General features: G+C 33.6%; 6 protein-coding genes and 2 long non-coding RNA genes across 9 annotated transcripts in view; 3 read left to right on the forward strand and 5 right to left on the reverse strand.

Annotated features, from left to right (window-relative positions):
- Positions 1–4,566: 4,566 nt before the first annotated feature.
- LOC122599803 (protein HAIKU1-like) lies at positions 4,567–6,364 on the reverse strand. The gene has a single exon (XM_043772389.1). It carries the CDS (start codon positions 6,050–6,052, stop codon positions 4,931–4,933), a length of 1,122 nt encoding a protein of 373 aa, XP_043628324.1. The 5' UTR covers positions 6,053–6,364; the 3' UTR covers positions 4,567–4,930.
- Positions 6,365–8,657: 2,293 nt separating this feature from the next.
- On the reverse strand, positions 8,658–20,659 carry LOC122600427 (kinesin-like protein KIN-7O). 2 transcript variants are annotated; one of them, XM_043773138.1, is made up of 31 exons: positions 20,438–20,659; positions 19,584–19,673; positions 18,340–18,458; positions 18,153–18,266; positions 16,720–16,801; positions 16,372–16,439; positions 16,221–16,295; positions 15,974–16,119; positions 15,794–15,896; positions 15,506–15,586; positions 15,350–15,418; positions 15,197–15,256; positions 14,958–15,119; positions 14,468–14,524; positions 14,128–14,358; positions 13,982–14,047; positions 13,741–13,896; positions 13,552–13,647; positions 13,313–13,378; positions 12,930–13,070; positions 12,728–12,841; positions 12,203–12,289; positions 11,923–12,126; positions 11,665–11,844; positions 11,364–11,570; positions 11,168–11,257; positions 10,930–11,070; positions 10,630–10,806; positions 9,923–10,003; positions 9,732–9,803; positions 8,658–9,023 (listed from the first exon to the last, which is right to left on the reverse strand). In XM_043773138.1, the coding sequence occupies exons 1-31, from the start codon at positions 20,559–20,561 to the stop codon at positions 8,799–8,801; spliced, it is 3,684 nt and encodes a 1,227-aa protein (XP_043629073.1). In that variant the 5' UTR covers positions 20,562–20,659; the 3' UTR covers positions 8,658–8,798. The 2 variants fall into 2 exon arrangements, with proteins under 2 accessions (XP_043629073.1, XP_043629072.1); XM_043773137.1 differs by having other exon boundaries at positions 14,468–14,527.
- On the forward strand, positions 9,023–12,987 carry LOC122600428. The gene is made up of 3 exons (XR_006324048.1): positions 9,023–9,039; positions 10,369–10,518; positions 12,953–12,987. It is a non-coding gene; the product is annotated as an uncharacterized LOC122600428 (long non-coding RNA).
- Positions 20,660–24,827: 4,168 nt separating the features above from the next.
- LOC122599256 (probable ADP-ribosylation factor GTPase-activating protein AGD8) lies at positions 24,828–29,295 on the forward strand. Its single transcript, XM_043771736.1, has 7 exons — positions 24,828–25,037; positions 25,137–25,255; positions 26,487–26,907; positions 27,002–27,259; positions 27,985–28,107; positions 28,448–28,546; positions 28,892–29,295. Exons 1-7 carry the CDS (start codon positions 24,969–24,971, stop codon positions 28,997–28,999), a joined length of 1,197 nt encoding a protein of 398 aa, XP_043627671.1. The 5' UTR covers positions 24,828–24,968; the 3' UTR covers positions 29,000–29,295.
- Positions 29,296–32,486: 3,191 nt separating this feature from the next.
- Positions 32,487–33,653, reverse strand: LOC122601742 (glycine-rich cell wall structural protein 1.8-like). The gene is made up of 2 exons (XM_043774482.1): positions 33,032–33,653; positions 32,487–32,494 (listed from the first exon to the last, which is right to left on the reverse strand). The coding sequence occupies exons 1-2, from the start codon at positions 33,651–33,653 to the stop codon at positions 32,487–32,489; spliced, it is 630 nt and encodes a 209-aa protein (XP_043630417.1).
- A 1,802-nt stretch (positions 33,654–35,455) lies between these two features.
- On the reverse strand, positions 35,456–37,911 carry LOC122599749 (putative gamma-glutamylcyclotransferase At3g02910). The gene is made up of 2 exons (XM_043772310.1): positions 37,247–37,911; positions 35,456–36,763 (listed from the first exon to the last, which is right to left on the reverse strand). The coding sequence occupies exon 1, from the start codon at positions 37,838–37,840 to the stop codon at positions 37,265–37,267; it is 576 nt and encodes a 191-aa protein (XP_043628245.1). The 5' UTR covers positions 37,841–37,911; the 3' UTR covers positions 35,456–36,763; positions 37,247–37,264.
- On the forward strand, positions 35,519–36,323 carry LOC122599751. The gene is made up of 3 exons (XM_043772311.1): positions 35,519–35,611; positions 35,878–36,000; positions 36,067–36,323. Exons 1-3 carry the CDS (start codon positions 35,577–35,579, stop codon positions 36,254–36,256), a joined length of 348 nt encoding a protein of 115 aa, XP_043628246.1. The 5' UTR covers positions 35,519–35,576; the 3' UTR covers positions 36,257–36,323.
- A 33,583-nt stretch (positions 37,912–71,494) lies between the features above and the next one.
- LOC122599063 overlaps positions 71,495–72,089 on the reverse strand; it is a 3,618-nt gene continuing 3,023 nt past the window's right edge. Inside the window, exons 2-3 of the long non-coding RNA XR_006323856.1 lie at positions 71,702–71,800; positions 71,495–71,524 (exon numbers count right to left, since the gene is read on the reverse strand). This is a non-coding gene — a long non-coding RNA (uncharacterized LOC122599063). The remainder of the gene's footprint in view (positions 71,525–71,701; positions 71,801–72,089) is intronic.

Below are 72,089 nucleotides of genomic sequence, written 5' to 3' on the forward strand. Positions count from 1 at the left end.
ATCATGCCCGCCAGCCCCTTATATATAGACATCGAATGCCAAACAACGAAATTAATTGTTTTACCATTCAAAAATCGCTCATCAAATTTAAACCCCAATTAATTAATACGTACGTAAGTTCCATCGATCAAGTCCCCTCTGGCTTGGGTTTTTGTTTCTCTATCGAAAATCAAGATTTTCGTTTTGTTTTTTGTGATCATGGATGATGATACAGTTGTGTTGATACCCCCATCTGCTGATAAAGCAGCACCTGCAGCAGCATTAATCAAAGAGAGGGAGGAAGAATCTGGATCCACGCGAATAGAAAGATTTGGCAAATATATATCGGATAATGAAGACCTTGTATTTGGCCTGCTTCTAATTATCCCGCTTACTCTCATCATGTTCATGTGCTATTATGTTACGACATGTGATGACGGTGCACAACAGCCTTATTCCTTAGAAAAATCCAATCATTATCAATGTACCTTGATGACCAAGGAATATGGAATCGAGTTCTATGTGAATTCATCAGACAAGTTTAACCACAAGTATCCTCCAGGGACTCTTGCAAGGGATGCCATTGAGAATACCATCATAACGGATTACGTGGAAATCATCCAAGCGTATTGTAAGGATGAGCTCTCCAAGGTCATACGGCGCCCTGATTTCCCGACTCCTTTCTGTAGCAAGCTTGAAAGCCTCGGAAGGAAGACATAATGATCAGAAGAATTGATGAAGCTAGTGCCCGTTTAATTAATTGGAAATCTTTTGATCCAAGTTTTTTTTAACTCCTTTGATGTTTGATTAATTTTACTTCCTTCGTTTATTGGTAGTTTTACTACTTTCGTTTAGAAACCAATTATACGTTGTAATTGGACAGATTGTTCTTATAATTGGTTAATTTATTATGTGTTAGATTTTTATGATTGTTTCCAAGCATAATTTTCTTGATGAATTTTGATCTGTCTCGTGTGATTTTGAGATCTTTTTGGTCGATCGCATGTCATATTCTCTGGTGCATGTCATAAATTTTTATGATTGTTTACAAACAAAGTTTATATTTCTTATAATAATTAATGAATTGGCCGGGTATTATAAGTTTGGTTTACTTATTATGGAATGTATATTATCGTAGATGATATATACAGCCTTTGATATGAGAGAGAAATAAAGGACTACATTGTGAAAAATTTGTTATTAATTGTGATATTCTTGAATGAATACAATTGATCCTTATTTATACTATAATTCTATGTTATATATATAATTGCTGAAATTTTTGAATGAATTGTTCTCCAAGTTGAAATCTCTTACCTTTGAAAGTAATGAAGATTTATTTTGATCCAAAATCTTTTTTCTTTCCTTCTAACAATGTTTAGCTTTTAATTCTCTTTGTAAGCTTATAATAGTGAAATTGTAACAAGTGCTAATTTACTTTTTCTGCTTTACAATATTATGGGTTATCAATATCAATAACAAAGTTATTCATAACTGTTTGCTGCTTGCGTTTTTTATTAATACTAAACTATGACATTATTGCAAAAAAAAAAAGTATTTTTTTTATTAATTATGTACAAGTGTTTCCCTGAACTTCAACTATATCTGAATAAATTATATTTGGTCGATTTTCGACCCAACAATTAACTATTATTAAAAAAAAAAAAAATACAAACAACTTCCTAATACGATATTTCATATTCCATAGGAGGTTGCTACTTCTAAGCATGGAATGTATACATATTCTTTTGGTATAAATGGTATTGTTATATACACCAAATCTATTAGTATAGTCGCACGAACATGACTATTTACAATCAATTTTTAAGTAACAATACTTTTTTTATTTAATTTATATCAGAAGTAAAAAATATGTCATGTGAATTATATAATATATTTATTAAGTATAACCCACGAGTATTGTTCTAGTTGTATAAATTGATGAACTGTGACTTGCTTGGAGAAACTGGTTAAGTAAATCCTGGAATGTAGTTAGCTGGAAGCACGGAAACAATAGTGCAATCCCATGTTTTGAACTAGAGTTCTGTCATAGGATTGTAGAAAAATTTGTATGAATGGGTATTATTTTGAGGCTTGTGGTGTTTTTAGTGTTTCTGACAAGAAATTTGTAAAAGTAGGAAGTCCGGCTTTTCAAACGCCGGACTTGCATATTTACTAGAAAAAGAGGCGTTTCAAACGCCGGACTTGTGTATTTGTAGGAAAGGGAGGCATTCTAAACGCCGGACTTGCATATTAAAGTAAAACAACAATAGTCCCCGTCTAAAGACTATATATACAAATATACAAGCCCGGCGTTTAGAATGTCTCCCTTTCCTAAAAATACACAAGTCTGACGTCTGAAACGCCTCTCTTTCCAATAAATATGCAAGTCCGGCGTTTGAAACACCGGGCTTTCTACTTTTACAAATTTTCTTTGACAAAAACACTAAAAACACCACAAGCATCAAAATAATACCCATTTGTACAAATTTTTCTAGGATTGTAAGACCAGTTGGAAATTGAACTGTTGACCTGGACAAAACCTGTTCTAATCAAGATTTTGATTTCGTTTTTCAAATGTTCCACAGCCAAGGAAGCATTTGTTTTTAATCTCGTTATGACTTGGTCATTCGGTGTTCACCAAAAATTAAAGTGTCATTTTGCTATTCTCCAAAATGGTTGTAAACTTACCTAGTGTGAACATTTTAAATTCAAATTTGTGCAACAAACTCAAAGACCAGGTCAAATAAAGACGGTCAAATAAACACTGACCATGTTCATGCCATTATAAGATCACTCTTTATGTTGTATCTTGGTGGATAGTTACGATTATTGTTATGCACTTTGAGAACAGAGAATACGGTAAATTTCTTGTTTGCAGTGCATGAACAACTACAATACAACCAACAGCAAATAAAGTAATACTCATATAATGCATATATAAATATAGTCCAGCCAACGTGATGTATCATGAGCAATTGAGCATGAGACATTTACCCGTGGAAGCAGATATAGCAATTCATGCTCTATAAGTTTAGTCACTTTTCACCGGTCATCATATAAATGTCATATACTAAATACTATTCATTAGATAGATACTAGACCATAGAATTCACTAAACCTGCTATGCAAAGCCCCGAGGAAGTTTGCTCCAAGGTCTCGAGTTCAAGCCTTGATAGGTTCTCCTCGACGGTATTTTTCAATTAAGGAGGTGGTATGGCGAGAAAGGCTATTTAAAATCCGCTTAGTGCGGGACCCTTTCGTTGTGCAATTAGCACACATCATACGCGTCTGAGGTAAAATTCACTTGTCAAAAAAAATGGATATTGGACCATAGAATTAACATATAACAGGAAAACATACATCTTAGTAGGTACCAGAATATGACATGCGACCAAAAAAATATCAATATCTCGAGACAGATCAATTCAACAACATTAGATGGGACTTGGGGGCACAATAAAGATTCAAAATATTTGATACATCCCTGCATGTCTCAACAGCAGATACAATAGCCAAAAGAATGCCATGGATTCAGGATCTGGTAGAAATAGGATATGTACAGTTAAAATGTACATGATGTAAAAATAGAACTCTTTTGAAATGATTATCCCCCTCAAACACTCAAACCAACAAAGAGAAGCAAACACTCAAACCAACAAAGAGAAGCGCATAAATGATTATATAATGTACTCGATCTCAAATGCATGCACATTTCATCAAGGAACCAATTTTTATCGTATGAAACCCCAACAAAGAAACCATGAAATACTAAGTTTTGGCGGACAATGCAATATATAGAGATGCCAATTTCAACCCATTAAAGGCATCAGGTTGATTCTGGTTACATTCTGTAAATATCTGGTAATACAGAAGGGAACGGACTACTTGCAAAAGAAATGGGAAAATTGGGTACAGGTCTAGGTTCAAAAACTGACAAAAGTGTCTTCAATTGTTTTCAGCCTCCGAATTTGTTTAATTAAAAAATTAATGTTTATCTTGATAATCTAGTTTTTATAATGAACAAGAAGGTGTTGACAGGTCAACCCCATCGATTTGATTTGCACTTAAAAGTGACTTGTTGCTCAACCCGTCCATTTTGTCACCTCAATAATGTTAGGTCCGTTAAACTATGAAATTTAACTAGACATGAGCTGGAAGCTTGGGGCTCTTAAGCACAATATACAAACTAGCAACCCTTAATCATATTACGGCCCCATGAAGGCTTAAAAACAGAAACCAACACACAAAAATTTTAGATAAAAAAGTGAACAAAGCATAAAATCCAATTTCTGAGAGCTGAGGCACATCGTGAAGCAACTTATCCCATGTAAGCAGAACAGTTTCTACACAACAAATGAAACTATTCCACATAACTGATAACCCCTAAGTTTAAGGGCTCTTCAATATCTTACTAAAACACAAAATCCAAGATCAACTAGTAAAGGACTAAAAACAATTCAATTATTATATATCAAAATCAAATATTAAGTAAATCTGGCCAGAGTATCCTTTACCCAAAGAACAAATATTATCACGTTAAGCAAACACATCTGATAACCATAAATATATCTTGCAATAAGTCTGTAGCCTGAAAAGATAGTCTATGAGCTAAAATTTGAATACATGTGATGCTTTTAAAAGCAAAGATGAATCTTTAAGAATACAACCTACATTACCGAACTAAAGGTTGATGACTTAAAACCACATTTCCTGGTCAAGCATCTACATATATTCTAAACACCTAACGTAATACATGTTCAAGAAATAAACAGATGATCACTATTAGCAACTATATATTCTAAACAAGCATTTGAAGTCTATAAACAGAAATGAAAAACAGTAAAACATCAAAAGATTCCAAGAGACTATTTTACAACCAATGTAACTTACGTTAAGGTGCTGCAACAATGAATTCAAACAAAGTTAGCATCCTGCTGCTGTAATCCATCTATTCCCTCCATCTTGGACTTAACATAGAGAAAAAACTTGGAGATGGAAAGCCCATTCCAGGAGAAGGTGGAGGTTGAGGTCCTGGACCAAAGGCTCCAGATTGAGTCATCGGTGAAAATGAAAAATTGGGCGTTAATGGTGGGGGATGCTGAAATCCTGGGGAAAGTAACGGGTATGGTGATCGAGGAGATGACAAATTTAAGTAACCAGATGGCGATGGCAGAAGATATTGAGACGTTGGTGATGGTAAAGGTGGTGGTGGGCCGTTCGTTCTTGGTGACGGAAGAGGTGGAAGAGGCGGGCCACCATTCATCCGAGGTGACGGAAGAGGCGGGGGCCCATTCATCCGAGGTGACGGAAGAGGAGGGGCTCCATTCATCCGAGGTGACGGAAGTGGGTAAGGCATCAATCCAGATGACTGCTGTTGCTGCTGACCTTGCATTTGACCTTGCGGGTTTTGCTGGTACTGAGGATGAGCTTGGGGACGGAATTGCGGATGACCTTGCGGACGAGCTTGGGGATGACCTTGTTGATGACCTTGTGGATGTCCTTGTGCTGAATCAATGATCGAGTGCTGAAGGTATCTCATATATTGAGAAATAGGAGACTCGGCAGTATTCGACCACCCTGCATGATCACCAGCATTCATGGGTGGTGGTGCCATAGGCGGTGGTGGCCGTTGCTGCCCATGATGCGGAGGCCTACCAAGATTACTACCATTGTACGGAACCCCACCAGGGGCTGTACCATTGGGCGGACGATGAGGCAGCATTTGTTCCTGCGCCGGTAGATGATGCATAGGCATTCGGGGTCTGCCCACATTCAACGGTGTCAATGGTGAAGGCCTAATTCGTTGCAACCGCATATTTGCTTGTTTAGGCGAATTCAAAGGAGGTCTAGGAAGTGGCTCTTGTGATTGGCGCGAAGGCGACCCCGTAAGTTGTTGAACAATACTTTGAAAATCATTCTTATTAATATTATACACCTGTGGTTGAGGTTGTTGCCTAGCAGGATTTGCGAAACTCGGTTGATGTAAAGGACTTTTCCTAATATTTTTCCCAATCTTGTTCACACCCAGATACTCATTTCCCCTGTTTCTCGAATAATCAGAATTATCCATCTTTACGCCAAAAGCTCCAAACTTTTTCACAAATTATCAACGCCAAAACCCTAAAATCCTCAATTCATCACACCCCACAAATATAACCCCAAATTTTTTAAGAAAATTGATTTCAACTAACAAAAAAAGCCCAAAGTTCTGAACTTTTTGACAAATTATCACACCCAAAATCCTAAAGATTAAAATTCATCAACACCCACATACAACCCCCAAATTTTTTCACCAAAAGTAAACCCAATTACTATAAAAAAGCATATATCAAAGCCTAGAAAATTAATCGACAAATTAAACTAAAATCAATAAATTAAAGTAATTAACACACCTGTGGATCAAAATCGACGATCCAATTGCTGATTAAGAACAAAAAACCCTAAAAATTCAATTAATTAGTTTAGGGTTTCTACAAGCAATTTCACTCTAGTTGCTTTAAAGTGAAAGGAATTTAAGATGATGACAGTACACAGACTTGACTTACTAAAAATAAAATAGTAATTGTGTAAGGTTTGAATGTTTCTTTGGTCTGAAAACAATGATTTCAGGTTGAAATTTTGAAATTAAAATAAAAAAAGAAAGATTTTTTCTTGAGAGAGAAAATGAAGCCCTAGAAATTTTGAGAGCGTATGATTTGGGATTTTATTTGGGTCAATGGATTGTTAGTTGATAAGAATAGAATTGTAATTAAAGAATTTAAAAATATTTAATAAAATAATTAATTATCATAAAAGTAACCATGGAATATGAAAAAGGTTGGATTGGGTTAAGGGAGTGATGTCTATTGGCCAAGTTGTTGAGTTGTGACACTTTTGTTTTTTTGTTTTGTAAATCTTTATCTGTGTGACACCGTATTTGGTAAATAGTGTGTAATGAGTTGTAAGAATGAGACAAAAAATAGGAACAAGTGTGGAGTCGGTTCGATTGTAGATGGTTATGTAAAGGAAATTGGTGTTTTGTTTGACTAATATTGTCACAAAACATGACTATGTTGACATATGAAAAATGAAAATAACTTAGTTTGATTTATGAGAACATGATATAACTTTTATATTGAAGAATGATATAATCTACAACGATATGATATAAAACTTTTTTTTGCAAACATCAACAACTATGATATTTTAAACCCACTTGCGTAAGGAGTTACTATTTATCAATTTCACATCTTGTACATCCCGTTTGATTTTTCTACTACGGGTTAGTTCTTAATTTCTTGTATATTTTTTTCCTTCTGTATTTTCATATAATTATATTGAAAACTTTTATTTTTTTTTTATACCACTATTCGGATTTAACCACATCATATCCCGTTCGGGTATAAAACTACAGGCTACTTTTTGGTTTCTCACATTTAAACAAACTTATCCATGATAAAATGATTGTTAATTAGGCGATTGGAAGTTCAACGCAATACATTATAATAACATAATCGTTTCCTGTTAAAAAAAAATAACACAATCGTTTCAACACGATAGTAAGACTAGTAGCGCAGGGCCCAAAACTTACTAGTTCATAATTATATCTCTATGCGAGGTTAAATTGATTGTAAGAAAATTTTTGATAGAAGTGTAATCATGATATCTATTAAATTATGCAAGAGTTACATCAACACTTCACTATATATATATATATAATGTTTTTTTTAATGATGTGTTATCTTACTTAGCTAATAATTTATTAGCTAACACTTGCTCTTTTAAACGTGTTGTGCCCCCAGGTCCAACATTAGTGAGCAAGTAAATGTGAGAAGATGTGAGGCATGGGTAGATGATCTTGAAGTTGGCTGTAGTTTACCCATAGAGGTTGTTCGCATTAGTCAATTGCTTTATGGTTCGACATTTATGATTTGCATTTGCTATGTTGTCGGTTGTTTAATGTGGGGCAACCAATGAGTTTCCATTTGAACTTGTTTTGATGATATAGCTAGTAACACCAATTAATAAATGAACCAAACAAATTTTGTTGGTTTGGTCTTTTAAAGTATACTTCCACTTTCTGTAACGCCGTTAGACGAAATTTTTTAGAAATTCATATTTTTAAACGACGGGTGTTACAAGTTCGCCGTAACGATTACCATAACAATAAAACCTTACATAATGCACCTTTAAAAAATTATCTTTCATACACACCACATCAAACCTAGCAACCCTCCACCACGTTAATGACATAAATAGACCATAGCGAATTTCCTAATATGGTTGATGGATCATAGAGGCAGCCTTAACATGAAACTCCATCTTATGAGTTATGACTAACAAATCGAAAACGATTTTATAGATGATCTAATATCAAGTAACTCCATCTTATATGTATAAGAGAAAATTACATTTTTTGGTCCATCAAATTTTATATCAAGTAATCACATCATGATTTTACTATCCTATACTTGGTGAGGAAAAAAAGCTATATAAAATTCACTGTAATGCAAAAAGTTCTGCATATCCTTTCAGAACCATTTCCTCACATTTCATGACTTGCATTATCCAAAATCAACCTAACTGAATATCATCCCTATGTTATTTAATAAATATATATATTAGATCAACCTAATCTTATATAGTGGTTTACAAGACATAAAGCTCTACATTCAAAGCACTGTTTGCACCGAATGTTGAAAAGCAATGATTTTGGATCATTATCTTGCAAACTTCTACCTCCAAATATGATCAAATAAACACCAAAATAATAACAATAGCAATTTACAAAAAAATATGTACATGTATATAAAGAAACAAGTCGTCCTAATGAATGATCATCCCTTTAGGAGAGCAACTTCCTTCTTGAGGTTCAAGTTTTCATGTCCAAGGGAGACAAGTTGATTCTTCAACTTCTTTGTAGCATCTTCAAATTGCTTATGCATGTAATCTTTCACCTGCATTTCTTCTTGGTATCTCAGTCGAATGCTATCCAACTTTGTTTGCACTCCATCAAACCGCATCCTCAATTTGGTTGTCTCTATGTTGTTCCTTGCGCCATCCTGTTTGGAGAAAAAGGTCACAAATCATTTATTGACATATCATATATGATTAAGGAATCCAAGTTTCTTGAGCAAAAACTGACAAAGACTAGACATTTAGAATGATGTTTGGAAAATATAGACTGGTATCATATTCATTTCCTGGTTAGCAAGATTTTAAGATATTTGCTAGACTGGGCAATTTTAACTCGTTTACTTATACACGAGTCAATCTGGAATTGTGGATTAAACTTATGATGGGTCAAGGGGGCCTTTGTAATGGTATACCCATCCAAGACATGGAAGAGCCAACATTTTAGGACATTATCAGGATTTTAAATCAGTGTGGGAACACCAATTTCAAGGGGTGTTGCCAGTTCTTCTGCCTTTCAAAAAAAAAGTGGATAAAGTGAACAAAATTAATTAGATTGTCAAATGGGCTGAAAGTCTCCAAACACGTAATTTTAATGCTTAAAATATCCTAAATCATCATAATAAAAAACATTATATGTATAATATAACTGTGGTCGATGGTCATAATAGACACACTAATTGTTATAGTAATAATGAAACTAGTTTATTAGAAAAATTTGTTTCAAGTCAGCCTAAATTGACCTTACCAGTACAAAGGAATTACCTGTTTTGACATGTTACATAACCCGTCACAGTCAGACCATTTAGGTACTTCTGATACTTGCACTCTCAGATTTGGGGGGAAAAGGAACTTACCTTGTGCCTCATGACTTCTAGACTAGATAGCTTCGATGTCAACTCCTTTATTTTAGCTTCCGCAGCTAAGAGCTAATAAAAGATAGAGCCAACATATTTAGATGTCATGAACAGAACTCTTTGATATTCACAATCAAGCCCTATTCTTTTACTTTGTCATGACATTTTTTAATAAACAACTGCTTTTCTACCTTGTGATTCTGTAGTTCCTCCGCCTGAGCCATTACCTCATCTCTGTTCTTTGCAACATCAAGAAGCTGATCACGCAATTTCTGTAAATGTTAAATTACAAAATTAGTGTTAAACGCAATTTCATTTAATGGTCAATAAAGTACTCATATTAAGAAACTACACTTAAACCGGGATTTCATCCATATGCAATGAATGATGACCAGGCATGTTGACTTAAACCTGGATTTCATCCATATGCAATGAATGACGACCAGGCATGTTGACCTTGGCGACCAAGTCATCTCTGTCCTTATTAGCTCTATCCAAATCCATCCGAAGCTTATTAACTTCTTCACATTTTTGTCGATGATCCAAAGAAAGGGTTTCTATTGTTAACTTCAAAGCCTAAAAACTTATTAGTATTTCATTTTATCCAGTCTTACATGAAATACTAACAATTTTTCAGGCTTTGAAGTTAAAAAAAGATCATCGACAAAAATGTGAAGAAGTTGATTAGCTTCGGATGGATTTGGATAGAACTAACAAGGACAGAGATGACTTGGTCGCCAAGGTCAACACGCCTGGTCAACATTCATTGCATATGGATGAAATCCAGGTTTAAGTGTAGTTTCTTAATATGAGTACTTTATTGACCATTAAACGAAGGTATTGCTTTTAACACTAATTTTGTAATTTAACATGGTTAAATGAGAAGTAAGAAACTCACATCTTCGCATTTTCTTTTCTGATCATCAAGCAATCTGATATCATTCTTTAATCGCTCGACTTCAAGTGATTTCTCGGTATTGCAAGCCTTCTCCACTTCCATTTGCTCCTCGGCATAACTAAGTTTTTTACTGACGACCTGACATTCTTCTGTGCACTTCCCTAGTTCATTCCTCAGCTAAATGCAGTATACACACATAATTAATTATATGAAACTCAAAAAACGATTCCAAGGCATAGAACATGTGTGCGCGTGTGTGAAAGCATCAGATCTTGAGAGCATAGAAAAACTTAGCCTTACCTTTGACATTGAATCTGTTAACAAAGCAATCTCATCACTATAGACCTTCAATTTTCTTTCCATGGCTTCAATAGAATCTTTTTCTTTGGTGGACCATAAAGCCCTTTCTTCCTCAATGTCCATAATAGCATTAGTAAGTTGCTGCATGTTACAGCATATGACCCAATGAATCAGATAAAAGAGAAATTCAATTTAAAGCCGGCAAATAATAACATAAATGCATTTTTTAACTCAATACCATAGCCATTTCTTCCTTTTCCGCCTCCAACCTACTAATTAAGCTATCTGAGCTCTGATTATGCTGTGCAACTTCTTCCAACTTGGCCCTCTGAGATAATAATAGAAGCATTATATTAATAGAGAAAAAATGCAAAAGTGTGTGTGTATATATATATATACACATCAGCAAGTATTAAACGTTCAGCAGTACTTACAAGACTTGAAACCAGTTCCACTAGACTCTTCAATTCTGAGTCTGAGAAGTTTAACTTATCAGACAACTCTTGTACTTCTAACTCTAGACTTTCAGATCTTGATACGGCCTGTTCTTTTTCATCATTAATGATTGCATTTTTTTCTTCTAAAGAACCAATAGTAGCCTCCATTTCAAATGCAAGTACTTCAAGTTTTCTGTACTCTTCCTAAAAAGTAAAGAGGTAACATATTAGAAGACAACGAAACAAAACCACTTCTTGAAAATTTGTTGGTTTCTAACTAAAATCAAATTCATATCACCTGATCAACGGTAGCACTGAGTCCTTTGACTTTTCTTGGGTCATATATATTTGAACTTCTATCCATAACTGAATCTCGCCTTCTATCAGCAAATGACTCACGTTTGCTCCTATCACGTTCAAGTATAGCTTTCTGATTGTGTAAGCGTTTTATTTCTCTCTCCACGGATGCTTTTTCACCCTATATATATAATGCAAAACTTAATCTAAAGAGCTTTTGTTTTATCATCCCATTAGTTATCAAGAAAAGAGATAGCACCTCTAATTTTGTTTTCTCTTGAATAGTATTCCTTAACTTAAACTCTGTTTCTTTGAGTTTTGCTTTTGTTTTCTCAAGGTCTTTTCTCATACTTCCATTCTCCCTAGCCAAGGTAGAAGATGCTAAAGATGATACTTCAACTTCAAGTGTTTTGATACGAGAAATAAACTCGGCTATTTCCATTTCATGACTTTCAGAAAGTTCCTGAATACATAAACATTTTAGAAGAGTATTCCCTGCATAAACTTACAGGTAGTCACTTGTAAAAATGATGACGTACTGATAAAGTCCGTGCTGAATTTTCATCATTTAAACATGCTTCGTCTACCCTCTTCTGAAGGTCCTCGGATTTATTTTGCATTATAAGCTACAACCACACAATTCTCAAAAATCTGAATATGATTAAAACATGGATATACGTAGAGATGGCGGATGTCCCAGGTTAGGTAACGGGTGATTTTCTGGTACATTTCAAAACACAGTGAGTTGACCCAGAAACCTTTTGTCCAAAAACTCTGATATATTTTATGTAAATCAGTGTGTTAATGATGATTAGCAAATAATAACTTAATAAGACTCGATAATTATTTTTTTTTTAATATGACTAAAGAGGTTTTATGAACTGAAAATACACTTTGGGTGACTCTTAGTTTACTTTGACGAGTTTGACCTGTTTCCCATAAGGTAGTGTTTTGCATGTTAAACCTGTCGGGATAAAACAGAACCTGAATCGAACCATTTGTAAATTGTAAGTAAATGTTTGAAACTGCCACCTCTTAATGAACATAAGCAAAATGGATCATACCTTTTCATGTTCAAATTCATCTACTTTGGCTTTCATGGAAGAATGAATTTTTTCATAACCACCAAGTAATGTTTTTATTTGAATAAAATCATGGGAATAGATAGACTTGATATCCTGCAAAAGTTAGAAAAGCTGTAATAACTCATAATACCACTACTTACCAGCTAATAAACTTGAGCATTAATGGCTTGGAATTACTTACAACAATAAGGTCTGATAATGCAGAACAACTTTGCTGATGCTCATCCATCATTGACTCAACAACAGTTTTTAAACGCTGAACATCAAAAGTTATTTCTTGGATGTCTGCACATAACTTCATTAAGACCTCACCGTTCTCATTCTACAAAGAACCGGGCACCATGTTAATCTCATCAGCTAAGAATAATTGTAAAGTCGATATTCAGGAACTCTAATGTGCTATTTCTCTTCTCTATTAGATAAGTTCCAACAGTGTTTGGTTCAGTTCATTAGCTTAATATTTACTTCATACCCTCTCTAGTTATACTAGTTAAAGTGATAATTTAGAGCATCACAACCATTATTATGTAATAGGTAAATGCACACGTCAATTATGGTCGATACCATAAAGGAAAGTTGTTGACGAGCAAAACTCGCTTCCTCCTGTGCAGCCAAGAACTTCATGTGTAACTGTATTATACAATACAATGAACAAATTAGAGCAACAACGGAAAAAAACATAAGAAAAAAACATCTTCGTTTTGGAAACACATCATAATTTTATAACCATGGGTCACAGAAATATGGAAAAACAAACCAAATAAGTTTCAAAAAGAAGAAACAGAAATCAAATAAAGTCAAACCTCTTCATAACTTTTAGTGGAATTCTGTTTTTCTAATTCAGCAGCAGACTCGAATTTCTGCAAGCTTGACAATCTCTCCATCTCCAACATTGAGAGCTGCATTACAACATGACAGAGATTCATAACACATTAAGATTAAAACTGATCCTAAAAAAAAGGAAGTTAAGAAGTAAGATCATAGGACTAAACCTTTTCTTGAAGTTGCATGATAATGAGATTTTCCTCCGTTTCATTTGAACTTTTAATAGTGCTAAATTGAACAGCTTTTTCATCACTATCAGGTTTGTAGTTTGCCTCCGCTAGTCTTCTTTTTAAGTAGTCAATTTGTATTTCGCTCATTGTTCTCTTCAACAACAAGATATTATAAAAATATAAGACAAAAGTATACTAAAATTGTAGTAATAAATAAGCAGAAAGTAAGTAAAATAACCTGAGATTCAAATTGTGAAAGCAATTTCTCATATTCCTCTCGCATTTCAGTCAGTTCAGCATTTTCCTGAAAGCAAACATATTACATGCATTCCCACTAAAGCTTTCTTCGGTGTGCGTGAATAATGTATCAAACATAAAACTAACCATAGGTAAGCTCCTTCTCTTGACTGATGCCTTTTTCCTGCTTGTAACATGCATCAACGAGCGTGGATTTGGAAGGCCAAAATCACACGAAGCCACATTATTATGGTACCTCTCCTGCTTGCATGCATTTAAGGTTTTATCATTCACTAGTTCCTCAAAAGGTAGGAGTGGTCCTCTTTCACGATCAGTTGATTTCACTGCACACTCTTGTCCTGGGATAACGGAAGCTCGCTGGAAACCCGTGGAAAAACGTTATATCAAGTAGGAGAATTGGACATTTAGAATGTTACATAGCATGACATACATTTGAAATGACACAAATGGTAGAATACATTGATACCTCATTTGTCATTTTCTTTGTAAGTTTCCCAGGACACCAAGTATCACGCCGCTTTTCCTTCTTTGGGCAAAATTTGGAACGAAGAGGTTCAAAAGGACAAGATAAGTTAGTTTGTGTAAAGTAATAAGAATGATAAAGAAAACAGGTAGAGCATATTTAAGCAACAAAGAACAAGTTAGAGCATACATAGCATCTAGCATTCATAATAATCATACCGAACATAATACCAAAGAATGTTGTAATCCTCTATATTAGCACACCAAAAGAAGCAGGTTAAAGCATACATAGTATCAAGCATTTCATAGCTACCCTAGCGAATATAATGCATTTAACCACTAAAAGAAAGTCAAGCAACAATTTTATCGTAGATTTTGTAATCACTTCGAATTGCAACACTTAATTAGCTGTTTCATTATGTTTTAGATAAAAATATGTAATCTACAGACATATTAAGGTTATAAGAAAAGAAATATAATTCATAGAATCAAACCTTTTGGCGGTGATCATGAATCTCGTCTCTATTGGAGCATAAAACCATAGAACTTAAGTTTTGTATCTTCTTCTCTTGCTGAAGTAACATTTTATCTCGTTCAGCTTGAGCTTTCTTTTCCTCTTCAAGCTCCAAAGCTATTCGCTCCCTTTCCAATTCACTCTACATAAAGGTAATGCAATTAACAATTTGTACAAAATGTCACTCACATGGCAATCATTTAGCTAAGTTTTCTCCACCTGCAACAATGTATTCCTCAAGTTGAAAATCTCCTCCCCCAAGTGATCTGAATGAGAACCCTGGAAGATAGTACACACATCAGTTATACCAACACCTATGGAGAATTACAATTCAGTGTAAAATTAACAATTCATTAAACATGAATAACTAACTTGCAACTTTGCCCGCAGCTCCTCAATTTCCTTTTTTTGACGTTTTAATAAAGCAGCATCCGTCAAAATCTGACAAATGACAAGAAATAAAGAATATATTTAAAAAAAAAGCGACGTAGATAAAACAATGATAAAGCTATTATGTTAAGGGCAAACCTCATTCACATGAACACAGTTTGTCACACGTAAAGCTCTACTTGCAAACTGAAGACTGCTTTTAGTCTCATCAGCATGAAACTGCCATCAAATAAAAGACGAATATTAGGTGCTCAATATGAAGAAGAGAATAAATTAACTCAAGGAACACATAAATACAACTCATCTAATGTTTGTGAGTCTTAATTAAATTTATAAGAATATCCTTGTAGTCAGATTTAGTAATGATTCTATTTATATGACAATGATACATACAAAGAAAGGAATTGTACTAAAATCTAAGTCCACCTGTGCCAAGGTAATGTTGCATATGATGGCCGTATTTGCATTCCCACCCAGCGCAGGCTGCAAGATGCGTGTAAGTTTACTGTCTCGATACGGGACATGACCCCTGCATTGAACAATATATAGACTTTATAAGAATGGGTTGAGAATCTCAAGAATATACTCAAAGGCATCTGAACTTACCCCTGGCTCTCAGCACCTTCACTAAGCTTTTTAATAACAGTTCCAAGCGTCATCAAGCTTTTGTTGATGTGAGAACCCTCTTTCAAACGAACACCTTCTGCACCAGTTTTAGCAGCTCGCTCAGAACCAGCAAGGTCTACCAAGTTCTTATCCAACATGATAACAAAATGTAATAATACATCAGTAAGGTATTGACGATATAATAGATATACATTAAAAAGAAAATCAAATGTTGCATAAATCATACCAAAATGGATACACGAACAGCATCACAAGAACTCTCAGCATATTCATCTTCAACTTTATCTCTACTCTCAATAATCTATACAAGCGGAAACTTAACCTCGTGGACATTAACAAGTTCAAATAGAAAAGGATCGGAATAATAGTAACAATACCATGCGGAAAATGGTGTGAGATCTACTACTGTGTAAATTCATATTTGTCTCCCCAATGTGACGATGAGCTACAATTTAAAGAAAGAAAAGGTCAAACACACATGAGATGCTCAAAAAATCAAAGATAGAAGTGGAAGAACCTGATGTCAATAATAGGCTACAAGAAAAGAATAGAGGGTCTTGACAAAAGAAAAGAAAAACTCCCTAGCCCAATTTGTAATGCAATTGATATAAGTAAGATGATTAACAATAGGTATGAGATATACTAATAGATTTCATACTTATATGAAGTTATATGGGATGAAAAACACTGTAGGTAAAGAAAATGTGAATTATATTTAGTATTACCTTCACCAAAATCCATGAACTGAAGAACTTGTTTTGGGCTGGTAACTATTTCCTCTCTCAAACCAGCAACAAAGATACCACGCTGCATGGGGGAACACTAACTGGATAAGCTACAAAACATATCAAGGGGAAGGGGTATAGCGGATGTCCCAATAGATGATAGAATTTCTTGGAGTTGGAAAAGTATGATTGATTTGGGAGAGAAGTTCTGAAAAATGTGATCAGTAAGATGGTAATGTTGCAAACACATCAGTAAGATGGTAATGTTGCAAACACATCAAGTTCGTCAATTAAAGGTCCATGTATGAGACCCAATTATCAGATAGAACAACTACAAGGATGAATATATTCACCAGTTTAAGAAGCATTAAAGGGACATTAAACTGTAGTTTTCAGTTCAAGATATATGTAAGGTGTTGAGATAGGATTTCCAAAAAGTTATATGGGGCTAAACAGCTTCGGTACACCTAATGATACCAAGTCATGCATTTGTAATTTTGTACTATGGATGGCATTCAAAATTAGGATACAAACACAAGAAACGCTGGTGAGATGGTCTCCATATTTGAGGGGTCTGTGCCCTTTTTGTAAAACCATATAAGATGCACAAGTTCATTTGTTTTTGTTGTGATTATCGGAATTTTGGGTTAAACTGAAAGATACAGCAAAACTTGGTAGAGGTTTTAGATACGTGGAATATGACGGATCAAATGTGCAACAATAAAATTTGAAGTACTATACAAATATTGATATTAGCTGCAAGTGTGTATTTTACTACATCATTTTACTACATCATGTAGAGAAAAAAAAAGAGACATGAGATTATTACAAAACATATGGCAGCCATGCCCATGGAAGATTATGTAAGAAATTATGGATTTTTGAGATTGAAACTCGCTGATCTATCTATTAGGATTTTGTTGAAACTGCAAAAGCAAGTGTGATGTGGGTTGTTTGACGTGTGATGACGCATTAACCTATAGGTTGTGGGTTCAAGTCCCATAGTGGACAATTTGCATATATGTATGAAATTTGTGTCGATTTTGTAATTTCTAAAAAAAATAATAATAAAAAGTGTGTTGTGAGATATATGGGTGGAAACTAGTTTTAATAGTCCAACCGACGGCCTGAGGGTAGTCCAGTTACAAGAAGAAAAGGTCAGGTGATTTGTAAGGATGCTATTGAAAGTTGCTACAATAGAGTATAAGGATGTGGATCATAAATTGTGTGAAAATGATGACAGTGTATAGTTTCTACTAGTAAACTAGACAAAAGTTTGAATGTCTACAACTTTTGTTTGTAGCATTTTTAGTGAACTATGGCAATGTCCATAGATGGACTGACTACCTTTGTATCTGAAATTTGGTGGTATTAATTAAAAGAGGTACGAAGTTGTAAAAAATTTGTGGATAATGGAAAGCTTTAGATTGTACCTCGATGCTTTCGTGAATTTGAAGCTTTCGGTGTTCTGGAGCCAACAAATCATTGATTTCCTCGTTATAGATCTCCATGTAGGACATCCTTAAAAGAAACTCCCGTTCTGCTTTCTTTAGGGAAAAAAAAGGGAAATGTTTACATTTCAAATAACTGATGATGTAAGTTGCAAATAAGTAATAATACCTGTTGTATCATGTCAAAGAGATCATGCACTGCTAGAGGGATGACTCCAGGTTCAACATTAGACCCACGCATAGTATGCGTTTTGCCACTGTTGGTTTGCCCATAGGCAAAAACAGTGCCTAAAAAGTATAATAAATTCCATATATGAGGATTACCAAGAAATAATACTTTTAAGCTCTGTTTAATAAAGAGGTTGGGATTATGATGAAACTCAAAAGTTAGACTTCCAAACTATGTCTCATTAAAAGCCAGTAAAATAACACTTATAATAAGACAATATACTTCAATTATAAATTTATAATCTTGAAATACAATAAACGACAAACATGGTTGCATCTCATACACCCTACTATAAAGTGCATGATAAGAAATTGCGTTCAAGATGACTGGCCTTCCATCTGTAACCTCTTGCAATATTTGAAACAGTGTACATAGTATAGAGAGACAAATGTGAAATGATATATCCTAAAGACCTTAAAACATGACAAGTGTAATCCACTCATTTTCTCTCTTAATTCATCCTTTGATTCTACCAAATGTTATGATCACATAATTAGAAGGATATTTAGGAGGATTGTTTAGGAGGATTTATCCTTTTCCAAGACAAATTATTGTCACAGACAGCCCATGTAGAAAAGCTTAAAACTTCTTACTCAAACATTGTGAGTTTTTGCCATTTTAGTTTTACATAACATTTTTGTCATTGGGGAAACTGACTCTGAAAAACGTTATAATGGGCAAGTATTCTTTGAAAACTTCTGAAATACGTGGATTCTATCAATAACATTTTCCCGGTATGTTTGTTTATATTGAATATATTCCTCTTATTTATCATTCCTTTTAGTCTTTTACTAGAGAGCTCTTACAATCACATATCTGCATGCTGTACTACCTACGCTTTTGCAGATAGACATTTTGCCCTGAAGTGAAAATTTTAGATAGTCATACAGATTAGCCATTGATAGAAGCAAACAAGTGACGATAGTGACAGATAAGACAGTGGCTCTTCATACTCGTTAGCACAGTGGCCTAATAAAAACTTCATGGCAAGTTCTAAAAATATAATGCGACCTATTGGTGTTACTTCAAATCCACCAAAGTTAGTACATAGAAAGTATTTCATTTGACATCAAATATTAGATTGCAGTACTTATGCATATGCATCAAGTTCCATTTGACACGAAAAAAGAGAGCTGGTTACCAGAACTTATTTTACTAAAAGTGAAAGAAGAATATAATTATACCATTAAATCCACCAACAGCTGCCGAAACAATATCTTTCGTTCTGGACTCATAAACATCAACAGTTCTACAATCCTCGCCAAAAATTCGGTCTACAGTTCATCAATGAAGTATAACAATTAGAAAATATACCAAGTACTTGCTTCCTTAAAAAACCAATAAAGTGAATTATGATTCTTTGTGTCACTGCCATAACCTTCAAACTAGTAAAAACTAAGTTCACATTTATCTCAAATTTATAGCAAACATCACCCCTATTGACAAGCTAGTAATTATGCTCAACAAAATCAGCAACTTTTATCAAATAACTTTAACGACCAATAGTTAAACTGCATTTCTTTGAAACCAAAAACATACATCAAAACATTCCTATAACTTTAATACATACAACACACGAGTAATCCATATACGGACTTATCGGGCTCAAAAAGCTAGATAAATACTCTAAACTCAACTCATGTGTACATTTCAAAATTGATAACTTTAGTTGATACCGATGTCAACGATATCCAACTCAACACAAATCCAGTTTATTAACAACAACCTACAAGTGCAGAACACCTAATTCCTACTTTTAATTTAATTTTTGAAAGACAAGTATCTATACATATTTGTAATCGAACACGGAACATCTATAATCACAAATCTTTTACCCTTCTTCAGAAAAAGGTAATTAGTGCATAAAAGGGTGAAAAAAACTTTGTAGTTTTTTCTATTGTGTATCCAACAAACACTTTCATCCCAACAAACAAATAAAAATGTAAACTTTTTAACTGGGTTTTAACAGATTTACATAATTTCAACTAAAAATCACAAACCCTAATTTAAAATGTGTGAAAAAAAAAGAGGGGTATACCAAAATCAAACTTGGTGGGTGGATTTGAGAAGATGATGGAGTTGCCGGAGATTCGCCAAGGGCTTGTTTTAGCATCTTCCGGTGATAATGGTCGTGCTCTCACCGCCACGTTTATTCTTTCCATTTTCTTTCTTCTTTTTTAATTTTTTTTTTTTTTCAATTTTTCCGTTTTCCCGCGCCTTTATAAGTGAATCAACTCTTTTGCTCTCTCACCAGCAAAGTAGCAATGGCAAAATTTAGGGCTGTATTGTGGAGTTTAAAAACATAATTATAAATGGACAGATTATAAAAATTATATAAGTGTTTTTAAAACTTCATGTTTTTTCATTAGATTAGACATTTGATATATTTTCGATAAATTTTTAAATCTGGGAGCGGAATCCGTACGGCTAAGGGTGGAGCCCGTCATCCTATCACCGCAACCGCCGCCACCACAATTACATCACCACCCCGTCATCACTTCCATCACCGCCGCAACGTGCGGGTACTTTTCAATCGTAGTAATTAAATAATGAAAAATTCTAGAAATATGATTAATAAGCGACATTGACAGACTAGTTAAATGTAAATGTTTTCATAAATAATCTTCTTAGACCGTCACACTTGAAAAATTGGTACATTAAGTCACACTCACATTACACAAAACCCACTATTTTTCCTTCCACCATCGTATTCAAAAAGTAGACAATACAATAAGCCACGCAATATCTCATGTAATATCCTTGCATATACCTCCACACTGTGACCACGATCACTTTACTTTTGTCATGTCAATACCCTTCCAAATCACTCATGTCAAAAAAAATAACGTGATACGATCATCACAACAAAAACATGTCTTTATTGGAGATGTTCTAAAAATTGTATAGGTTTATAATATACCGTTTGAAAGAAGTTATATGTTAAAAAGGAAAAAGTTTGACATCAAATAACGTTTAACATAGCCTTCTTGATAATCTCATACGTTACCATTGCTTTAACAACGAAATCATATTCTTAAGTAAACTTAGGTAACCTTTAAATTAAATTAAATCAAATTATAATTGGATATTGTTAACACTATAATGGATATATTATGTCATACATATTAATTATCGAACTTGAACAATATTAATTTCAATAATATTTAATGTGTATTATATGTGTGACATGGTCATTTTAACTCGTGTTAACCAATTTCAAATTTGTTAACATTACAACTTACATTTATAAGTCAATATATGATCAATACCCTAAATATTGAGAATTAGTCCACAAATTGATCAAAATTTATAGATATAAAAAGCCACAAGAAAATGAATGGTAGATATAAATTCAATACACATACAACATCTTTGGTACATGTCAATGCAACAAAATTAAATATAAATTTTACAGCTTAAGAATATTGTATGAATTTCCATAATTTAAGGCTCTCAACAATTGTAGTTGTATCTAATAAAAGACAATATTTTAACTCTAAAAACATCTAATTGAAATTTGTATAGTTTCAGGGCTTCATTCTTCCGGATTTACCCATCTCCTCTTACCTCATATATCAACATATACTTGGGATATAAATAAAATTAGTATTAAAAGGTTGGGTGTATATCATAAAACACATCTCATCTTGATTGAACCTTTGTATGTGAATTTCCAAATTTACGTCCCTTATACGAGCAGTCTTTCAAGAGGGTCATGAGTCTAATTTGTTTGAGGTGCTTAGGCCTTCCGAGAACATTTTTAGATAACGAACTACAAGATTTACGAGCAAGCCGATATCAAACTCATTGTGGGTCATGTTGTAAAGAAGTTAACAAAAAGTCATCTGTTAAGCAGTTTCATGGAACACCCAAATCTAGCCAGGCTTTTGTGCTTAGGGGAAAGTCATCTATGAGGTTGACTCATGGATCACCTAAAACTAGGCAGACTCGACATAGAAGGAAAATACATGACGGTTTGAGTTTTGATTGGGTTAAAAATAAAGGATTAATGGAGCCCAGTTTTTATGTTCCCAAACCAAAATTGGTGAGAAACTATGGGATGAGAATAGATTGGAACATTGATGATTTAAATCGAGTACTCAGCACTGCTTGATTAAACGATGGTTAGAAAAGAACCCTGTATCTTGAATGACGCACTGGTTTGTTATTTTCTTCTTATTGTTTATTTAAGAGTTGCATAAAAGACCAAAAACGAAGTGGTTTAGGGTTATTTATCAAGTTCATGAACAGATGAAGCATGACTTTGTAAAATTATCTATCTGGTCAAAATAAAACAAGTGCTCAAATTAAGTTCACAATATTAAAGTTGAATGTGTGTTTAGCGTAGATTGTATACATATGAGTTTCAACGGCCTTCAGTGGAAAATTTTAAAATTATGATGTTACAACGAACTGTCTAAATCAAAATTGAAACAATTACGATGAAATATGGTGACGTGAACGACCGTTGCAAAGTTGCAAACTAGTTTTAGTATATGGTTAGTCGAATAAATCGTATCGAACCAACAACTCTTCATAGCAATGCAACGCTTATATATTATTGTAACACCCCGCTTTACCACAAGGCAATATTGCCCGCAGGCTCACAGATCTGTTTCTGGTTGCTCGGGCAAACTTCCCAGAAGGGTCACCCATTTGGCATTACTGCCGCCCGAGCACACTTAACTGTGGAGTTATCCTTTCATCCACAGCCAATACGTCCAAAACGCGTTGTTTTATGTAAGGTTAATGATATTACTTATAGACAGGACCCCTTGTATATCAGCGATGTATGTTGATGTATGCTTTCACACAACATACATTGCCAATGATGATATACATATAAAGAAGATTTAGATTTATTTATTAAATTAACATACAAATATGACTTGTTAGCCGACATGTAATCTTGTCTAGCCTGATTTGTTTTAATTTTTTTTTTTAACTTTTTAATTTGGGAAAAACTTTTGTTTAACATTTCCGGAAAGACCCCCTATTTGTTCATTTACCAGGTTCTTTCTGTTCAAGCGGAGCTCGCTGTCTACTCCACGAGTCGCCACAACTTCGCCTACGCCGCCACAAGTCATCCCCGTATTTTGCCACATAACCGCTCTATGAATATCATCCTAATTCAGGTCTTGTTTCGCACTTATATGGCCTAAAAACACGGGGAAACACTACTTTTTGATCAAAAAACAGAAGGCCATTTAAAAGGTAAAGTCGAACCTTGCCAATTAGCTTCTGGAGATCGGGTTCTCACTACCAGTCCAAGTGGGAATTCTTCTTTTCACCTGAAAATGTTGGATTGGGGGGAAGGAATTTATTATGATTTAATGATGATTAGGATAAAGAATAATTTTTAAAAGAATGCTTAAAAGTAGGAAAATAATGTAAGTATGACACATAAGAAAAAATCTTACATGACATTCTTTCATAATAGTCAACTAATCAAAAAATTATCTTCTCTTAGTTGTATAGAGAGATGTGAATATTTCTCTTACAAAACAATATAACCAGACCGACCAAACATCCAAACAAACACATGTTAACTAAACAAAATATCATACACTGATCGCCGCCGCTACCAATTGCCTCCCCTCTCCCGCCGCCACTACTATCATTGTAGTTGCATCACACAAATATTAGTTTTGTATACTTAAAAAATAATGATAAATCCACTACACATTTTATCAATTAATAATAATGTATATCTTTATCTTTACTCTTTTATAAAGCAAAAGAACCCTTTTTATTTTTGGTAATTTATGTCTTTAAAATACCAGAATTGCCCTTGATGTTTATTTTAATAATTATTCGTAACACCTTAAGTTTTTATCTTTTTAAATACATCAACTTATACCATTTGAAACTAGACCAACACCAGAAATAATACCGTCACCGACAATACTAGACCGTCGTGTCCATTACCGCCGCCGCATTGCGCGGGTACCATACTCGTTATTCATATATATGTAAACGAATAAATTATATTGTAAATTTATCATAATTTATATTTACTTTATATTTAAAGTGTTTTTAAGTGACCATGAGTAATTAATCCAAATAACCACCTTAAATCCATCTTAAAAAAATTTAAAGTTAGACAAGTTAAAACTATACTAAACTAAATTTTTTCATGTCTATTTCCAAATCTGATCCGAGTCAAATCATATAGTTTGCAATTTGCATAACAAATGATATGTCACTTCCCATTTTGTTAGGTCAAAATTACAAAATTAGGCTACAAAACACAAAACCACCTCATTAACAAGTTAACCAACAAAGAAAACAACACAGCACCAATTCCGATCACAAGGCCATTTTCGTAAATTCACTCTCTCCTTTATCTCTCCTAATCATAAACGTAAATACACAGAAAACAAACACTTATATATATATATCTCTCTCTATATATATATTCTCATTTTCATTCTAAAAATATATATCCCAAAATTGTTATTCTCCCTGAGGAGAAATATAGTTCTTAAAATCTCAGATTCAGTAATCTCCTCCTCAGGCAAAATCAAATTAATTTTTTTTTTTACTTCATTTCATTTTTATTTCAAAAAATGGCTTCTGATACTTTCACCGACAAAAACGCTGTTTTCCGGAAGCTCAAATCCAAATCAGAGAATAAGGTAACGCATATATATAATAATAATTTCTATATCTATACATCCGATCTGTATCTATGTTTATTAAATTGATCTGATTTTGTATCTAATTGTGTGTATCAGATGTGTTTTGATTGTAACGCGAAGAACCCTACCTGGGCATCCGTGACTTACGGGATATTTTTGTGTATCGATTGCTCCGCTACGCATCGTAGTCTCGGTGTTCATATCAGCTTTGTTAGGTATATATATATATATATATATATATATTGTAATTGAAGTTAAGTTTGGTAGGAACTTTAATGTAGTTGTAAGTTATGGCATTTTAGATTTGAGTAGAGATATAACGATGAAGTTCGGAAATGATGATGATGATGATGAATTGATCTAGGGTCTTAAGTAGTTGTTTTCGTAATGCGGGTTTGTTAGTGGAAGGATTTCGGATGGGAAAGGATGTTGCTTTTAAGTTTTAAGTGATGGGAAGGATTAAGATGGATAAATGTGTTAGTATATTGATTTAGACTATAATGATACTGGGCAATGTGAGTTGTGTATAATTGAGTATATAAATGTGATTATGTGAATCTTGAAACTTATTGGAATGAAAGGAACATGTATTGCCAGATGTTGGTTAAATTGCTTTTTATAAGTTATAAATTCTTAAACTCTGCATGAGAATTTCCGACCCTAGTCAAGTTAAACTATGGAATCTAAAGTTTAAACCTTGCTCAAGTGCATTCTAAAAGGTTCATCTGTGTTTCAACGACACAATTTTAACACAATAATTGACTGTTGCATACTTGCATTCCAAAAAGTTATGTAGGTCAAAATGAATAGTAGAATGTTTTATGCATGATGCATCTACATCATGGTATGAATGATGCCAATGTGGAGGTAGTACCTTGGTTTCGTTTTGGCTGTATGTTAATCGTAGCGGAGTTACGTTTAGCTGGTGAATGTTGCATTAATGCTAGATTGTTTGTATCTGCACTTCTTACATTTGAAAAGATTCTACAAGATGTTCATTATTCCATATAGCAACTGAATGCAGTTTGGTCTGTGACTGTGTCCATTTCAAACACTTGTAATTAAATGAAGTATGGGGTTATGTTGATCATTTTACTTTGGAATTTTTCTTTAAACAGGGGTCTCCCACAAAACAGACTCCTAGTAAATAGTCAGTTCTGAGGTTGGGTTCCATAATCAGGCCAAACTTTGGTGGTACTTTGTGTAGTTTTTCCTAACACGAGTCAGTTTCACTTGTAATCGCAATATTAGTTTCGAAAAGCTCTAAGCTTCATTAAAAAGCAAACAAAATTGGAAGCAATATATGTTTTTAAACTGGATATATATATATATATATTTGGCTACTTGAATTGACTAAAATAAGGTGTTCGGGAAGTGATATACTTATGTTTTCCTCGTAAGGTTTTTTTTTCTTCCTTTTTACCCATTAAGTTGTTGGCTTTTTAGGTCAACCAATCTGGATTCATGGACACCAGAGCAGTTAAAGATGATGAGCTTTGGGGGCAACAATCGTGCTCAGGTCTTCTTCAAGCAACATGGGTGGACTGATGGAGGGAAAATTGAAGCCAAATACACCTCAAGAGCTGCAGAGTTGTATAAGCAGTTACTTTCAAAAGAAGTTGCCAAGAGTTCTGCAGAAGATGCTATTAACAATGCATCATCATCTGTTCCTGCCAGAGTTGATAATGAACCTTCTGACTTCAATGTCGTTGAAATGCCAAATGAGAGCTCTTCTGCAGTACCTGACACCAATGGCTCCGCTACTGTGAAAGCCCCATCAATTCGTACAGCTACTCTCAAAAAGCCCATTGGTTCAAAAAAGCCTGGAAAGACTGGGGGGCTTGGTGCAAGAAAGCTTAGCACCAAAGTATTATATTAAACTGAACTATTAATCTTTTATAAATTTACTTTCGATATCTAGTTCCATCTTTCTGGTTTTTTTAATCTACAATTTTGTGCAGACTAGTGAAAGCCTGTATGATCAGACGCCTGAAGAACCAGTTATACAAGTGTCCACCTCAGCAAGTAACATGCCGGCATCGGCAGCAACACCTCACATCTCTCGCTTTGAGTATGTAGATAGTTCCCAAACTGAGGAGACGAGTTCTGGAGGGGTGAATACACTTAGTCATGTTGCGCCTCCTAAGTCATCTAGTTTCTTTGCAGATTATGGAATGGACAGTGGTTTCTCAAAGAAGACCACTTCTTCAAAAGTCCAGGTAAAGGAAACTTTTTTTGCATCAAATGGTTATAGGATGATCTGTAAGGACTTTGACACTCTGCAAGAGCTGTATTGCTGTACTACTACTGGCTAATGGCTCTTAGAATGAATATAATGATTTCACTTCTTAGGTCTGATTCCCGTTATCCTATTTGGTAGTTGCACAGGCTATCCAGTTAGACGCCGACCAAACTAATGAACACGATTATATGTTCTTGACTTATTGCTAGTTTGCTACAACTATTCTTTATTTCACATATGAGGGGATCTCAATTGCAGTACAAATAAATTTGGATTCTAGATGGTCCCCAAATGTCTGAAAATTATCATTTGCTTTGTCTGTTTTCTACTTTTTTGTCTTAAATTGATTTATTTGTATATTGTTGTGCAACTTGATTTCTATATTTTTCAGATTGTTGATCTGTTACTAACTGGAAAGAAAGCCAGTACTAAGCATCAGAAATCTATTTACTCTAATGACCTTTTATTTATCAGTCATTACCTGTACTGGCAATCCAACTTCTACTTCTATTATTATGCATAGTTCCTTGTTCAGTTTCTGTGCGATTTACACCAAAAATGGACCAATGTTGATCATTGGCTGAAATTTTTTATTCTTAACATTCACATCCTCACATTTCACTTAATTTGTGCATTTCTTTAGTTCCCATCCTGGATGTAGTCTTCCCCCTTCGTTTGCTTACCTGGCCATTACTTGTTCAGGTACAGGAAACTGATGAAGCAAGGAAGAAGTTCTCCAATGCTAAATCTATTTCCTCAGCACAATTTTTTGGGGACCAGAACAAAGCTGATCTTGATGGTCAAGTCTCCTTGCAAAAGTTTTCGGTACGTATTGTTTCTTACTCGGTACTTTCAATATAGTTTAAATCTCATGTGAGCCATCTTCTTTTCTCTTTTTTAACTTCAATGTCACTACTTCTTTCTGGTTATCTATAGATATATGAACCATATTCAAACTTGTAATATGGACTTATACGGGTCACAGATCAGATGTGGTTATGCACATCTGCTACTTAGAAACCCAATTCTTCTATTTATTTTTCTCTCTATTGAGATGTCAATATTGCTGGGTCAGGGGTTTGTGGTTAGGATTGTATGCCTGGCTCTCTTTTTAAGGTTTTGTTTGTATCTTGACTGGAACGTTTTCTATTTAATGTTCTTCTAGGGCTCTGCAGCCATTTCAAGCGCCGATCTCTTTGGTAATGACTCGGATTCTAATCTTGATCTCAGCGCGAGCGAACTCATCAACCGGCTGTCCTTTCAGGTATTCTCATGATTCAATTTATTAAAAGTGGGATGCACACTTTCTTCATGAATTTAATTTAAATTAATACATATAAAGTAAGTTCACCAATCACCAGCATACTGTATAAAAATCTTTGTAAGTTAGATAATATTAATATTTCAATTACAATTTTCCACACCTAAAAATACGAAAAGCAAAATTTAGTGATAACTCCTCAAACCGTCCTATAACGGTCCTTATTGCAACTTGCTGGAATGGACCACTTTGGGGCTTGTACCTGGGTACCAGGCCCTGGCTACAAATCTCAGAAATGAGATTGATTCAAATTTTTTTATTTTTTTATTATAAATTTTCCTATTTCAGGCTCAACAGGATATGTCATCTCTGAAGAACATAGCAGGAGAAACTGGGAAGAAGCTGAGCTCAATAGCCTCCACTTTAATGAGCGATTTTCAAGACCGAATCCTGTGAGATAGTACGAGAAAGGTGTTAATTACAGAAGTACCCTGATAGAGATCTTATTTGTAAAGGGTGAAAATTATATTTTACATGGAGTTCTATCGTATTTTTGTAGCCGGAGATTCTTTTAATATTGCGGTGCTTGTGTGTCTATCATTTTCTTGTTTAAGATCTAGAGAACTACAGTGTCGGTACATTAATGCAAGTATGCAGGTGTGAGGTAATGTTGTTAATGTGTAAGGTTAAATCCTCAGAAACAGGCTATGTATACAACTTTATTAAGACTGATATTTCAAATTGTTGATGAATGATGACATTGTCATATCTGATAGCCAAATTCCAATTTGTGCTCGAGTTTTTTTGATGTATCATGCAAGTTTGTACTTACTTTATGGACAGCCGTTGAGTTGAGAGCACTAGACTAGTTTGTCCAAACTTAAAATGAATTTTCTTTCTCCATTTCAGTAACTCGTTTTATTTACATGGAAATTTTACGCCAGGTCTATTTTATCAAGGGCACAGGTTAAGAGGACCGATTCCAAGACAGGACAGTTAACATGAATTAGACCACAAATGGTCCTATTTCCAATATTGACAGCATGTAACAACTGGGACCGGGATGAGATGCTTTTTTCTAAGACAGTTGAAGCATTTGTAGACATACTTTTCAATGTCAACTTTTAAAAAGCAGGAACATGCGGATTGTATCTTGTGCTAGCATCCCCCATAACTCTCAACTCTATAAGTTAAACAAAGTGTTGATACTGACATTACCACGCTAACTCGCTAAGCAAAAGAATAAACAATAACACAAATTTACAAAGATTGTAACAAAGGCACTACACGAAGCAGACCATTAAAACCCGAACAAGTGTGCAAGCGGAACAAGTACGTAGTAGGAATATGAATTTCGAAAGAAAAAAAAATCACATATTTTGCCATGGATCATATAAAATATAGATCAAATGTCTCTAAATAATTATGAATATGATAAGATATGACATCAGATGCTGCAAAATTGCACATGTCATATGTTTGCATTGTTTAAAGATGTTTGTGCTGTAACCCTGTCTCTAAGAGTGAAAATACTTGGGAGGTCCCAAGTTCGAATTTTAGGAGAAAAAAATACACGCCTTGTGGCCACGGAGGTTCTCTTGCAACGAATCCGGGCTACTCACAAACGGGTCAGATACCTAGGTTAACTAAAAAGAAAAAAAAAACAAGATGTCTTTGCTGTAATTCAATTGGTGCGTTGCACTCCGAGGCGTGTTCAGCTTATACTGAGATTCTATGTTTCTCATAAACCATACATTCAATCTTTCAATAATAATGTCCTATATACTTGTTCTATGTGTGAGGGTAGTTGTATATATTCAACAAATGTGCAATGTACTCCATAGTGTCCCCATTAGATGCTGTTTTGTCTTTGTTGTTTCCTGCAAACCATACATTGAATTATTTGCACTTAAACAAAGTAACAGAGATATTCTTTTGATATGTTTGATCAACCGAGTACTCGAGTAAATGTAATCAACTAAGGTGGAAAACAACCGGGTCAGAAGAGATTCAAAACGGGCCTTCGGAGTTTGGGTCATATTGGCCATGCCTATACTTCTGCTCTGCTTTTATTTGTTGAGCCACAATGCCATATGATGTATTAAATCTGAATATGGAACTGTATTTATGAAACAATAATCTTAACATAAAAGATGCATAATTTAAACCCATCATAAACTCTAAAACTGTTGTTCTGTTAGCAAGCTAGAGGCATCTAACGCTACTCAAACTTGCAAGACCGGAACACGCAAAGTGTTATAGCCATTATAACATATATACTCCAACATCAGACTTATCACCATATTTGACATAAATCTAGAGTCCGAAAAACACATGTATTTAGTATACTTCTTATAATCAAGTAATAAATTGCACTTTCTGTTAAAAGTTTGACGGTTGCCATAGATTTCCTCTTCGAAAACCATATGAGCAAGTACTTGGACCTATGTTTGACCATAAAACTTAGAAAATACACCCAAGTTTATTGTACATATATGCATGAGTTACTTAGTTTGACCCCAAAAATCTAGGAGTTGTTATAATAACAAAGCTATATAATCTTGTAATTGTCAATGTTTGTTTTGTTTTTAACATTTTCGGTAAAACAGAATTTGCCTCCTATAAGAGCTTTGGAGACCCTCAATCTAAATCCTTTCTCCCTGCTCACAATTTAAAGATGTTTTCAGCCATAAGAAGGCATTGGCTAAACATCCACCGCCGCCGCAACCAAAGAAACCACCAACATGTGCAGCCTACCTCAAACCACTACAGGAGATGTTTGGGCCGTGATCTGGGTCCACGAGAGTCGAATGAATCATTTGAGCAGAAGCATGTGGTGATTGTGATGGACGCAATGCAAGAATTTAAAGTGGAGACACTCGAATGGGTTCTTAAGAATATTGCACTAGGCAGTTGTTGCACTATTACTCTTTTAGGTGTCAAACCATGGCTGTCTTTTGTCTGTAAGTACCGGCTATCCTATTATAATAAAAAACGATAGACTCAGAATATTTATATATATGGGTTTTGGTAATACAATAGTAAGATTATGCGATAAATTGTTTGGTGATTGCAGTCTCTTGCAAGACTGAGACGGACATATGGACAATGAACATGCAAGAGCTACTGAATTTGAAAGACACTGATGAATGGAAGAATGATGCAAGGTGTCAAAAGGCTCAAGAACTAATCGATCTTTGTGTGAAATATAAGGTAATGATTGTTGTTAAAGCAGCAGCTAGACAGCAAATACAACTTTTGACCTAGAGTAAATGTTCTATTAGATAGATTAAAAACCTACACTGATAGCGAATAGTGAACTCAGGTTGCACCACAAATAGAGATCAGACAAGGATTTCCAAAACGACTACTCGTTCTTGAAAGAATCTCAAGCTCATATGCAACATGGGTCATTTTTGACAGGTAACCAGATTCACTTTTGAGCATTTCTATGTGAAAAGTACTAAGAAATGATGAACATTGATGAATGCAATGTACACAAGCGGCAAGCCCAAGCATAATCTAGTCCTGCTTTTCTTGTTATATCGGTATATCCTAAGCATAAACAATTATCCGAAAACAAATACAGCTAACAAGTAATAATAGTACATTAAAAGGTCAAAATTGTTAATCATCTACGCCTTGTATTTGAAATCAAATGACACATATACAATTAGAACTGCTATATAATCATCAAATAAAGTGATATTAGCAAAATGACTTACAGGCATCATAAGAAGAGTCACATAGAATACGTTGCCAAGAAGGTGCCATGCAACATCCTTGTGATGAACAACAATGGAGAGGCAGATATGATTAAAGGCCGTTCAACAACTTTTGACAGTGATGATGAAATCCCCCCAGTGTTCACGCCTTCCACCATACCCACACCTATAGTAATACTCTCTGATGACTACAAGAAGAGGCTGAACCTCACAAGTCCTTAAACAGCTGTTTTATAAGTACTATGATCATATAGAAGTTTACAATAAGGGTCTCTGCCTACTAAAGCTTTACTAGGCATACGGTATTTCGTTCAAAGATTTCACAAGGCACAAGGAAATAGACAAGGAAGGAGAAGTGTTTAATAAAAAGTTGTTAATCTGTTTATATCAGATTTTCCTGTAATATATTGTGGGTATTGTAACATTTTGCAATGTGTATCATTTAGATCAAGTAATTTTAATGTGTGAAAAAACATAAATAATTGCACACTTCACTAAGATTAAATTGCATCATTAATTTGAATCAAATCAACAATTAAAAGATTATACAAGAATACAAGATTCAAGGATAGTCATACACTTATTTTTTTAAGATATGAAAACCAAAATTACATAAACAAGATGATACAATTGATGTATCATGGAATATAGCCACCATGGCCTCCACCGGCCCCATCACCACCACCACCACCATATCCTCCACCATGTTCAGCACCACCACCACCGCCTCCAGAACCACCACCTCCACCACCGCCATATGCACCACCACCACCACTATATGCTCCCCCTGAGCCACCACCTTCACCTGCACCACCACCACCACCACTTCCATATCCACCTCCTCCTATTCCTCCACCCCCGCCACCACCATGTCCACCTCCACTCCCGCCAGCGTATCCACCACCATGTTCACCTCCTCCTCCATATCCAGCACCACTTCCGCCACCGGCACCACCACCATAACCTCCACCATGCTCCACACCACCTCCATAGTATCCACCACTCCCACCTCCACTCCCTCCACCACCTCCACCTCCATACCCTCCACTACCACTACCACCTCCACCATACCCGGAACCACCACCTTCACCACCACCACTACCTCCATAACTAGGAACATATCCACCGGTGGCAAATCCACCTCCACCACCATGTCCTCCACCGCCACCACCACCATATCCTGCACCATGCTCACCTCCTCCTCCATACCCGCTCCCACTACCACCCCCTGAACCCGAACCACCACCACCATATGTAGGGACTACTACATGTTCACCACCACCATTACCACTTCCATAGTTAAAAAGTGATCTAGTGGCAGAGCAAATGCCAATGCAAAACAAGAAGAAGAAGAAAACATTAAGCACAACTTTCCTATTAGCCATTTTTGGAAAGTTGAGTAAAACAAATGAACTTGAAATGCAATTTATAGGCATTTCCACTTTGGGGCTTTTGAGAGTATTTACGTGCACATGGCAAGGTGTAGTTGGATTTGACATATAGTGTGCGTGCTAGTGAACTAGTGAACCCGGCCATTGTTGGTCCAGTCTCCATCCTTCTATTGCGCACTCCATTACCGCACTGAATGATATATCTACTACTGGATATATATATAAAGAAAGATATATATAGTTTGGTAGCCAATATCTATATATGGTGCATTTTGCTGTCGATCACCCACATGTATTCATTATTATAATCATCATCACATCATCAAATTCTAAAAAATTTTAATTACTAAGTCATAACTTTGATTAGTATATATACTTAAATATAAGGCGGCGGTATGTGAGATGAACGATCAACCAAAATGTGGGTTCAAGTCTCATGATGAGCAAATCGTAAATATTTGTGGATTTAGGTGGACTACTTAAAGAATAATACGACAACGATAATGTACGTACTTCTTAATACCGGCCTCTAAGATTGCTGTCTTCTTATACCTCTGTAACTAAAACAATAAGTCAGTGGCTTCAATAGAGAATGTAATGGTTTTTGAAAGCATAATAGGAGAAATTAACGTCATAATAAATAAATCAAAAAATCCCGTTGCTCTCTTTTGATATTGATGGAAGCAATTCATTCAAAATTGTATTTGAAGACAGCTAAATTCCCATTTTCATTGTGGGCACTAACTATACCCATGTCGATAATCAATGATTGGATTTATACAACATGTAAAGTAGGTCAACTGTTGCCCAAACTCTTCAATATTGTAGATTAAGAAACCTTTTAGGAGTTATCATTAGAAGCTACTGGTTATGGAATTGTATGTCATATGCCGACAGTCCACAAGCCGTAAACCCATTTTGTACTAACCAGCCCAGCCCAGTAGAATGGAAACAGATATATATGGCCCATGATAAAGCCCATTTAATTCCTGCAAACGGATACAAGCGAACTCTCAATCACTCATCCCCACTTTAAACCATCTGCATAGCATATCAATTGGTGTTAGGATTTGCTTAATTATAACTTCATAATATTGTGGTTGGATTGGTTGACGTTGTGTCAACAGATGCTAGGTTGTTCCAAAAGTGAAAAGAGATGAGTTGTTTGCAGACGAGGATGGTGAATCGGATGGAAAACTAAAGGAGTTGAAAGGTGGTTTGATGATGGTGAATGACAAATGAAAATTTTACAATAGAATTGTGAAATGGATATATAGATAAGCACTTGTACTGTTGTAGTATAAGATTGTTGTGATAAAAAAAAATGTTTAAAAAAAAACAATGGAAAGGAAACGTTACTTTTTAAGAAAAAAAATAAAAAATCATAGCCATTAAAATTAAAAGAATGCAAAAAAACAAATGTTTTAGATAGCTCCCCACACTTGATCCAACAAACCGAGCACACCTGGCCTGGCCCCTAACCGTGGCACGCCAAGTTCGGCACGTACAGCAGCCGACACTTCAACTGTAGGAGATGGCCTAATTGCATAAGACAAGCCAAATAGTATAAAATTAGACCACGATGCATAATTGCATACAAGCCCAGCTGCTAGGGCCAGACCAGAGGCCAGTCCCCACCAACTCATAGGTCCAGGTTTTGGAGGGATCTAGAACCGATTAGAATAGGGAAAATAGAACACGCATTATGCATATGGTGGGAGATAAAGGAGAGATCCCCACCACTTAGATGATTGATGATTACATATTAGGTAATAACAGCCACATAATTAATTAAATTAAAAAACACTGAGAACTTTCATACAAAAAGTGATGAACTGATGATAATAAGTTAATTACTACTAATTACTATAAGACACAAGAAATCAAGTTTAAGAAAGTAGTTCTACTTGCCCAAGCATGGAGTCTCAGAGTGTTGGCCAACCTTCTCTCAGGTTTTTCTTGTTTATTTTAGCTCATCAAACGACTTGTGTAAATCTCAATTAGCAGATATCTTGTTTCAATTATAATTCTCATTCATCTAAACAGAAAAGTAATAGAATTTCCTAGGAACAATACCCGACTGTTTCAGCATATACAAATAATTATGGTCTGCGAAGCGCCCATTTGCCACCTCTATTAATTAGTCAGTTAGCCAGATCAAAGATTGGCATATGTTGTGTATAATTTGTTAACGATTAATCCATTTTTGCTGGTACAGCACTGATAACAAGCCAAACTGCAAGTGCTCAGACGGATGGATATGCACCATTACGAAAACAGAGCCATCTAAAGTCGGTAAACCGTTTGCAAATTGTGGTGGAAGTGGATGCACCTGTGTCACGTACGTTCTCTAACCCTCTTTGCTTTTTTACTATATGAACCAGTATAACGTGATACGGTGTTGCAGTGACAAAAGTGTGGCACAGACAGTCAAAAGCTGTGCATCAGCCAAAGCATTCTGCGAGTGTGGTGAAGGTTGGTCTTGTGTTGTTTCCAAAACTGATGGCCCTGATGCAGGAAAGACCTACTTTGAGTGTGGGGAAGGTTGTATTTGTGTGATCGATGAAACAAACACTGTGAAGGTTGTATGTGCTTGAGTTGCTTCATGTCTTCAAGTAAAAAAAAACACAAATTTGATCTGCTTTAGTATTCAATTACTTAAAATATCTGGTGTGTCCTAAATAGGCATGTATAATATGTATTTATCTGCTAGATGTGTCCCCTGTAATATTTTCTGTATGGTGTCCAAGTTTCTAAGATAACATATCGTGTGTAAAAGTAAAATTCCGTCAACAAACTTTTTTGGATATCATTGAAAATTATGGATTTGGAGATACACAAAATCATCACATTTCGGTAAAAACTTTTTATTATGAAACCTCATACTGGCAACTTGTAGCAGGGAGGGGAGTTCGTGTTCGTCTACAAAAACACCATCCTAGATTCAAAATTCCAGAAGCTAGATAGATACTTACAATCTGTTTATGAATTCAGAAGTAGATTTACATAATAAGAAGCTGAGCGACTTCATAAGATTCACTTCGAGGCTTTGCATAAAGAATTTATCAGACCACATCACTGACTTCATTTGCTTCTTCCAAAGACTATAATAGAGACAGAAGATAGCAAATAAGTACTCCCTTTTTAAGTAATGAATATAAATGAAAATGATCTATCTACTACACTATTAACACACCCTACCTAATGCCGGACGTGGAATGTATGCAATTACTTACCAGATCATTTCATTTGCCAGGTCCCTAGTTTTAAAGTTTAGATAGGAATGCCATATCTATTGATCCGAATGTGCCTAATCAACATATCTACTAATATGAATATGAATTTGCGACATAAGTCTATTTCACTGGCTAACACGCTATCAAAAACCGATAGAAACATTTTATTATAACAACATGAGATTTACTAGCAGACATTTTCAAACACAACTCAATTTCTCAATATTACTTATTTGATGAATTGATTCTAGTGATTATCACATAGTAATTGCAGCAATGCTACAAAAACACAAATTATTAACTACAAGCATTAACAATTCAAATATGAAATACAGCAAATCGAATTTAAACCTCATACAAAATTCGCCTTCAATTCGACGAAGACGAACAAAACAATGAAATTTGCTCACGAAAACTCAAATCCTTAGGCCGTAAATCACGTCTCACATAATCCTTAGCAACTTCCTGATTATAACACTCAAATCCTACCTCTCCACATCTCCGCCACAAATCCTCCGCGAAGCTCCGGTGAGCATAATACGCCTCCGCCTCCACTTTCCGATCAAACTCGCCGGAATCAAAACCAGCGTCTATTCTCCGATCACCGGAATCCGGAAAAACAGTAATCGGAAGCCGTTCGTAATGACCTAACGTAATGCCTTCTAAAACATCAAGCCGTTGAAGGCCGGAATCGGAAACGGAATACAGTTCGCCGTGAACACGGTGTGGCGATGATCCAGGAAGGTTAAGGAGAAACGGAACGCCGTGTGGACCGCGGACTAACGGTAGCCGGAGGTCAGTTATGTAACGTCCAATAAATACGGCGTCGTTTTTGGAAATTAAGTCTTGCATTAATTTATGATTTGAGAATCCATGCTTTAAAGTTCCGTAAGAGAATATTAGCGTTTGTTTTTGTGGAACGACGTCGTTTGTTGAGATCGTCATTTCCGGTGAGATTTTAGAGAATGTAAAATGAGTGGTGGTTTGAGCATATGGTAAGGTGTGATTTTTGTTTTTTGTTGTTGGGGTTTTGTTTAGAGTTAGGTACAAGTTTAATTGCGTTTTGTATACGTTTGTAAAGCGTAGGTTATTGCAATATTTTGGTGAAGAGAAAATTTTGTTGTTTTACTACTTATTTATTATCATTATTTTATTTATTATGTGAAATATACATATGTTATTTAAACGAGTAAACGGCGATACGTAACTACGTAAGTGAGTCTATAATATAAAATATGATATAATATTTGGAAGTAGTCGTAAGTTTTGATAAATAATATAAGAAAATCATTGGAGTCACGGAAACGATTGACTACCTGAAGGGACGAGTTTGTGTAGCAATAAGGTTGGGTTAGGCTTACCAAAGACTCCAAATGAACCTTAATGTTTTCATAAGAGTTTTCAAGAATCTTACTATATTTTATTTTGATAATAGTTTTTTTTTTTTTTTGGGTAAAGGGTTGTTTAACAAAACGTTACAAGGTTCAGGTGGCATGGTTGAATACCATACTAGCTAGACGTACAAGCAAAAACATTAGCCAATCAATCCAAGAAGTGAAATGCCACCCAAAACTAGAGCCCTAACTAGCCGCGGATATGAACACAACTAACGACCAATATACATACAAGTATTTTGATAATAGTTAAGAAAACGTCATCTCATTTAAGTTGTATACATCTTAATCATAACGACACGTTCTGTCAAGATAATCTAAACAAAATAAAACTTTAAAAAAAAATTGGGTCGGGGGATCGGGTAGGTCCACAGTATCCAGTTCGGATACCCGTAATCCGACCTTTAATGTTTTTTAAAAAAAAGCTAAAAAAAAATGTGAACAATCATCACCTCAAACGTTTATGTACTCGATGTTGTACGCTAGTTCAATCATATCCACTTTATGTTATACCAGTCCATGTCTTCCAAAATTGACACAATGTGTCAATGTGTCATCTACACCACACAAACTAAATGTAACAATCTCCACTTTTACCTTTCAGTACCACCACCGTCCATTGGAAACGAATCAACCATATAGTCTTTTGGTCAATGTCGTGTTGCAGTGTTTGTGTGTTGTAAACGGTACTAGATAATACTACTCCACATTTTTAAGAATGAATTAAGAGACCAAAAAGTACAGATATTTATAATTGTTCTGGAAGATTCAGGGAAAGTTACCTTATGTTGGTTTGTTCATACTTTTGGTTTTCATCATTTTATTTTCGATAATTAGCCCTTTCATGTCAAGTTTAAAATCTGCTAAATAGTCGAGCATGTTGATGTAGTTTTTCTTTGGGCAAAAAGAAGAATGGAACATAGGGGAACCGAGAACATAAGGGTGAGTGATCAATAATCAAGTAACACTCGAGGAAGAATACAAGTGAATTCAATTAACTTTATGGTATATATGGGATTCGGATTGCGTTCCAAGTTGTGCTTGAGTTTAGTTTATGATCGATTTGAGTTTTGGGTGCGTTTTCACAGTGACAAAATACAATTTTGAAAAAAAAAGGTTAAGGCATTTTTTTTCAAAATGCAGTTTTAATTTATAACGTAAAATCTATATTACAATCGCAATTCCAAACACCACCTTATATGTACATAGGTTCGTGCATATGTATGTAACAGTTTGGCTTTTGTTTGAACAAACATGTTTTTCTATCTAGATTAAATCGAACAACTGAACGTTGTGTTGAAACAAAAAAGATGTTTGTGTTTAACCTTTGAAGTGTATTTATAGGGTATGTTTGGCAGAGAGCTTTTAGGAACTTCAAGCTTTTTAAAAGTCTTTAGTTTGATTGAGCTGGAAGCTTTTAAAATTAGGAAAAAAGAGGTTACAAGCTTTTAGGAGGTAAACTAGATTTTAGACCCGTGTCCGACACTGGACACGGGGTTTACGATATTATCAATATTAGATATTCATACATTTAATTCGTAAAAAGTTATAATTTTGAAAATATACGGTTCTAAGTGTTATACTTTGCAAGTTGTAGTACAATAACCACATGTTCGTCACTGTCATTATTAGCTGATACATATTGATGGGATTGTTTGTCGTTGTCAATCCACAAGGCACATGCTACAATAATTTCTCTATTATATAATTTTTTGAAACCAATTGTACCCATAATGTGATATTATTATGAAAGATTATTAAGAATTAAAATATAAACATACTTGTGATCATGCACTTGACATTTAAGTATATGTGTTTGATCATGATACGACCCATAACATGAATATGTTTATTTTACTCTCCTATGATAATTAGATAACAATTAGGATTGTCTTCATATTGTTTGATAAAAATTAGTACTTTTGATTTGAGTGACAATTGTAACTTTAAATAATTAAATATAAATACTTTTTGTAACGTTTTTAAAAAATTTAAGAAATTTTTTTTCAAATTGATAGCTAAAAATAAATATAAATTAAATATTTAGGGTTAAAAAGTGTAAATTATTGATAGAAAACAAAAAAATGTAAGTTAATGAGACTTTTTCTACAAAATAATATAAATACCAATATAATAATATATTTGGATAATAATTATTAGGATTTTTAATTTATAGTTAATCTAAATGATGACATAAGCGAGAACTTCAAGCTTTTTAATAGTCTTTAGTTTGATTGAGCTGGAAGCTTTTAAAATTAAGGAAAAAAGAGGTTACAAGCTTTTAGGAGGTAAATTACACAAATAAATTTCAAAGTTTAATTGGCAAACACTTTGACATATTTTTCCTATTTGGCGATGATTTTTGAAATACAAATACTGAAAGTTTCTTGTTTGGCGTTAGGTGTAACACATTTGCACAAACTTTTGAGTTTATCTCTAATCATTTATCACTATCAATATCCTTTCATCATTATCAAATAAGTGGGTTTAAAAAACATAAAATCATTTTTGAAAAAACTACAACCCCTTAAATAAAAAGCAAAATTAAATTTTAATCTTTAAATTGTTTTGCTTACATCATCTACCATATTTAGATTAATATACTAAATTATTATTAATATATACTAAATTAGCAAACACTAAATTACATTATACATTTATGTTTAATGCATTTATGTATTTGACGGCTAACTCCAAAATTGGTTTAATTTTTAGTTAATAATTATTCATTAGTTTTTAATAAAATCTTTTGTCGTCTTTCAATATTAACTCCAAACCCAAATTTGTATAGTGTATACATTAAAATGTTTGAATAGTTCACTTGGTAGTGGTTTATATCTTTTTGGGAAAATACTAAGATCTAAGTGTTGACATAAAAACGTTTGGGGTATACAAGTAGAATAGTTTGGTGTAAATATAATACTTAGTCCAAAAAAAATATACACATTTGTTTTGAATTATATAAACTAGGGTTTTACCCGTATGATGTGTGACTATTAAATCAATTTTTTAAACTTTTAGTATAGACATTTTTAGCGATAAACGCGTTGTGGGGCCTCCGTTGTCGTGTTAAAATGATTGCATTTATTTATTATATTCGCATTGAAAATTTTTAATTAATAATTTGACATGTAATATAGATATTTATTTTAATTTAGTTGGAAAACGTAAAGAAAATTTTTTGGCAAAGAACCAAGAAATAACCCGAAAGAGATAGGGATGCGATGTGACAAAATCCAAATAGTAATACGGTTGAAAATTTTCAATATATTAGTTAAAAACTCAAATAGGATTCGATGTGAGAAAATCCAAATAGTGATACGGAAGTGACCATAAAAAAGTGGAATGAAAGTTTCAATATATTAGTTAGAAATTTAAAAGTAAAAAATGTGGAAGAAACCAAAAAGTAACCTGTTGCTGGAAAAACCCTAACAGAATGTAATATGGCAAAATCTGAGTTATGGTATCGTGTGTGATGCGGACGAGTAGTAAACCGCCATATAGGCGGTTACTATTCACTCTGTTCACTATTATTAGTATATATATACTAGCACGTTACCTGGGCAATGCGGTGGTGGTCGTGAGAGGGACGATGTGGTGGTAGGTGCGACTGTTGGTGGTAGATGAGACGTTGATTGGTGTAGATTATTGATATAAATGGTTAATAGTGCTATTTTAAATGATAAAGAATTGATAGTGTAACTTAATTATTAATGTTAAGAGCTAGTGTAAATATAAAATATTTTAATGCTAAGTAAAACTATTACATATTTTAAGGCTGGTAGATGACAATATTACATGAAATAACATTTTAGATATTTCTCTCATGTAACTTTTAACATAGGGGTATTCTTTTTAATAAGTATATATACAGTTAGTAACATTTAACTACCAAAAAAATAAATAAATTATGTAAACTGAATTGAAAGTATTTAAAAATCTAATAACGGACATATGAAAAAACCATACTTTTAAATTTAACAAACAAAAACTTTAAGTTTTTTTTTATTTGTTAATTACATCAATAGTTCAATACATTGCCACAAATGATATCTACCAAATTTGAAGCATTTTAGGCCATTTTCTAAAACAAATATCTTTTGTAATCCACATATTAAGTTCTGATAAATTAACTCGCCATAATCATATGGCAATTTGAGGATAAAACTGCCACATGGATAGTTACCTACTTGGTAGTGTATGAACAATAATATATAAACCTATATTAATACACTTAGTAATTAAAATGAATTAAGATAAGCATAAACGAAAGAATCGCCAAACACTACAAATAATGAAATAAATAGTTAGTAATTGGGTGGTAGAGGCTTTGGTTTTTTTGGGGGAAAAAAACAAGGTTCAAACCTTGACAATGGTGTTTATTTGGTGTATTTAAATAATTAATAGTAGTTTAGAATTTGCTGTTAGTGTAGTGGTTGAGAGTTCTCCAGATGACTCTCATGTTCAAATCTCTATTTAGCCAACTTTGAGATATAATTAGTCCTTTTATGAGGGTTTGATTTGGGTATATTCAGATTAGGGGGTAAGGTTTACCTCTGCAAAACATTTTTGAATAATAATATCATTAAATCTCAATATGTCTGATTTATAATTATTAATAATATTATTATAAAAACTTAATATTTTTATCCCGTGTATTACACGGGAAAATAATCTAGTATATTAATACAATATGATATATATGTATTTATCAATTGTAGGGTTATGGATTAAAACTTAAAATATTATATATATATATATATATATATGATATATATGTAGGGTTTGATATTAAGTTTTTTTTCCCTCTATTTTTGTAATTTTTAACATTTGATAAAAGCTATAGTTACTCTGCCAAACACTTAAATATATTTAAAAACTACAGCTACCAGCTTTCAGTTACAGCTACCAATCACCAGCTATCAGCTACCAGTTTACAGCTAACAGCTACCAGATAGTTTTTGTCAAACATACCCTTCATTCTAATACACGTTTTTATACATAAAAATATAAGCGGTTAGTGTTAACACCGAATCTGATGCAACCGATATTCATACGTCAATGATTCGTTTGGGTGTCTCGATTTGAAAGGATTCTCACGAGAGACGTGGAATATTGGAGTGGACGAGTAATAAAAGGGATATAGGAAAGAGTTTGTCTTGAACAAAGATTGGGATTCATTAAACGAGGGTGTTAGAAGATTGAAAGTTCGTGGACACTTTTTCGGTGTTATCTTTTTTTTTTTTTTTTTTAAATAAAATAAAAAAAAAGTTAGTACATAAAACTGTAATAAACTTTACATATCTTTAAAAATTAAGATTTTCATTACTCAGTGTTTAAGTGTTTATGATTGGGATGCCTTCTCAAACTCACAACTCACAAGTCAATATATCTTGTAAAAGAAAACAAGCCCATAGAACAATTCCTTTAAACAAAATACAGACATATTACTGTATACTATTACTGTAAAGGCTTTAGTTATCATGTTTTTAGAATAAATTTTTATGAAAAGCACCTGGAAAATAAAGAGGTTGTTGTGGGGAGTCAACGTCACGTGTGAAATGGTCACAGATGGTGTGCCGTGACTCCGTGAGGGTTGGGGTCAGTCAACTCAAAGAACAATTCCTTTTTAATTAGTCATCTCTAGAAAATTTCGTAGCAGAAAATCTATGACGTTACCTTCAATAGTTTCATAATTTAATACAAATTTCCATAATTTATAAGTTCGCATTACACTAATGGGAATATCATAAAGTTTAAAGCATGTGTATAATAAAGATTATTACCATTATAATATTTATAGATTTGCGTTGCTTAAAATATACTAGCTAGTGACAATTAAAGACCTTTACCACAAAATTGTATATAGCTTAGCGGTATTTGGGTGTTTTTATCAACCAAGGAATCACTACAACAAAATGTATCTTAAAGAAACTTTTCTGACGAGATATTTTGTTGTAAGCCTCCTATGAAGAGATCTATTATTTGGAGTAAAGCTACCTTTTAATTTTTACTTATTTTTGGATGTGAGGATGTAGTGACATACTTTCATTTAGATCTTATAGTCACAATGGTTAAGCTTGGGTGTATTCTTCTTCTTCTTCATAATGCTCAAATTGTTACTAATATTGAAGATGATAAGTATGTCAACATAGCATGACAAAGAAGTTTAGGATGAAGATTAACAATGTCAAATCAAATAAAGAATGAACCCATTGGTAGTTTATGAGGCCGGTGATCCATAAACTAATAAGTTGTGGATTTTGATTGTTAAATGGACAAAATATGAATATATATTTAAATTAAAATTAGAAATGTGGTGTTAAATTGATAACAGGTTTAAATGTATAGATACTTTTTACGTACATCAACACATATTCTCTCTCTAAGTCTACGTTACGCATACAAATACATTTTAAACACACCATATCTAAATAATCATTAAGACATCAATCAAGCTCAAATATAAACAGTCTTACCCTTATATAAAGTGGAGACCACTTATGGGTATACGAGCCGAGCTTGAGGTTAGCAGAACTCGAGCTTATTCCAACATTATTATTTAAGCTTGGGCATGGCCTGTGATGTATTATAAAACCTCGACATCAACTCATGATTGGCTCATTTAAAAAAAAAACAAAAACAAAACAAAAAAAAGTTAGTTATTATTGGTCTTCTTTCATAAACGTTGGTGATTATATTTTGTAACTTTGGAGTTTTACTTATGTTTGATTATAATTAACTTTAGTGACCTGAAACATCTATATTACTATATAGAAATTTACCCCTACGTTGAAAAGTTTAAATTTGTGGGACATACGAAATTAACATTTTATCTTTAACTAATTAACTCATACAGTTATTTCATTATCTTTTAAAAGATATTCACTATTCCTTTAATTCAAATGTCTTTGTGTCAACTACCTACAATATTTGATGCCGCTGCCATCACCATCCGTCGATGCCACAACATCACAACAACTATCATCGTCGACGCATTACGCAGGTACCATATTTGTTATAATTTATAAATTATATTTTTCAAGGTATGCATATGCGGATGCAATAGCAAGTAATTTTGCTGACGGATACAAGACTAAAGCTTAGTGATCGCTAAAAGTAGATTGAAGCTCTGACATTTAAACTAAATTCCCACATTGAATTCTCATTGGCATTGTTTCTTTTGGCATAGACGTTTTTTAGAGCTTTAATTTATAGAAAACTATTGAGTTGAGATTAACCTACTTATTTTATTTGTTTATTATATAGATAGACGTGAATGAACTATAAACTATCTACTAGTATCTACACAATAATTCATACGTCTACTACTAATTTTTTTGTATAAAAATAATCAATGGTATGTGTACACTGTGCATAGACATATAATCATGTTTCTTATATTTGATGTATCTAAAATCACCATAATATTTTAAGGCATTGGGTAATACCACCAGTTCAACGGTCAACCTCACCAGGTATTAGCGGCGACGTCGTCGCTAATAGTGGGACCCCCGACCACCTGCATAGCTGCCTGACAGATGCCTGATAGACCACTACGCTGAATGCCACGTCACCACTATTAGCGACGACGTCGCTGCAAATAGTGGGGCCCCCACCGACTGACATCTCGGGAATGGTTATTTGCCATACTGTGCGATATCGGGAATGATTATTTGCCATAATGTGCAATACTTGCCATACTTCGATAGGATAAAATGATGGCAGCCCATCATTTTCAAACACTATATATGTAGTTGTTTTCATTCTGAATCAATGTATCTTTCGAAAAAAAATTTCAAACATAGGAATCATCGTTTTCATTATAATAATCGTTTTCAAACAGTATTTTTAGTTGCTGGTATTGTGTATCTTTCCTTTTCAAGCGTATTGTTTTTATATATATATATATTATGAATATAGATATAGATATTATACATATGTGTAAATATATATATATATATATATATATATATAGTATGGACACCATTAATAGTTAATGAGCTAGATATTTACTTGAATTGTTTCAGATGGATAGTTTGGAGGATATTTGGGCAGACCCAGAAAACGTACGTATTGAAGTGCCGGATAATGTGTTTGAGCAACCTGATGTAGACGGTGAATTTGAATGCGAAGCTGGGGACTTTGAAACTGATGAGGTGTTCGGTTCCTTTGAAGAATTGACGGAGTGGGCTCAAAGAACAGCAATGGATTTGGGTTATGTTCTAGTCATACGACGGACGAACAAAAACTCAAAAGAGGTGGTCAATAAAGTGACACTTATATGTCACCACGGTGGAGCGCGCGATGCAAGGTTAATTGGCCCACCCAAACGGTCCAGTAAGATAGGTTGTCCCTTCACTTTAATAGGCTGCCCTGGGCGTGATGGTGGTTGGAGGTTAACCGTCAAGGATTGGAGACACAATCATGATCCAACTACCGATCTGCAAGGGAATGCGTATGCGAGACGGATGACGGATGAAGAAAAGGAATATGCGGGGACCCAATCGGATCGTGGTTTGTACCTACATCAGATCCTGGTAAATCTCAAACTTGAACTTCCGGGAAACCTGACTCGGAAAGGAGACATTACCAACTTCCTGAAATCGAGACGGAGGTCGGGCCAAGCAGGGCGTACTCCAATGCAGGTACAAAAATTAAATATTATATTGTACTAACTTGTTGGAAGTGACTTAGTTACTATATCTTGGTCACTTTTCGCAGGTTATGTTCTCACTGTTGCAGGAGAAAAGCTACTTTTACCAGTTCACCACAAATAACAAAAATGGACACTTGGAGAACCTGTTTTTCATTCATCCAACATCAATGACCCTATGGCGCGCATTTCCCTGGGTTATTGAAATAGACTCCACGTACAAAACCAACATCTACAACATTCCGCTAGTTGAGATTGTCGGGGTGACTTCAACGGGGAAGACCTTCAGTTTAGCGTATGCGTTTATCGTAAACGAGCGGGAGGCGAATTATTAATGGGTGTTACGATGTCTCAAGTCCACCCTTGCTGATAACTTTGTTGTTCGTGTCGTTCTTACTGACAGGGAGCTGGCCCTGATGAGAGCTTTGAAGGTTGTTATGCCGGAAGCGAAACAACTGCTATGTAGGTACCACAAATGGCAAAACATAATTAAGCACTGCGAACCGGCATTGCGGATGAAGAAAGATGTTAACATTGACAGGCTTAACGACTGGTGGAACAAGCGGTCCTGCACGTCGACTAGCATCAACGTACGCAAATCAAGAACAAGCGTATCAAAATTGGTTGTATGCAAACATACCAAGAGTACCACCAGGGCCTCCTATTGTAATAAATGATTAAATCCGTTCGATGTTTTATATAGGTTGTATGTTTGTATATTTTTTTATTGTATATATTTTTTATATTTCACTTCTTGTTGTTCCAAAACAAGTTTCAATCATTAATTTTTCATAGTTTTCTATTGTACATATATTTATTTTATAATTTTTTTTTTGTAAAGTTGATACCCATTGTATTTTTATAAGGCGATTTCGGATCATATTTTTATAATTCTTGTTATAATATTTATTTTATCAACAAAGGTATACAAACATAAAAAATACAAATGATCAGATCACGCAAATCAAGATTACAAAAGGAAATCAAACTTCAGTTAAACAATGAATACAAACATAAACAAAAATTAAAAACTAATCACTTTCACTATCACTATCACTATCAGTACCCAACCGCTGTGGGGGGCCCGTGACGTGCTAGGCCCAGCCTGGGATGATGACGTGCTAGGCCCGGCCTGGAATGATGGCTGGCTCCAAGGGCTACCCTGGGAGAACATATCACTCACGTTAAAGGACAATGACTGCTGGGCTGGGAAAGGTTGCTTTATATCCTATGGGAGGGGGACATTCAGTCCACGTGTTCCCCTAACCACACTCCCAACCACACGAGTATGTCCCGATCAGGTCCCTAAAGCGTCCACAAATGTCTGCGTAGGCAGGGTATTGGGCACTTGGGAAAGTCTATGGTGGGTATCAAGAAGCCGCTCCTGTACCACATGAACAAAAAATTACAAATAACTACCAATTAGTTATACTTAATATAAAATTACAAAAAATTATCTTTTTTAAGTGTTGTGCAGGATCTTACATAAATGGGCCTAGTTGCGTTCTGCACCGTCCCATCTCGTCTCGTGTGGGCCCGCAAATAGAACTGAGGCGGCTCCTCACGTCGCCCATCATTATCTTCCTGTATATACATTAATCAAAGTTATATATTTGTATGTGTATCTCTATATAGATATATGTATACATATGTGGATATAAATATTTACGTATAACTTACAGCGTAACGCCATTCACGCTGAGCGTATGACTGCCGACCGTGAGTACTGACAATATTATCTTGTTGCTGCCTGTTTGTCGTGTTTCTTTGGGCAGCAATCATCCGGGGCTCGCTGGTCCAGTAACCCAGTAGATAACTCCAGACCTATGGAGGCATTCCATACGGAGGTTGACCCTCCAATTCTGCCAGCCTCTGTGACCCACCCCTGTCGGTGAACCAAGTCTTTTTGAATTTTGATTTTTTGTCCCTGTAGATCTTCAGGGCATCCTGACGAATCATCTTGGTCACGGCCTCTCGTAAGGGGTGAGTTTCTGGGTGATCTAGATAAGGTTCTAAGTAGAACCGTCTCTACAATTTTGTAGTAATAGTTAGCATCTACCATATTTTTTTAATGACATATTTAAATTGTAAAAAAAGAAATTTTTATACCATAAGCCAGTCAGTAAGTCCATCCTTGATGGGCTGGGGCGCCTGATCCCACGACTCGTAATTATGTGGGACGATAGCGACATAGGTCCCCAAATAGCTCTTGTACCACTTGGCGTGGTTCCCGATGGCCTGCCACCTACTAAGATCGTTATTCAGCATAAGGGAGATACGACGTCCCGAATTCTGAAACTCCCGCTCCAGATCATTGTTAGCAGCAGCAGCTCTCCCTGTGCTAATACCTGCAAAACAAAATAAAATAACAAATATATATATATATATATATATACATATACCATATATTTATATGCTTATTACATCAATGTATACTTACCACCCGTACGCCTACAACCCCATTCGGGATTCCACCCCAAATTTGGAGGGTTATTGCCACCATCTCCGTCGTGAAGGGCAGCCATTTTAACCTACATCAGTTATACACAATTTATAAAATAATATAAACAAACATAAATGTAAAAGAAAGGTGCAAATTAAATTAACATATTTTGGACACAAAATTGTTTTTCAAACTTATTATACCTAAAATGACCACATTTTTACAACTTATTTTTCAAACCTTCGTTTCTAACATTAATACTAACCTAATAACAACTATATTAACAATTACAATCATTCTAACAAGTGTTTTCTAAGATAATACTAACAATCATATTAAAAATAACCATAATTTTTGTAGCAATCATCTAATTTTTAACTATAATAAATAATAATTATAACTACAAATGTTTTCCTAAAAATTAATGAATTTCTAAAAATCATATCATTCCTAACTATAATAACACAATATTTCCTAACTATAATACTATAACAGTTCTATAACTAATACTTTCTAACATATATTTACTAACACTTGTTTTTTAACATATATTTTCTATAACAAACATATATTTTATAACATTAAACTATAACATTCCTATAACTAATATTTTCTAACACATATTTTCTAACATTTTTTTTCAACACATATTTTCTAACAAACATATATAACATTTATTTTCTATAACTAATAATTTCTATAACAAACAAATATTTGATAACATTATTACATATTAAAATAAAAACAACTATTTAAAAGGTAAATGATTGTTACCTCGTCTGAAAACTGGTTCACTAGAAAAATGAGTAGAACAAAAACCGGACTGACTGGGTCGCCGGAAAAATTTATGTCGCCGGAAAGCTGGTTAGTCGGAGTTCGCTGGAATTCCTCAAAACTGGTTTGCCGTATATCACCGGAAAAAACGTTCCCCGCAATACTGGTTGGCCTGAAAACTTATTCGCCGAAAAAAAGTCGTCGCTAAAACCGCATCTGAAAATGGACTCCGGGACGCCGTAAAACGTGGGTCGTGTAAAAAGAATTGTTGATAACGAGGATGAGGGGATAGATGGCCGGATTTTGTGAATAAAAAAAGTTAAACGAACAAAAAAGAAAGGAAATTATGGAGGAAGTGAGGAGGAGTTCTTACGGAGAAGGAGAGGAATACCGGAGGAGAAGAAGAGAGTGCGTGTTTATAACGATATATCTGCAGTGGGGGGCCCACTATTTGCGGCAACGTCGCCGCTAATAGTGGGGTCCACACAACGTGATTCGGTCGCTCTTTAATGCTGCAGTCTGACTGAGGGACCCACTATTTGCAGAGACGTCGCCGCTAATAGTGGGTGTTCGGGTTACGCGCTTTTGCCTGGTTGGGTCACGCGCTTCGTATTTTAATGACAATCCTAATAAATACAACATAACAAACGGTTCAGTACCGTACGAGCCTATAAACTAGTGGCTTTCTAGAAAAGGATGAACAATGTAGCTAGGTATCTAATATTTCATATTTATGTTATATTTCTGCTAATCTTATGTAGGTTATGGTTAAATTGTTCTTTTCAACATTATTAAACTAGTGTTTATTGATTTGCTTTAAAACTAAAACTCAATAATAAGTCTCTCCTTAATATAGTTAATATATTATCCATTTATTTCATATTTTTTCCCTTTTGAATGGCTATTTCACGTCTTCTTGAGTTGATCAATGGACCATATCATATAATCATAATGGTTAAAGTCAACGATGCTCTATTTTCTTTGTAACATTAAAAATTGAAGTTGAATTTCCACATTAGTGTCTCTTTTAGTTGACTTATTCAGCATAAATGCATAAAGAATCACTCTTTCAAGGAACACTCACTACTCACTATGGTTACAAACCATGATCACCAAATGATCTAGTCTTAGTGAAGTTTTTTTTCTTTACCAGAGATCAAAGTTCGAATCAATACTCTAGACATATTTTAAATGGCCACAAGTATTTAATTTTCATTTATGGTGGATCTGGATGAGCTTTCCCCTCCATATCTTTAAGTGATAGGGGTCTCTCATCGAGAGGTTTTAGTGGGGATCTATTCAATGGGGAGACTCTCTAACACGGATCCGTTTAAGACAATATATGATAGAGCTCACAACATTCACGAGTAATTCACACATTTCAAAAAATAGTCACTATAGCTACAATACCCTCATCCCGCCACCATTATCATCACCACACCACCAATTGCTATTTACCTATATGTTGCTGCTATGATATCATTCCATCGCATTACACGAGTAATTTACTAGTTTATCTACAAATGAAGCTTTACATAGGCGAGTCTATGGTCGTGGGTTTGGTATCCTAAAATTTGTGACTCACCAAATATAATGTTGACACACAAGGAAGACCCACGAGGCCACGCAATTAACTTCCAATCCTTTAAGTCATCGTCAGGATGTTTATCTTTTTTCTAGCAAGGCAGAAGTATATTAATAGCACAATTGCTACCAAGTCGTTAGACAATCACAAAAGTGAACACACTTTTAAATTTTTGACCTTAAATTTTATATATTTTTTTTAATTTTCAAAGTCTTAATTTTTAAATTTCACAAAAGATGCTGAATATTCAAAGTTTTAATTTTTAAATTTTGACCTTAAATATATATATTTTTTTGTATAATATAAAACTTGATGAAAATTATATTATTGAAAACACTTCTAAAACATAATCAATTCATTAGCTTTCATCAAGTATTATCTAACCCAAAAAAATTATCTAAGGTCAAGGTCGCAAAACTTATACTTTGAAAATTCAAGATATGATACTTCTAATGTGACGGAGGGAGTAACATATCAATATATTTTTTGATTAATATAAGAGAATAACCAATATGCTTTTGAATTCTGGAAGCATATAACTTAGGTGCTTCCAAAGTATATCAGGGTTACATACGTGTTTTCATAAAAGCTGAAGAACCGTAAATATAAATCTATTTTACAAATTTAATTTAGGTGAACTTAAGTTATATGTTATCGGAAGCATATTAGTTATTCTCTTAACTAATTACCTCGGAACCCATACAACATTGCGGTGTGGTGGCGGTGACGCCTTAGGACAGATAATGACTAAAGTTTCATCTTGTGAAATAGCACTTTCCAATCAAAATCAACATTATCCTTCATTTGTTATCCACGTTCCTTTGTGTCCTACACATATTGAACTATTTGTACACCGAGTCAACTTATGTGTTGCATTTCATTTTTGCAATGCAAATATTGATTAGTTTAAACGAATTTGGAAAAATTGTCGCTGATGCCAAGTAAAACAAGGCATGAAGAACCCTCCATATACATAAAACATTCCAACCTATATGGCTATATAATTGAAATTAAACTTGCCAAGAAGCTTTATGTGCGTCAATGCATATTCAAAAGGAAATGATTATGTTGGCTTAAGAAGTTAGTTAACACAGAGCGCATGAGATCCATTTCAAATAAAAAATTTTGTACTTAAAGTGATTGGCTAGAAATAAAGATACTCTTTAATAATTATCAAATAAACCACTAATTTTAAAAAATTCTAAATGAAATACTTATAGCTGCACTTAGCGAGCTAACATGCATATGGTTGGAGTCCATGACTCTAGAAAACAGAGGTTATGAGTTCGATCATCATGCTCAGCAAGGCTGGAGGTCATTTTATACATATGGTAGAACGAATTAAGCAGCCCCTCTAGTCTCTACCTTTGGTAGGGGTAAGACTGTCTACATATCAACCTCCCCAATACACCGTCAAAGACGGTATTGGAACTCAAAATTCGTGGAAAACGACATTGAGAATTACTTTTTTTTACTCCTATTTAATGTATTTTAACTACAACCATTAAAACTGAGTTTAATAATCTTCTAATTTTGTATCAGACCTAGTCAAAGCAAGCTTTATTTTCAACTACATTCATTTTTCATCTTTTATCTATGTTTAATAAAGTACATTAATGTCAACGTGGAGTTAACCCATCGGATAACTTTTTATCTTTTTGGCTTAAATATTGGGTTTAACTCTTGATATGAGATAGTTTAATATTATTTAAGATAGTATATAGTACTTATAAGAATAAGAATAAGATAGAATTGCTGTTAAAAAGTAATAGAAAAAAAGTATATTAATCTCACATGATATGTTGCATTATCGTTCTTTTCTTTCTTCACTTGCTGGTACATTGAGTCTAGATAATAACTCTTTTTATCGTATCATTACTCATGTGTCATACAATATAACCCATTAATATAACTGACCTATCTTTAAAAAAAAAACAAAAAAATAAATTTTTTTTTTTATAACTAACCTATCTTAAAATAACGGTTAATAACAGAATGGCAGGAGCTGTCAAATTGTTGGTTGGGATCGAATTAAAAAACTCACCAGATAGATGGAGATGGATGGGGGGGGGGGGGGGGGAAGGGAACGTCTTTCTCAGTTAAAGGAATCAAAGATTTCCTTAAAAATGGGAAAGATTTTAGCGATCGTTTTATCTTTGATTGGCCGAAATGGATAACCAAGGATTGTTACATTTTCATGTGTAGGGCATCCATGGATCGGTTACCAACCATGGCTACCCTTAAGAACAGGAACGTGAGCTTTGATAGGGTCGGCTGCGTATCTTGCGATGCTACTGAAGAAACCTTGGAACATATTCTATGCTCTTGCGACTTGGGGATGGCTGTTTGGTACAGGATCGGTGTTTGGTGCAAAGTAAGACCAATCTTCTTTTTCTCAGTGAAAGATATATTTGAAATCGAAGAACACTTGGGTCTTAGAGGGAACAGAAAAGAGGTCTTCAAAGGCATTGTTTTTGTGACTTGTTGGTACCTATGGCGTGCAAGGAATAATAAAAGATTCAATAATGAGGAGACGAATGGCGACAAGGTATTTCAAGAAATAAAGGCGACTAGTTTCTTTTGGTATAAGAATCGATCAAGATGTTGTACAATTAGTTTGGATAGTTGGAATCGGTTTGAAGTTGTAAATAACGTAGCCATGTAATACTTGTTGCCGGCCCACAATTTGTGGGTTCGGATGTTTGTGAATAAAAGTTTACTTTTAAAAAAATAAAAAATAACGGTTAATAAAAGTTTTAATTCCGCATTAATATACCATATTATTGTATTATGGTTCTGTTCCATAATATATAATTTTTACTTATTGGTCCATCGTGTCTAAATAATTACTCTTTTTATCATATTTTTGCTCAAGTGCAATTACTTCACCGCATCATAATTAACCTATTTTAGTTGAATTTTTTGTTTGGTCCATCAAACTTTAAATGTTTAATGTTTACTCCATCAAGTTTATTTATAACTTTTCTCGTGATACTTCTTTTAATTACTTTGTTTAACAAGAATAAATACGATGTTTTAGTATGATACTTGATAGAAAGATGCACATTTTTTAATGTAAGCTTTAATTTCATTCATTCTAACTACAAATGATTTTGTGTGTAGCTAGCGCTGGAAACCTCGTTGTTGAGCTCAAATAAAATACCTTTATGTTTTGACTAAATCAAATAGAAATTAGTCGCTTCATGTTCTTTAACTACAAAACAGGTATCAAATAACATAAATCACAATCATATTCGTATTATAAAAATTAAAATACAAATACAACTAAACCAAACTCATTATAAAAACTTTTAAAATAGAACATAACGAAATTACCTGCTATAATTAATGACAAAATATGGTAGAGAAAACTTCTATAGTTTGTCTCCTCTCTTTGAAGGTATGGTCTAGAAAGTACATAATTTAGGGGACATTTGGACAAAAGAAAGTTTGCTTTACAAATAAGAGGTCCATATTTTAAGGCAACTTTTAACGATACAACCAAGAAACAAACAAGGAAAATGAGGATGAAGACGATCATTCACCATTATAAATGAGTTAAGTATAACTGTATAATTATTAATTTTAGTAAAGTAATAATAATAAAATGCCATAAAGAAAGCTTTGCAAGCATCAATGCTATCAAAAGGAATTTTTGGTTTCAAAACTCCTATACACCTCATCTCGTATCAATTATCAACAACCAATAAATAATGGAGCGGATGTAAATACAATTTAGTATTTAGTATTGGTTAAAAAATATTTGCAAAGTTACTATACAAAACATTTATAGATTAATCGTATTCTTTTTAGGAAGGTGACTTCTAAATACTAATTAAGGGTAAATGTCAAATCGGAATCGTTGGTTGTTTTAATTTGTATATCAACTACGTACGCCCAACGTCAAAAAATTCAAAGGAAAAATCATACCAGAGTTCCCCATCCAAGGGTTGATGGCTTGACGGGATTAAACCTCTAGCTTGTGTAAAACTTGATAACTCAATGAGTAAAACTGACATTATATATAATTTAGGAGTATCAAGTTAATGTATAATTACTTTATAATTAAAGCACAATATATTCCCAAAATCACAATGGTACTTAAAAATATCCTATAAGAATGTGCTTCTGCAACATTTCAATCAGCTAGGATGTTTGGATGGCAAACACTTGTAGGGCAAATGGTAAGAATTTGTGAATTGGTCCAACCCACCTCCTATGTTCATTAACTAGTTCTATACTATTACATTACATTAAATCTGGTGGTTTTCAAACGGGAAGACAAGTTCCAATTATTTAAGAAACGTTGAGTATTTGATTTTGATATACCGTACTATAATTTGATATTTTGACGGTCATTTCCTGCATTTCTTTTTTTTATTTTTAAAAATTTTATATAAAAAAAGAAAAATTACACCAAAACCAATATTATTGAAGTTAGCTATGGAAGTGTTCAAAAATGATCACAACTCACAAGATACCCGCTTGGGTCATGAATATCATAGTAAAAAACTCTTATTCACAAAGCTTATAACTCATCCTTAACATTTACTACTTTTCAATCTTTAAGGCTCCCAAGAAAGTCATTGAGGAATTAGAAAAAGCAGAAGAAGGTTTTTATGGGGAGGCTCGGAAAGCATAATCAAGATTCATCGGGTGAATTGGACAAAGGTAATAGCTCCAAAAATTGAGGGTGGATTAGGTCTCTTAAAGAACATAACAACAACCTACTTTTCAAACGGTGGTGGCGGTTCCATCAAGAAACCAATGCAATATGGAGTCAAGCAATTAGATCAATACATCAAAACAAAACAAACAATTCACTGGTCTGATATCAAAAAAGAGTTTGTCGAGCACTTGTAGTAACATCAGCAGGTTACATAAAGTGTTCTCCGACCATAATGTGAATGTTTCTCAGCTAATTACAAATGAAAACGGTTATTGGATTTGGAAAGGAAGCAAATCAGGTGTTTTCTCCGTGACATCAGTTAGAGACATCTTAAGAAACTCATCACTACGAGCTAATGAGTTTCACTTTGAATGGAGTAAATGGGTGCCTAAAAAGGTCAATATTTTCGCTTGGAGAGCTGAAATGTATAGAATACCCACAAGAGTCGCATTGGAGATGAGAAACATACAGATCACTTCTACTCTTTGTCCTCTTGGTAACCAGACCCAATAAACCGTTGAACACCTTCTCCTATCAAGTGAATTTGCTGACATGTTATGGTATATTAGTTCTTGGTGTAAGATTAACACAATATTTGCTTTCTCTATTCGTTATTTGCTGAAACTTTTTTATTCAAAGAAGTATGAAAATTTTCCCGTCATTCATGCTATTATTTTGACGGGTTGTTGGTGCATATGGAAAGAAAGAAATGACTCATGTTTCAATGGAACAACTGCGTCATGGATCAAAATAAAAGAAAAGGTTATGAGTCAAAGTTTTCAGTGGATCAAAAATCGTGCAAGACTTAAAGAGCTCACATGGGAAGAATGGTGTGAGAATTTAGTTTATAAAGACCTTGGAGTATCAGATTTTTTTCTTCGGTGTTTCTATGTAACATTGTAATTATTTAATTGTCCTTTCATGACTTTCTAACATCTTGCTAGGTCATATTATTAATATATGTATATATATATATATAGGTTTAGGTAAAATAAAACAAGTATTAAAGTAAAATAAATAGAACAATAGGTTTTTCTTCACTGAAGATCACCGTGCATCATGCAAATCATCGTGAATCTTCGTGCATCAACTCAACTATGATCTAAGGATCAAGATCTTATCCTATTTGTTTTACAATACCCAACCCCTATATATATATAGTTTCCTTATTTTGAGAATCATTTTTTTTGTAAGAACCATGAGAACTCTTAAATTATACATTTGTTCACATGTTTTTTTTGTTCATTTACATATGAAATGATATAAAATTATATGTTGTAGAAGAAACTTTTTCAAAAATCCTTCAAATTAGGCTTTTATGAACTTGTGAATGAATTTGTTCACGTTTTTTTTTCTACATGTGACAAACGGGTATATATAAATTTTGGAAAAAAAAATTTTCTACAACATATGTTTTTACAACATTTCACATGTGAATGACCAAAAAAACCATGTGTTCCAATATGAAATTTAGGAGTTCTCACAGTTTTTACAAAAAATGGTTTCTCAAAATAAGTGTCCACTATATATATTTTTCAAAAATCCTTTAAATTAGGCTTTTATGAACTTGTGTAACACCCCAATAATTTTAAGATAAATAAATTAACCCCTTTTTATAGTTTTGACTTTAAATTAATTTCCTAGTATTTTATTTTTGGTTATGGGGTTAATTTAGTTGGAACTTTAACGGATAGCGGGTAAAAATACCCACAAAAGTTAGTAAAGGGCGTGGCACTCATAGGAAGTGCCAGCCATTTCCTTTTTTTCCACTTCTCACAATTTCACTCTTGTTCACCATCATTCTTCCATGCAACTTCATCTCAATTCTTCCAAAATCAAAGACAAATTCTTTCAATCCAAGAATAAAAATCATAATAATAATAATAATCACCATCAAATAATCTCCATTCAAGAATTGGAAAGCTAGGGCTTGTGGGTTTTGTGGGGTGGCCGAAATTGCTAGAGAAAAGAAAGGAAGAAGAATTTTCCAACTTAAGTTTAAGCATTAACCTATTGGTTGTTGAGGTATTAAATTCCCCTAATTTAGTTTTTATCTTTCTTTTTGAATTTAGGGTTCATGGATGAACCAAATTGGGGGTTTTTACTAGAAAATGAATTATGGTTAATTTCTCCCAATTCCTTAGTTAACCTAGTTGTCATTGAGTTATATGATGTGTTTGATTATGAAAATTATAAGTTCAAAGTAATAATTTGAGTTTGTAAGAAAAGATAAAATTTTGCTAGTTATTGTAATGTGGTTGAAAAGGTAAGATGAACTACTTAATATAGTTGTTAAAGGTGAAAGTAATTCAATGACAAATAGGTTGGGTTTTGGGTTTGGAAAAGGCTAGTAAATGAGAATTTGGTAATTTTGAGCAACTAGATGAAATGGCCACATGATGGTGGTAAAATGAGATTTTTTAGCAAAATGATAGAGAAATGAGATTGATGAGTTAGAAAGATTGAGCTTTATTAAGTGAAACTTGATTTTAAGCCAACTCAAGAAAATTGAGTTTGGTGAATAAGAATGCTAGTGAATCGTTAGTTTGGCTAAGTGAGTTAGCCAAGATTGTGAATAAAGTCTTATGTGCATATTGTATTGAATTGATAGGTTGAAAGCTTTGCACTCGCTGTTGCATTGTTGATTGTTGTTAGTCGCGGAGTAGGTGAGTACTCTTGCATACTCTTATATGTGCGTTGGGTCGATTACCATATGATGGTGGATTCCATGTATGGTAATCGATTTGGCGTTAGGGCCTAATTGAGACCGGGGCCTAAGAACCCCATAGTTGATATGAGATAAAGGCCTAAGAACCTTTTGAGATTATTGTTTAGCGTATATGGATCCATGTATGTTTTGTTAGCGCAAAAGTGAGTATGCAAGTGATGATATGACGGTATCATTGGCTACATGCGATAGTCTTTTGTGTTTTTGCCCTCCTTCGTGTATATATTTGTATGCAAGTTTATTCACTATGCATTCGCTTACTTTTTAGTTGTTTACCATTTTTATAGGTAGTTCCGAAAGAAGGAACTAGTTGTTGATTAAAGCTTAAAGTATTAGAAGTAAAGATTTTGCAAGACTTGAAGGTATTTAGGTCATTCATGGATGAATGACAACCTTGTGGTTTAGAGGCTTAGACATCCCTCCCCCTTTGGCTCTTGGTACATTTGGAGTTGTAGGTCAAACCTTTGTTGAAATTGTTTAAATGATCAAGTGTTAAACTTTACGTTGGTAAAATGGGTAAGACGACCCGTGATGATGAAGAATTTGTGTTTTTGAGAAATGGTCATTGTTGAAATGTTGTATTGTGTATTTATAACTTCTTTGGGTGTTTAAGTATGAGATATGTCTTTTTGGTCATAAAAAAATTGTTGTCAAGAAAGATTGTCAAATTGTGGTGGGATTGCAGGAAACTGCGAATGCTGCTTATCATCCTTCAGAGCATCCACAGGAGAAGGCGGATCATCCGCCATACCATCCTCCGTCCGCTGTCCTCGACATCATTTTTACCGAGCCCTCGTTTGAACTCTCCGAGTCATGAAACTTGTAAATTAGTCTTATTATACCATTATAAGAATATTCCATTTGTCATTTCTTGATTTATATCATTTCGATTTTTGACGAAAATTTGCATTATTTTTCTAAGTACCAAAATTTTTCCAACTTGTGCAATATTTTATTAAATGATGTTTAAAAGAGTTTGGGGCGTTATAAGTTGGTATCAAAGCCAGGTTTAAGGGATTTAGGTTTACCCTCGTTTAGAGAGTGCCTAGACTTAAACCTTAGTTAAGACTCGACCTTAGGTATCCGAAATTTTATATGGGACCGAAAGAGCGTTTGATGATGCTAACTTATAAAGTTGCTAGTATTAAAGCACAATAAGAAGCCAACCTTATTGTGGTTGAAGTACTAACAAATTTATAAACTGACGGCATCAAACCTTGGGACGGTTTAGTATACAATTATAGGTTTGGTTTTAGTTTAAGTATGTAGAGATAGGTTATGAAATAAAATCACTTTATGCACTCTTATTATAGTATGGCCGATCAACATAATGACGAAGACGAGCACAATAGACGAAATGAAGAAGAAGAGCCCGTATTTGACGAGGATAGCATGGACATTTCGGATCAAATAGGGAGAGCTTTAGAGAAGTATACTCCTCTCTTACTAAAGAGGTTGAATCAAACTTTAGAAGGAGCAGTGAATGACCACATTGCACAAATGATAAGAGAAGAAGTTGTGGTTAATGTGCAACGAGAGTTTGAGAAACGGGATGCCAAGGATAAAGGCAAAAAGACCGAGGAGGAGAAAGATGTGGAAGTGACGGGACAAAGGGTTTACAAAAAGAAGTTCACTTTTAGGGACTTCGAAGTATGCCACCCACCGGAATATCACGGTGACCGTGATCCCATCGTTTGTACTCGGTGGATACCGGAGATAGAAGGGGCTTTCCGTACTAGTCAATGCCCTTCACATTTGAAGGTTATATTTGCGGTGGGTATGCTTAGAAATAGTGGAAAGAGATGGTGGGATGGATTGTTGGCAATCGAGAAAGGGGCTCTAGATGATGTGGAATGGCCCGAATTTAAGGAGATGTTTTTCAAGGAGTTCCGGTCGGAGGCCGAGGTAACTAAGTTGAGAGGTGAATTTCTCAATGATTCCCAAGGAAGTCTAAGTTTGAATGAATTTTGTTCTCAATTCTTAGATAAAGCACAATTTTGTCCGGAATTTCTTGAGAACGATCAATTGCTAAAAGAGCAATTTTACATGAAATTGAAGAAAAGCTTGAGGGAAAAGATAAGCTTGCGCCAAATGGAGTCTTTCTCTATGTTAGCGGATGTGGTTCGAGATCACGAGATTGAGCAAACACGAGTGGATGAGGATGTCACGGGAAGAAAGGTTGAGAATACCGATTCCCCAAACAAGAAACCTAAGCATGTTGGAAGTTCAAGCGGAGGATTTGCAAAGAACGAAATTCCTTTTTGCCATCAATGCAAAAGGAACCATTCAGGTGTGTGCAAGGCGTCAATGAAGGGTTGCTATAATTGTGGACAATTGGGGCATATGAGTCTAGATTGCAAGGCGGGATCGGAGAAGCCGATCATGTGTTTTAAATGTTTTGAAGGGGGACATATGAGGAGTTCTTGTCCATTGCTAACCGAAGAAGAGAGGCTAGAAGAAAGGAGAAAAGAAGTGGAAAGAAGGAATGCAAGAGCTTATGGAAATCAACAAGGTAGGTCCTTCCAACTTATCGTAGAGTAAAAATTAAGGATACTAATAATGTATTCGCATGTATCTTTCCTACGTATGATATTCCTATACGAATTCTTTCGATCTTCGGAAACCAACAAATCACTTGATGCCTTTTATTTGGTTCATATTATTCCCGTCTTGAAATTACTTTTAGGCACCGCGTTACAAGTCAAGGTTAGGAATAGCAAAATGCAGTTAGTGAAGGATAGGTATAATAAATGTATCACCAAAATTCTCTCAATCTAACTCAAAATCCCTTTTGATGATAAAGATTTTATGTAGTTTTAGGTACAAACCGGTGGAGTTCTCACGGTTCTTACAAAAAAATGAGTTCTCATAATAATTTTTTAGAGGTATATTTGTAGTTTTGTTCCTAAATAATAATAATAAACAGAAAATACATTATACATACAAATGTCACCATCGTTGTCATAAGCCTCTTCTTTGAAAGTATGTTACTTATGTTGGAAGTATTGGTTTTGAGATAAAATCTTCTATTGGTAAAGTAAAAATCTCCAGATATTTTGATACGAAGTTGAAAAAGAAAAGTTGAAGAAAGTGTTTTATTTGTTTGGGTAATTATATCATACATTGATAAATAGTATAGTTGTACGTGAAAATGTTACTCGTATTTTATTTTCAAGTTATTATATAATAGTAATCATAATAGTCGGGTCAAAATTTATGTAGAAGCTAAATTGTAAATCATTGATTTCGATGTACTTATTTATGTTGTTTAATATAACGTAACTCCTCTGTTATCACATACTCTAAAATTGTAAATACCAATGTTCAAGTTAAAGATAGATGTTCTCATAACTGGCACCCAGACGAAATTATTTTAAGGGTTCATTTTTTCTGATTCTCCGTTGAGAGTTAGTTTTTGTTTAAAAATCTTTTTCCCTTCAAAGATGACTCTAATAAATATAAAAAGAGATTTTTAAATTTACCCCCTCACAAAAAAAGTTTTGGCTCCGTCCCTGCCCCTATATATATTATTCTGCCTTTAAAAAAAAAAACATTTTTCCTCTAATTTCTTTTTGCTTTTTATTAACAATATAGAATTTCAAAGTTAGAAAGCAAAAATTCAAACTAAAACTACAATACTCCGTAAAACGTACTTAACAGTACCCACCCAAAAAAGACTAGAAGAAGAAAAAGCAAAGAAACTAGGAAGAAGCGCGGTTCCTTGCGCCTGACGTTCTAATTAGGTTCGGATCCAAACCTAGGTTCGAATTTTCAGGTTCGGTTGTCAAATTTTTCTCTCAATACAAAAACCTCATTCCCCTCTCACTTTTTGTGTGACTCCCTCTTTCACACCAACCCCCAAAAAAACTCAAACTCCTTCCCTCTCTCTCATTTTCCAACTATTCCGCCGCCACCCCCTTTTTTTTCTCCGACCGCCGTCAAACTGGCTATCGACAACCACTCTTCCGCCTCCCTCCGTGATACCAAACCCATGAACCACCGCCGTATCATGGTTAGTATACATTCATCCATATATATCTATATCTACAGTTTATGTTTTAATTTAATTTAATTTAATTATACCGACTTATATTTATTTATTTTTTTAATTTGATAAAAATGTAGGGTGCTGGTGGCCCAGAAGAAGAAAATAAAAACTACCCAGAATGGCTTAAACCACTTCTCAGTGAAACATTTTTCAGTCAATGCAAATTTCACTCAGATTCACATAAATCTGAATGTAATATGTACTGTTTGGATTGTGTTAATGGCCCTTTATGTTCTCTCTGCCTTACCCATCACAATAACCACAATGTTATCCAGGTTTCCTTCATTCCCATTTTTTAAAAAAAAAAAATTATTAAATTCATTTTTAGATATTAATTAATTTTTATTTATTTATTTCAGATAAGGAGATCATCATACCATGATGTAATTAGGGTATCAGAAATTCAGAAGCACCTGGATATAAGTTATGTACAAACTTATGTAATAAACAGTGCTAAAGTTGTGTTTTTAAATGAAAGGCCTCAAATTAGGCCTGGAAAAGGTGTTACTAATACTTGTCAAGTTTGTGACCGTAGCCTTCTTGATTCCTTCCGTTTTTGCTCCCTTGGCTGTAAGGTAAATTTTTTCAATTTCATTATCATATATATAGATACATTTTTCTGTATGTATATGTTTGAATTTTTTTTTAACAATTTTTTCCAAAACATATAAATACATTTTTCTGTATTTATTCAAATTTTGAAATTTTTTTGTCAGATTGAACAATTATTAAGAATATATAGACACATTTTTCTGTATGTATATGTTTGAAAAAATTCAAACTTTGTTTGTATAGGTACATTTATGTGTGTATACTTTTTCAAAAGTAATTTTTAAATTAGGTTAAGGTAAATTATATAGATACATTTATTTTTGTGTGTATATATGTGTTTTTTTAAAAATATTTTTCAAACTAGGTTAAGGTAAAAGTATGTAGATACATTTTTTTTTATATGTATAGGTTTTTAATTAAATTGAATTTAAAATTGGTGAAATTGAATGTGTAGATTGCTGGAAGTTCAAAGGGGAATAATAAGAAAATGGAGACGGTGGTTTCAGATTCAGAGGAATTCTACAATGGGAGGTTTAGTCCGGCGACGCCGCCGGAGGTCCCTGGGTTGAAGGCGGCGGTCAAGAGAAGAAAAGGGATTCCTCACAGAGCACCAATGGGAGGGCTGATTATAGAGTATTGAAATGTGCTTGCTTCTTCCCCCTAGACTTTTGGTTATTTATTGTCAAGGTACTTATATTTATGCTTTCTTCCAAAATGCACCCCTCTGTTTGTATAAAAAAAGCAAGTCTTGTTAGAGAATAGAGTGGTTTTAGTTTAGTGGAGAAGTAGTAGGGTGGAAAATGGAAGAAAAAAAAAAGATGGTGTACTTTTGGAAGTAGGAAAACTATAAGGGAGTAAAGATGTGATATTTTATTAGTTTCGGGGTGTGATTATACAATTTTTGTTTTCGTTATGAAGGAAAAAGAAATGTAATTATAGTGATGATATGTGGTAGATGGAAAACATGGAATTATGGTAATGTGCTTTTTATAAAATAGGAAAAATGTGCTCTACCTTTATTGATGAAATGAAATGAGTATTGTATGTTTTTGTTTGGGTTGTGTAACTGTGTTGATTTATTCGGTAGGTTTTGTACTATATTGTATTTTATAGGTTTTTTTTTTGGTCTAATTGAGAAAATAGTTAACTTTTTGGAAAAAGTTGTATCATTTGCTATGAATTATATCGACCTCAAAAGATATTTTAAACATTCTGTTAGCATCATATGTTAAAATTCAACAAGTGGCTTTTATTTAATATGTACAATGTAGTTGACCCCATGTATAAAAATATCCTCACATTCATCGACGACCCTTCTCGATATATAGAGACTACTCGTTTGGTTAAAAGATTCTTCAAAGTTATTCCAACTGGTTAAGTTGGGATAATTTCGACTTTTGATTTTCATCTAACCAGTTGGGATAATTTCGACTTTTGATTTTCATCCAAGGTTAAGATTAAAAACTTATATTTAAATTTTAACAATGTGAGAGTCACGTTGAAAAATTTTTTAAGGAATCTTAATCCACTCGTTTGTGGTATCAATAGCTTTTTGAGGGCTCGACGTTGAAATGATTAACGGTATGGTGTGACATATGTAACGATTTACTGTTGATAGTGAATGATAATGCCAATAGCCCAATACCCATAATATTAAGTTAACGTGAAATATGATCAATGGAGCTAACTAATCAATGGAGATCCGTTAGATAACTAGTGTCACTAGAGCCAAGTCAGCTAACTAGTGTCACTAGGAAATTAGTTATATTGTGTTAATACGGTATCCGCATAATGCGGCAATGGTCATGACGGTGACGGTGTGGTGGAGGGACGACTATTGGTGGTGGAGGCAACAACAAGTTGTGTAAATAATTGATATAAAAGTGATTGATGTAAAAGGTTAATGAAGAACTTACTAAATGTCTGATAGTGTAATATAATCATTAAGTATTTTCGACATTTTTTTTTCTAACGTAACTTTTAACATGAGATTATTCTCTTTTATTATATAAGTGTAGTTGTAGTGAGAGGTATCTATTTACAAAATTATTAAAAATAAATAATTAAAAGTTACATTAAATTTAAATATTTATTAATTCAATCTAACAACTATTGTTTTTAGAATTATCAATACGTATATTTTGAAAAAGTTCAACTTCATTAAAATTACAGTAAGTTGTTAACAAAGCCTTATGATTAATGGTTGTTGAATTATATGCATATTATTCCAAGTAATGAAACATATTTTTTTATAATACATTTTCTGTCTTCATCTCTTTAAGAAATTACAAAAATAAAAAGTGGTAATGGATGTGTTTGGCAATTAAGCCTAACCTTTACCTTAAAACATATACACTAGACACATCGTTGTCAAATTATTAGACATCAGGCTATTATTATCATAAAATTAGGTAATTATAGGTTGAGAATCGTATGTATAAGTAACAACACATCAGACTTTCTAAATCAAGTAATGATAGGATGACAAATTACGGGGCTTGTGTCTTTATATATAATCTTTTTTTCTTTTCAAAACATGTTTTTGTTTTTGTTTTCTTTTTTAACTTTTGGCAATCGTGTGGATTCTCTCCTAGTTATCATCGGTGTCCCTAGAGTGTTGAAAACGTGGATTCTTTTTCTAGTGCTATAGATCATGGATGCCGTCCTATTTGGGTTCTCTTTTTCCGTTCATTTCACATTAACTAATCTAAAAGTGTATTAAATAATTAATACTCATGATTCCAATTTATAAGTTATACAGTAACAAAATAATAACAATGATCGGATAATCAAATTAAATTCAAAAAAGGAATTATTAGTTGTTGACAAAGTAAAAATCCAAAAAGAACTATCAACATCGAATGTGTAGTTGTAACAAGAAAAGTAACATATACTCCATATTAAGTTTACAAGTAATTAGTGGCAACAACAGGATTGAACACTACGTAAAACGAAATGTGTTTAACATTAGACTTGTATTTGTGTAAAGCTATTTTATTGACTATGTTTAACGGCTTTCTAAAGTTTTTGGCAATTTTAAGGCTTTCGACAATTTTGATGGCTTCATAAGCTTCATTGCTTAATTAATAAAATCTCCAAAGATATAAAACTTAGCTTTCGACAAATAACATTTCATATCATTAAGAATTCTTAACACCAACGAAAACACACGATCTATTTCAACCAAAAATTAAAATCCACGGGTTGAGTCGACCCGTAGTGAGGCAATCCCTTCCTTCCTTGTAGTTGAAATCGCTTATTAGAATATACAGTATGCTATTATGTATACAATTGTCATATAACACCTATAACTATGCAAGTTTTACACCTTTAAAATTGTATACCATTTTATTTTGCATTTATGAGAATAATTTAAATTAATACAAATGTATATTTAAAAGAATTAAGAAAAAAAAAATTTAAGTTCAATAATTATCTATAATTTATAGTAGAGTGGACATGTGGAAATATGATTGTATAAAATAAAGGTTAATGATCAATCATCTTAAGTTATTAGCTTATAAATTCTTTTAATTAATAGAATTGTGACATGTGAAAATCAGGGAGTAAGATTAAAAAAAAAAATTAATGAATTACATGTGTTAACAAATGAATTTATTAAAAGTAATAAGATTAGTAAGGAGGATTTATCATTTTTTAAAATAAAAATGTGATATGTATAAGAAGGTTTATTATTCAAAGGAGAATTGTGTTGAACAAGAAACTAGTCAACGTCATGCAACTTGAGCAGGTCAAAAAGGGTAAGCTCACCGAGACCATGAGAAAGTATCCAATTTCATCTCGACACGTACGTGGATACTTTTGTCTTTCCAACCGATTCTCCCGGTAACCCAGCCTCTATTTCCAACACGTGCAATAAGCGTGACATCTTTTTATATTTGCAATTTTGCATACAAATCCTTGACAGAAAATGATTAATCAATTTAGTTGGTGTGTTTAGATATATGTCTAAAATTTTAAGAAGTTAACATGTGGATTCTATTAATTCTCTTTCTTAATCTTGCCCCATGATTTTTTTACATGTCATCATCTTACAATTAGGCACATTTTTAGACACACCAAATAGGTTGATTTATCATTATCCATTGTTGATATATTTTACTACATTACAGCCTTAAAAGTCTTTAATAATTACACAATTGGCTCATTTGCTTCGCTTTTTGTTTATTCTATTTGTTGTGCTGTTAAGTGTACTACTTAATTAGCAGATTCCCTCTTATGTACTAGTAGTTAAACAAATTAAACTATATATGATAAATCTATAATGGTACATTGGCACACAGTAATATTCTATAGAATTGTAATTGCAACAATAACAAAGTATAAGAGTTTTGAATTTTTGATACTAACAAACAAGGACGGAGCCAGAAATTTTCATACGAGGGGTAAAAAAAATAAAATCTTATATCATACTAATTGTAATTACTGTATTTTATTGATTCATACTAATTTTTCTATGGAGACACAAATAATATTAATTTTTCTATGTATTTAGTTATAGTTATAAAATTATTGTAAAATTGCAAATGTTCCTATAAATCAGTACATGGAGTCCAACTTTTAATACCCTTAAATTGATGGTGTCATACAGCTATACATTTGATGTACATATACAGTTTTTTATTTTGAATAGGCGACCTATAAAGCTATATTATATTAATTTAAAAAAAACTCTGAATACTGTATATCCACTAAATACCTATACACATTCATATATATCATTTATATACATACATACATACACATTCATATATATCATTCATTTTGAAAACTGCTTCTTTCAGATCCTTTCAGGTCCGATGAAAAGAACATATACTATAAACAATCATTCAACAACAATCACTTTCTATTAAAATTGAAGATTCACATCAGTAAATCAAAAGGACTTTGGTATATTAGCTCGCGATTTCAGATTCAAATCTCAAGGCAGTCATCAGCTCCAACAAAATCCGACTAAATCGGATCAGATTTCCTTTCGATCTCAACCATCATCATCTTCTTCATCTCTTTATCATTATCACCTAAATCTTCTTTTTTTTTTGATTTTTTTAAGGGTAAAAGTTCAAATATACCATAAATTTTTATAAAAAATATCAAAGTTAGAGTGAGGGCAGTTGCCCCCAATGCCCCAATGCTAAATCCGTCCCTGCTAACAAAGTAACAAATTAGTAACAAGTAACAACCTTCAAAACGGTCATTAATAATACGGAGTATATTACATGTATAATATGTGTTGGTACTTGGTACGTTGTTATTAAATATTTTAAGGGTACGTTGTTAATTTCAGATCGTAAGTATCATAACCTATGTATATAATAATACAGTTCAGTATTAAAAATTTGACACCCAAAAGTTAACCCATGCTAAATATATAGTGCATGCTTATATATTCTCGAAGTTTTGCGTACGACAAATATACATAATACATATAATAACTAATTTTCCAATATTCATTTCATCCCTAGTCAATTTCTTTTTGAAGCTTTCGTTTTGCATCTTCTAGAAAATATAATATCTGTCATCAAGATTTGATGTTTTTCCCCCCATTGTTTACACTAGCAAAACCTGAAAGCACTTATACCACTTATAATTGAATTTATGGCCCAAACAACCAAATGAAGGAATCGAACGATCATTAGTTTACAACGATTTACTAGATAACAATATCAAATATAAAATAGAATATATACAAAGAAATAAGAACAAGCATACAATACAACACAAGAATATAATTTATATATGTTTATAAGTCGTTTGTTAAGATGAACGAACGAATGCAAATAAGATCGTCTTTGTATTCGTTCGATCCACTACGTTAGGAGATGCAACCGATAAGTATTTGCCAAATAATATTACTATCAAAGGAAAAAGAAAAACTCATCACTATTTCTGCTACTACCATATGTGAAAGAGAACTGATATTCGATCGTACCACCATTTTATATAAATGTATCACTATATACAAACTGTATAGCTAATTGTACAAGTCAGTAATTAATGCACAAATGTGGTATATATATCAAAATAAATGGTACGAATATCACTTCTCCAAAAAGCAAAAGCAGAGGACCTACCGACCTACACAACAAGCTCATAGGTCTTATGACGTATCTAACCAACTATTTTACGTACAACTTCCTAGCTAAGAAAACTAGGCAACTTGTGACTTAAAAATTACAGGAAACTAATTACTTTTGACTTAAAACCAACACTCCTGATGAATCACTAACAAGAAGTTTCAACTTTCAAGTTCCAGTAAATTTATATAGAATTTTGTTTTTGAATAAAAAATTAAAAATGTGAGTTTATTTGTGTTAAAGGTCTTTTCATTACTTTTGTGACAAGTTCTAGCCAAATAAGCAAAAAGTATGTATAAGCAGCTTTAAAAAAATCAAGTACTAATATGTAAATTAAATTAATACAGTATTTTACAGTTAAAACAAACATTTTTGTGATGCTTCAGTTTAATTACATACCTTCTAACGATAATAGAGATACAAATGCTAAAAGCAGGCCACCGACCTTAATATGTATAGCTTACATTAAAATAGTGGCAAATGACCAAAGTATAAGCTAAACAATAGTTTATTTGGTAGTAAAATGTTAAAAGTTAGACATTAATTAGTGAAACAAATGTTTGCTGGTAGCTTGTGAAACATATAATGACGACTTTACATTAATTTTTCTGGAATTTCTTTTTAGAGACCTAAAGACTAAAGCTAGAGTTATATACATTACTAAAAAAAGCAGTTAGCACTTGTTATCTATATTTGTATACTCTTATCCTATTTTATTAAACATATAAATGTTTATTGAGCTTAAAATTTAAGTAATGTTTAAATAGATGACCTGGATTTGTTTATTAAACTTCAAAATGAGATAAAGCTAGCTAGGTTTTTTCAGAAATAATTAGGTTCCTGATATATGAGAATTGAAGGTGGTGATGTCAAGCTCTAATTCTCCATTTTATGAGAAAAACAAATTAAATTAGACGGAGATAAGAAGGGTTACAAATGTTACTCCTCAATCATTAGTTTTATCGGATGAGAATAGAATGAACCACCATGCAATTTCTTAGTAATTATTGCACATAAGAGTACAAAGAAAATTATAAATCATATTTCCAAGTCAAGTAGATCAATCATACAACTTCTTAGTATTCCTTATAAATAATAAAGGAAACGTTGATTTCTCCTAGTTTGGACTATCCTAAGATGACCCCATAATAATGTGGACCTTTTTAAAAAGTTAACGCAAAAATGTGTCGAAAAGAAGCGATCGAAACAGGAAATCGCACATAAACCACAACTTGTTTTCTTTAATTCAACTTCACAATTCCTAAATGAAAAATACTATTGTGTTCTGAAATTATGTTAAACTATTCAAAGAAAAAGCGAAGAGTTCTATTTTATCCAAAATGTATATAGATCCTTCAATGGCTTCATGTTACCAAGTTTATGAATAACTAGATGGGTGTCCGCGTGTTGCAGCGGTATCTCAAAAAAGTGATGGTTAAGTGGTGGTACCAATTGCGTGAATGTGCAAAAAAACTCATGGATTGTATATAGTAGATTACAAATTCAAGTAACAAATAAGTTGGCTCAAGCTTGAGGTCGAGTACATATAGTGTGATATCTAGATACAATCGTTGATATTGATTGTTAACAATATTTTTAAACAGTGGTTCATATTTCGATGGATTAGTGTAATAAAAGTGTGAGACGTTGCTGGGGGTAGAACGCATGGGGAAAAACAGCACCTGCATGAGAGTTTGAGGGAGAGTGAGTGTGAAACATAGTTAGAGAAAAAGAGTGATGGAAAAAATGCTCCTATTAAGAATTCGTGTAAGAGATACTTTTATTAATTATTATTCAAATCCTATACAAAAAAGCATTAAAACTAAAACCATACATCAACAAAGAAAAGGTGGACATACTTGAGCTTTATAGTCTGTTAACAGAATTCTTAGTCACAACCCTGAGCTATATTACGGTTAGCTTCTTAGCCACAACCAACCCTGATCAGCCACATTAGTCTACTTAAAAGGTTAAATACAAATTTCATATGAGAATAAGAAAAATAAGATAAACATTCAAAGGAACTAACAGTTAATAGATTTGCAATGGGAATAAGAAACAGTAAAATATATTAATAACCAGTATCATAGTAGAATGACTCTTTGGAAAATTAGATGTTAACAACCATAAGTTCAAAAACTTCGCTCCCTATGCGACACCAGATCCGAATCTTAAACATGCCACTAACCGCTTCCAAGTATATTTTTTTATGCAACACCAAATGCACCAAGAAACATTATAAAAATA

The sequence above is a fragment of the Erigeron canadensis genome, chromosome 5, assembly GCF_010389155.1.
Source record: "Erigeron canadensis isolate Cc75 chromosome 5, C_canadensis_v1, whole genome shotgun sequence".
NCBI classification, from domain to species: Eukaryota; Viridiplantae; Streptophyta; class Magnoliopsida; order Asterales; family Asteraceae; genus Erigeron; species Erigeron canadensis.

Coding starts and splice junctions, on each gene's coding strand:
- LOC122600427 (XM_043773137.1), bottom strand. CDS start 20,561: ATGGAAAGAATAAACGTGGCGGTGAGAGCACGACCATTATCACCGGAA. Junction 13,648..13,740: donor TCATGCAACTTCAAGAAAAG/GTTTAGTCCTAT, acceptor GTTGTAATGCAG/CTCTCAATGTTGGAGATGGA. Junction 11,071..11,167: donor AAAAGGAAGAAATGGCTATG/GTATTGAGTTAA, acceptor TGTAACATGCAG/CAACTTACTAATGCTATTAT.
- LOC122601742 (XM_043774482.1), bottom strand. CDS start 33,653: ATGGCTAATAGGAAAGTTGTGCTTAATGTTTTCTTCTTCTTCTTGTTT.
- LOC122599256 (XM_043771736.1), top strand. CDS start 24,969: ATGGCTTCTGATACTTTCACCGACAAAAACGCTGTTTTCCGGAAGCTC. Junction 26,908..27,001: donor CAAGAAAGCTTAGCACCAAA/GTATTATATTAA, acceptor AATTTTGTGCAG/ACTAGTGAAAGCCTGTATGA. Junction 27,260..27,984: donor CCACTTCTTCAAAAGTCCAG/GTAAAGGAAACT, acceptor TTACTTGTTCAG/GTACAGGAAACTGATGAAGC.
- LOC122599803 (XM_043772389.1), bottom strand. CDS start 6,052: ATGGATAATTCTGATTATTCGAGAAACAGGGGAAATGAGTATCTGGGT.
- LOC122599749 (XM_043772310.1), bottom strand. CDS start 37,840: ATGACGATCTCAACAAACGACGTCGTTCCACAAAAACAAACGCTAATA.
- LOC122599751 (XM_043772311.1), top strand. CDS start 35,577: ATGGAGTCTCAGAGTGTTGGCCAACCTTCTCTCAG. Junction 35,612..35,877: donor GTTGGCCAACCTTCTCTCAG/GTTTTTCTTGTT, acceptor TTGCTGGTACAG/CACTGATAACAAGCCAAACT. Junction 36,001..36,066: donor AGTGGATGCACCTGTGTCAC/GTACGTTCTCTA, acceptor ACGGTGTTGCAG/TGACAAAAGTGTGGCACAGA.